Here is a 72,089-nt window from a genome sequence, read left to right as displayed (position 1 = left end):
TAATATATGTTAATTTGTCGCTAGACCGGGATAAACTTTGAGATAGAAAGGAAAATATGACAAATTTGCAATTTGGCAGCACATCAATTCGAAATCATGTCACCAGCATACACAATGTCTAAATTGGGCAATCAGTCAATAGGACTGAAATGGTCAATCATTTAACAAATGGGCTAAAATAAGTTCATCAATATAAATTAGTCATGAATTCAAAATTTAATTACCATCCAACACAATGAATATAATGAGCAACTCTTTTTTTTTTATGATAGAACATAGCCAAATGGGCAAACACAGTTCATTAATATACATTAATCATAAATTAAATTAAAAAAATCCGGTTACTATCCCAACACAAAGTATATAATCGGCAACCATCCGGTTACCATCCAACACAAAGTATATAATCGGCAACCATTTTGTTAATGATAGAACAGAGTCAAATAGGCTAAACACAATTCATCAATATACATTAATGTTAAATGCAAAATCCGGTTACCATCAAACACAATGGATATAATCGGCAACCTACTCTTCTATAAATGATTGAACATAGCCAAATGGGCTAAACACAGTTCATCAATATACATTAATCATAAATTCAAAATCCGGTTACCATCCAACACAATGGATATAATCGGCAACCTTTTTGTTTTCGAACATAGCCAAATGGGCTAAACACAGTTCATCAATGCATATTAACTACACATTCAAAATCCGGTTACCATCCAACACAATGGATATAATCGGCAACCTTATTTTTAATTTTTCAAATGACTGAACATAGCCAAATGGGCTAAAAATATGTTCATCAATAAACATTAATCATAAATTCAAAAAACCGGTTACCATCCAACACAATACATATAATCCGCAACCTTTTTAAAAAATGATTGAACATAGCCAAATGGGCTAAACACAGTTCATCAATGTACATTAACCATAGATTCAAAAATCCGGTTACCATCCGACAAAATGGATATAATCGGCAACCTGTTTTTTTTTTGTTTTTTTTTTATTTAATGATCGAACATAGCCAAATGGGCTAAACACAGTTCATCAATGTACAATAATCATAAGTTCAATATCTGGTTACCATCCAACACAAGGTATATAATCGGCACACTATTTGTTTTAATTTGTTTTTAAATGATCGAACATAGCCAAATGGGCTAAACATAGTTCATCAATGTACAATAGTCATAAATTCAAAATCTGGTTACCATCCAACACAATGGATATAATGGGCAACCTATCTTTTGTATTCTTTTTTTTTTTTTTTTTTTTTTTTTTTAATGATCGAACATAGCCAAATGGGCGGAACACTCAGTGTACAATAATCATAAATTCAAAAATTTGGTTACCATCCAACACAATGGAAATAATGGGCAACCTATTCTTTTTTTTTTTTTTTTTTTTGAAATGATCAAACACGGCCAAATGTGCTAAACAGAGTGTATCAATATACATTAATAATAAATTCAAAATCTAGTTACCATCCAACACAATGGATAAAACCGGCAACCATTTTTTTTTTTTTTTTTTTTTTTTTTCTTTTTTTTTTTTTTGAAATGATCGAACATAGCCAAACGGGCGAAACACAGTCAATATATATTATTCATCAATTCAAAATCATGTACCATCCAATACAATGGAGATAGTAGCAACTTTCTTAACTTTCTCTTTTTTTTATTATAAATGATCGAACATAGCCAAATGGGCAAAACACAGTCAATATACATTAATCATAGATTCAAAATCAAGAACCATCCAACACAATGGAGATAATAGCAACTTTCTTAATTTTCTCTTTTTTTTATTAGAAATGATCGAACATAGCCAAATGAGCGAAACACAGTCAATACACATTTAATCATAAATTCACCCAACACAATGGAGATAATAGCAACTTTCTTAATTTTCTCTTTTTTTATTAGAAATGATCGAACATAGCCAAATGAGCGAAACACAGTCAATACACATTTAATCATAAATTCACCCAACACAATGGAGGTAATAGCAACTTTCTTAACTTTCTCTTTTTTATTAGAAACGATCGAACATAGCCAAATGGGCGAAACACAGTCAATATACATTAATCATAAATTCAAAATCAAATACCATCCAACACAATGGAGATAATAGCAACTTTCTAAACTTTCTCTTTTTTTTTTTTTTTATTAGAAACGATCGAACATAGCCAAATGGGCGAAACACAGTCAATATACATTAATCATAAATTCAAAATCAAATACCATCCAACACAATGGAGATAATAGCAACTTTTTTAGCTTTATCTTTTTTATTAGAAACGATCGAACATAGCCAAATGGGCTTAAAAGAGTTCATCCTTAAGTAGTAATAATAAATTCAAAATCCAGTTACAATCCAATATAAAGGATAAGGATGGCACCCGCTTTTCTAAGCCAATACGGGCTGATACAATCAGACATTAGCAATTGGGCTAACTATAGATTAAGATCTGAAAGGCTAACTATAGATTAAGATCTGAAAAACAGTCATCCTTCTACAAATGACAATTAGTTATAACTCCTTTTTTTGTAGGAAGCCAACTTGCTTTATATTCATTCATTTGATTGTATTATTAACAATATTCTTCTATACAAACCATAGACATTAGCCAACAGGACTAAAAATAAACATACTGCAAGAAACGGTGGTATATTGAAAAGTGAACCTACTTATTTCACTCACACATGCGCACTTAATTACTTGATCCGTGCTCATGAAAATTTAACTTTGCATAATATATATGTGAAATGGAAGTATAATTACTTCATTTTAGAAGAAAATACTTTTCAGCGAGATTAAGTCTGATAAAGTTGCTTAAACCCTCTGTTTTTATCATGAATAATAGACTCTTCCACGTGTTTATACTACATATAGTGTAACCGACTACATGAATAACTCGCCACTTGTATACAGAAATCGTCTGCTACACTGCTAGCATAGATGTTTACACATGTCTATTTTTAACCCTGCATTACAAAGGAATGCATTGTTATCAAAATTCGCGTGGGAAACTACATAATTACCTTCATAAATTTGCAAGACATATTACCAATTTAATAATTCATATTACCTTCGAATATCGACCTGCTCTTTTACCTCTCGTTCAAGTGTACACCTTCCAGTAACACAAAAATAAGCACTTCAATACTCCAGGATTAAATTGTAGCAGGTCACAAAACAAACAGTCATTATGATAACTGCAAAGTATAATAGAAAAGCTATTAATCAATTTAATGTTTCAGTCCTTCGGTAATTACACAGATATATCCGTACAATAAATACAAACTATATTAAAAATAAGCAAATAATACCAGCCTACCTCCCTGCTATATAAACTGCATAACTTATAGATTTAAATCACTCAACAAAAATCTCAAAATACTATTTAAGTATTCTCTCACAATATCTAACTGCGCATAGAATAATTAAGTCCATATATTAAACATCAGCAAGTATAAACAATCGAGGATTCCTTCGATAAGAAGCAAAATCAACCCCGGCATCTATTTGCAAACGACCTTCTTCTTCCATGTGCAGAACTGAAAGGACCCAAAAGGAGATTAAATCGCAACAAGTATATTAATATACCAACAAGATATAAGCTAAAACGGGCCCTTACAACAGGATAAGAGCTCCTTCAGTAACAGGTTTTGAATGGTAATCATTAAAAACACAATAACGTGATTTTTATATTCATCGCTAACTATTTGATCAAGTTTTGATTTAATAACATTTCTTCTTTTAAGAACTTTCTTATATGAATTTTTGTCTGGATTCATTATTTCTCCTAAAGTGCTAGATAATTTTGGCATAATCATTCTATCTACATTTCTATTAACCATCTATATATAATATACTTATAGAAAAAAATCTCTAAAAACGCACGTAAAATTTAATACAGCTCTTCTTCTTTTTTACTTTTATATCCGTTAAGTTTAAATTCCTTCATATACGTTTCAAAAGGCATTGAATATTTTTTTTCTTCCTGCATTTCTAATAGCATTGTAAAAAATATCCTGAATAACTTGTTTCTCTTCTTCTTTATTTACTTTTCCAATCCGTGCTTTTGTTATTAGTTGTTTTATTTTGTGATGATGTGCTTTTAAAATAAATTTCTTGTCGTCAAGTTTTAGTCTGTTAGTAAATATGGTAATTACTGATGGAACAGCGCCAGCAACTGCTACAAATATAGGAATAGCTGGAACAAGTGCTAATGCAGCTGAACAACCAAAGATACCTGCTGTAATATATAATCCGGTACTTACTCTCCCACAAAATTTATAACTTTTTCTGTAAGCAGCAGCTAGTTTAGTTAAGTGAATGATTAACTGATCTATTGTTTCTATTCCATTATTAGAAATTAGATTTTTATGACTCATTTATATAATATATTTTTTAAATTAAATTTCTTCCAATTCACTAAACGGAACCCAACTATTAAAATTTTCATTGTAACCTTTCCATTTTACTAAAGCTTGTTTTTTCTTATAGTCTCGTCTAATAACTTTTTCTATTCTAAAAACTACTTGTGTAGTAGGTAAAAGTTCTTGTTCATAAAATGAACCTTGAATTATTTCATCATTTAAATCTTTAATAGTGTATGTTCTGGGATTTGTATTATTAATTTTATAAATTATAAATATTTCCTCTGTCCAGTTTGGTGTATATCCTTTTTCAAAATGTCTTTTAAGTTTGCTTAAGCGAACTCGATCACCAATTTTAAATTTTGTTTTACTCTTTGGTATCTTTAAATCACTATATAAATTAAAGTAAACAGTACCTTTATTTAAGTTTTTACTAGCTTCGGTTGGTGTCATTTTTATACTAGAGTGTTTTGTTTTGTTATATTTATCAACCATTTCCTGCAAATTATCTAAATAAGTATAAGTATTATTTGCTGTAAAATATTTCCACATTATTCTTTTTAAACTTCTATTAAATCTTTCTATTACTACAGCCTTTCCTTCATTAAATGTATGGTACATATTAATCTTATTTTTATTCAAAAATGATTCAAACTTTTTATTATAAAATTCTTTTCCTTCATCTACCCATAAATTTGTTGGAATTCTTGCAGTCTTCGAGGACTTTCGTCCCTGAGTTCTACCTTCTGAAACTATTTTATTAAATGCTTCAGTAACAGATTCTCCAGTTTTATTCTTTAATGGAATAACCCAAGCATATTTACTAAATATATCAATAACGGTTAATAAGTACTTTACTCCTTTATTATATTTTGAAAAGCTTGCATGTCAACTAAATCAGCTGACCAAGTATCATCAATATCATTAACAATCACTCTTCGTTTCCTAAATTTTCTTTTAATTGGTTTGTGTAATTCTTCTGCTAATTCATCGCTCCATGTGATTCCGGGGGTATACTTTACCCCCTTTTCCCGTTTTTTGACTTTTGTCTGGGTGTTAAGCCCATAGGGAACTGTTGTTCCTGTCCCAGCCCAAGTTTGTATTTCGTTTTAATTATAGGTTTCACAACTAAATGTTTTGCATTTTTTTCTCCAAATGTTTTTGATTTAGTGTTATTTAAATTGGAAAGCATTTGCTTATCACATGTACCCTTTTTTACACCACTGTCATAGCAAAAATCATGGTCCATACATACTGCATCCAGTTCATTGACAGGGGGTCCATTATCTAGGGGATTTCCTGGCCCACAATAATTATATCCTGGGAGTGTTAAACCTTTCTTAGGTAATAAAGGTAACATTGCTTTGTGAATATCTAAATTACCCACTGTACTTTTAACAAACTTTGATTTCATTTTTCCACAAGATGAACAAGTAGCCCTTATCATTTTAAACCCAAAACCAACAAATCTTTAAGAATACGCGTGGAAAATGCTTGAAATCGGACCCTTAAATATCGTTATGTCTCTCAAGTTCTGCAGCGATTTTTGGGACCCGGTTTTTTACATGTTAATTCCTAGAATGGCCCTATATGACAAAACTAGACCTATTTTTAAAAAGAAATAGTCCCAAAAACCCCACGACCCGGACCATTGAAATTCAAAACTCTCCCCGTTTGAGATTTGGGGAAAATTCAGTTTTGGGTGATTTTGGCCCAAGATACTTGCATTCCATTCATGAGGATAGCCCTAATTACAAATTACGATTTACTTCAAAAAACGTCCCCCAAAGGGCCGACATGCCCTTTTGAATTCACCATTTCTCAAAGGTCGAGCCCTTTTGGAGAATTCGAGTTTTCCGGCGATTTTTAAATTCCGAAATTTTGCATCAAATCAGATAGGTTTCCTAAGCCCAAAACTTGGCCTATTTTATAAATACGCACCAAAACGGCACAGACGGGGACCATTAAAATTTTCAATTCTCTCCGGTTAAATTTTGTGGAAAATTCAAGTTTTTGGGTAAATTTTGGCCGATTTGTTCATGCCATCAGAAAGTATGACCTATTTTAAAAAAAAGTACGTACAGAAACGGCCCAAAATTTGGCCCCTTAAAAACGCCATTTTCTTCCGGTCAGGGTCTAGAAAATTTTTGACTTTTTTGGGTAAATGTGGGTCTTGATATTTTTGCATGACTCCCCCCGGGATGTTTTCGTGACAAACAATCCCACTTTTAAAAATCCCCCGCAACGGCCCTAAAAAAAGGACCCTAAAACGAAAATTTTTTTCCCAAAGTCTCAATCCGACATGTTAAAATACAAGTTTTGCGTACAATTTATGCTAGATTGGTCCTAGGTAACCAAGCACTGATTTTCTTAAAAAGAAATCGCACTGAAAACGCCTGAATTTGTACTCTTAAATATCGTCGTTTCTTTTCAGGTTGGTGTCAAAGGGAAAGTTCGGGTTTTGGGGGGGACCGACTGGGTTTTTTGCACGAAATTCAGCAGGACGGAAAATAATGCCCAAGCCCGCCCTACTTTAAAAAAAAAAAAAGCCAATATCGGCCCAAACGGACCCTTACAAACCGCCTTTTTTCCCCGGGCAGGACCATTGGATTTGACCTTTTGGTGATTTTGGCCATGAATTTTGCATTTTTTTTCCCTCCATGATTTTTTTAGAGACCAACAAAAAACGCACCGAAAGGGCCCCTAAGCTGGCCCTTAAAAATCGTCATTTCCCTCCAGTTTTAGAAGATTCGGGGTTTAATGTTTTTGTTTGAAACCCGGACTTTTGCTATCTCTGCTAGAAATTTTCCCTAAATGAACGGCACGGGACCTACTTTCTAAAATACCACACAAAAAGGCTGAAACGGACAATTAAATATCGTCATTCCTCTTTTGGTCGGAACTTTTGAACATTGGTTTTGGGGTTTTCTTAAAACCTGGATATTTGGGTCCTAGACGGATTATTTAAAAAGAAAAGCACTGAAACGGTGGTGAAAGGACCCTTAAAAATTTTCTTTTCTCTCCGGGAAAAATTTCCCAGTTATAAATGGATTTTTGGAACCTGTTTTTTTTTTTTTGCATCCCATTCATGCTGTTTGGTCTTAGTACCCAAACCTGCCTTATTTTAAAAATATGCACTAAAACAACTAAAACGTACACAAAAAAACGCATTTCGCTCGGGTCGGGACTTGTAATAATTCAGTTTTGGTTCTTTTGGAACCAAGTATTTTGGTAGTCATTCTTTTGCTGGCCAAAATGACCATAAACTGTCTACTTAAAACTACGCATGGATAGGGCCCCAAAAATGGATTAAAAAAATATCGTATTGCTCTTCGTTTGAAATTAAAATAATTTTTGGCAAAATTTCATGCCTTTAGGTTTTTATGGATTGCCCTGATGTCCAACTTTTTAAAAATTTACACACCGAAAGGGGACCTTAAAACATCGTTTTATCTCTCCAACGGTAAAAAGAATGTGGTTATTTTGAACGGGGATATTTAGCACGAAATCAGGCTGGATGGTCCTGGAAAAACAAGCATGACCTCTTAAAAAAAACGAACCGAAACGGCCCCAAAAGGGGAACCCTTTCAAATTTTTAGGGAAATTGGGCCCTGTGGAACATTCGATTTTGGGGTAAAATTATGGCCGGGAATTTTTCCCTGACATTCGCTTGAATGGTCAAGATCAAATGACAAAGCACGGGGCCTATTTTACAGAATACCACGAGGGGCCAGACTTTTGACCCAAAACATCTTTTATCCAGGATGGAACCAGGGCAAATAATTTTGGTGTGATTTTCGGACCCGGGATTTTTTGCATGCAATTCACCTGGTGGTCTTTTTTGCCCAAAAGCACGACCTTATTTAAAAATATGCCAAAACGGCACGAAACTTAGTCCTTTAAATTCATCTTTTTTTTTCAAGGTCTGGACCGTGGAAAATTCGATTTTGGGGGATGAATTTTTTTATCCAGGATGACCAAACATTGACCGCTTTAAAAAATTTTCATCACAGGGCCGAAACAGGCCCTTAAAAAACCATTTCTCTCCTTTTTGAAAATTTAAATTTTGGAGTGATTTTGGTACCCGGAAAAATTTGCAGCTTTAGGGTAGGAGGGAAAAAATTCAAGCATGCCTGCGTTAAAAATACGCACAAAAACGATGGAAACGTTTAAAAATGGGTATTTTTCAAAAGGTGGGACCTGTGGAAATTTGTTGTTTCGTGGTGATTTTTCGGACCCAAATTTTTGCATACCATTCATGCTTTGTGGCCTAGATGCCCAAAAGATTGGCCCTTTCCTTATAAACATACCCAAAAAACGGCCCCAAAACCCGGGGACTTGTAAATATATCATTTTTCTCCGGGAATTTTGGGTTTTGTGGTGATATTTGGGCCCGAATACGGGCATGCAATTTTTGCTGAAAGGTTTTCCCTTCGGTTTAATTTGGCAAATGAAACACTATCGAGTAGGGCTCGAGCATCTGGCAAAATCTAGTGAATCAGTATTTTTTAACGTAGATGTTCCTTGAGAGACTAAGTAATTGTCTTTCAGATTTCTAGTTTTTACACGATCATTAGGCGGGTGGTTTGTATGAATAAATACGGGAACTTTGTCTTTTGCACCAACGGGGCATTTTAATACAAAGCTTTCAATTGAAGAACAGCGTGCTTCATCGTTTTAAAAGGTGTTTTCTTTAAACCCCAAAGCACTTCTGATGTAAACACAATACCAACTCCGTGTCTGTTTCGAAATAAAATTCAATAGGTTTCAGAGTTAAGAATAGCGTAAAACATCTAAAAACTAAATAGCATTGCTTTTAAAGAATCTTCTTTTTAAATATAAGCATTTTTATCATAAATAAACCCATATCAGTTATTAGAAATGACTTAAAGTAACACATTTAAAAAACTGCAATATAAAAGACAAGAAAATTATGTTTTTTTTTTTCCAACAGCCGGTTTATATTGTATAAAACATTACGAATATCATAGAAAAGTTAATAAAGTAGTTAAATTCGGTAAATGAAAAACGCTTTGGGCTTGGCGACATGTATTCTCCAAACAAAGGTCCTTTAAATACGTATAATAAACAAAAAAATAATAGGTGCCAAGTTATATAACGAACGTTCATTATTAGAAAGGCTGCAGCCTAAATAAAAATCCCATGTTTCAAGCAAACGGGGGTTTTTATTCCTTCTTTTCTATAACTGCATCACAAAAATTTTTGGGGAAGTGAAAAAAGTCCCTTTTTTTTTTTCAAAATCTTGGCATTGTGTGAGGCGTAAGAAATAGACAACAAAAACAACCACAACGGGTTCTTAAAAAATCATGAACATTATATCTACATTCGTAATTTCGGCATCTTCCTCCTATGGTTAAAACTATGGTTAGGGTTGCATAGGGGGAGGTTTTTAAAGTTTAGGGGTTGGTTTGGGTAAGGGTTGAAACTGATTAATTTCATAGGGTTGTCTTTAAACCCCAAAAAGCACAAACTAAAATATTTGATATGCAGCATTGTATTTTTGCCTCAACCCGCATTGTTCAAAACAGACCGGTCTAGCACAAAAATGTTGATTCTTTTGGTTTTTCATTTGAAATATTACCAGGCAAAGAGGATATTGAGGGGGTAACCCCCTTTCCAAAACATATGCAACTCAGTTTGCGACAATAGACAAAGGAGTTGTAAGAAATAGCGCAGTAATCCACAGGGTTTTTAACCCCCCAAACTGTACGCATAGCCCAAAAAAAAACATTTAAAAAAAAATATGGGGTTTTTAAAGCGGGCAGTTAAAAACCACATTACGAAACTGAAAAAATAAAAAACTCATATCATGCATATTTTTAATTTAGCCAGTGTGTTTTCATTTAATGAAAAAAGAAAGATTGCGTATAATCTGATAAACCTCCTTTGGTAACTTTTAAATTCCTAAAACAACGGGGCCGCAGTTGAAATTCGACACATTTTTGACCGGTAAAACCAAATTTTCGTCAACTTCATTTCGTGTTGGGGGGTCGGCCTTTGAAGTAAGGACAAATATTTAAAATGCATGTCACGTGTAGTTCTGATCAATATATCATATGACCTGTCTTTGGATTATTCTTTTTTTGGGGATCCATGATCTTTCAAAATCCAAACAATGAAATTTCGCAGATACTAGGTAAATAAAGAAAAAATAGGATTATGGGCCATAAAAGGTATAATATGACCTATTTTTCATACAAAAAGAGACATTTTGACGTAATAGTTTATATATTAACTTAAAAAGTTAACTGACACAAATAAAGCATTTATGAAAAAAAGAGTTGCTATATTTATCATTTAAAATTTATTTTTTGCCGCTTTGGGACCCGAAGAACATAAAAAAGTTAACTTTTATAACTGGGATTAAATTAAAAAACAGCTTTTCCCCATTATTTTTTATATGGAAGCAAACGCCCTAAGGCTTTTTAAGAGTATGGTCAACTAATATCATTAAAAGACCACTTTCCGTTCCAAGGTTTTTCATCGAGAATATAGTTTGTGTAAAAATGAACATCTAAGTATAATTTTTTTTTTAGCAGAAAGGGAAAAAGGGTTTGATCACTGTTAGAAATAATTTTTAAAAAATTTTCTACTTTTCTAAAAGTAGGAGAGTGTTTTCACAAAAATTTTTAAAATGTGAGGCCCATACCCACCCATTTAAACGAACAAAAGAAGTTAAGAACATTTGATTAAAGCATTTTTTTTATTTTTTATTTTTGTCGTACTTCATTGAAAGCATTAATAATTAGTAAAAAACTTGCTGTCTTTTTAAATGTCTGCCCCTTTTTTTAAAAAGAGGGAAAAAAACACTGCCTTACAATAAGGGATAAGAAAACACTTTTATTTTAAGGGAAGGAATGTTCATTAAGTGTTGAAAATCATTATTCGAGTTCTCTCCCCCTTTTAAACGTAGAATGATTGTATTTGCTGCGTCTAAACTTCAATATACATGTATTGATTTTCTTAATCCCTGTAGTATGTAACTATTCGTTTCCGAGAATTTTATCCAATTAACATTTTTAAAAAAAGCACGGATGAGAGGTTTAAACCATTACCAACTACCTTAAGTGAAAAAATTCATACAAAACCCTTTAACTGATCAAGTGATATAGCATAAGCATGTATTTGCCACAGTTTTTTTTGCAATTTCTTCTATTTTTTTTTTTTTTTCTTTTTATATTTCCCAATACGAAATCTTTATTTTTAAACCACAAATAATTCCCCTTTGAAAATTTTCGTCTTTTTTTCTTTTAAATTTTTAAAAATTTTTTGAAGCTATTATTGCCGTAATATGCAAAACATTGTTGTAATAGGGGAGGGAAAACCTTAAGCTTATAAGCTTTCTGTTAATCCTTTACTGAAAGCTTGTGTTCATTTGTGAAAATGATTAAAAAAAAAAATATTTAAACGCAAAACCTGATGGACATCTAGGGGTTTTATTTTTAAGGGGAAAACAAATTTTTCCCCAAGGACTACAACACTGTAGTTGTGTTTTCTCCCTTTATTTACTTATTTAATACCAGAGTGCTTGTGGGAACCTACAAGCATGGAGACAATTTCATGTTCCTATATAAATGAATCCGGGCAAGGATATGCATGTTTGGTAATAGTGTAATTGTCCAATTTTTTTTTGGGCAAAGAATTTAAATGATGAAGATAAAAAAACTCTTTAAACTCCCCAGTCACCCACGACAAAAATTAAATTGTTTCAGACCCGGGTTTTAATACCCCAAAAAATTTTCACTGCGGGAAAAGCCTTTTACCGGCAAAAAATGCACCCAAAAAAAACTATTGAGAGATTTTTTTACCGGAAAAAAAATTTTTATTGACAAGAGTGATCATAAAATTGTCAACGTCAATTCTTGACAGTAATATCTTTGGAAATATCTTCCCAAATATAAAAATAAATACAGTTCCTTTGAAAAAACTGTAAAGCGTTTTTTTCCCCTTTTTTTTTGTGTATTTTGATCTCGAACGAAAGGCTTTTTAACATATTTTCACTAATGTTTCATTCAGAAAGAAATAAAAAAATACTAAATAAATTTTTCATTATAATTTAATTTTAAAAAAAATAATACCCATTTTGTCGTAGAAAAACTTTTAAAGGGGTAACAAATTAAACCCACTTCCTTTTAAAAAAAGAGAACCGTCCAAACGCAGTCAACCGATAGAAGAAACCGCGAGACGAACGAGTAGAAAGGGAACGAAGCAATTTCAGCAAAAAAAAAACAATCACCTGCAGAGTATGGGCAGGGAATACCCAGCAATGGTCAAACCTGCAGAAGACAAAAAAAAGCAATGGCAAAACCTTTTGGGAAAAAGGCAAGCATTAAGTAAACTACGTGCAAATACGACTTGACATGCTCAAAACCAAACCCTATCATGTCAAACCTTTAAAGGCAACCAAAAAAATAAAAAATACTCAAACTAGGGAAACATTCGGGGTCTCATAAACATGCAAAATAAAAGCCAATCAGTTTAATACGGATGATTTATTTTTTTATTTGGTGGGAAAAAGCAAAACCAAATAAATAATATTTTTTGTGTATGGCTTACGTTTGAATGCTGGCGTGTTTAAACCCCCCGACAAATTTCCCTGAAGCGACATTAATAAAATGAATGTTAAACCGGGATTTAATATAGTTTTATTATTTTATATTCCTCAAAGACTGTTATAACGTTAAATCACATGAGAATGTGCTTCTTAGAGTCTTTATGCAAAAAGCTCATCACAAAAAATTTATAAGAATAAAAATTTATAAAGGTAAATTAATTTCCACTGTACTATACGTCCTTCCGGTACAAAAATCAATTTGAAAAAAATCATAAACTATAGACGTTTTCCGCCCTTTTTTCACAGTCTTCAGTCAGTTTGATGTGCCAGCTACGTGCTACGATTGAGAATGTCTAAAATCTTAAATTTGTTGTCTGTCAATCGTTCATTTTACACCCATGTTGGTGAACAGCGTTACTTTTTTAAAAAAGACAAAACCCCGAAAAATTTTTTTAAAAAAACAGCAACAAAAGAAAGTAATTCATAAAATATCAATAAGTTACAAAAAGACCAAAATCGTTAAAGTCAGAATAGTTTTGAGGTTAACAAGATTGTCGGGGATGGGGGAAAATTTAATTTCGCAGGCAGTTTTTCTCCGGTCGCCTTATTCGTAAATGAGAGATTAACATGAATTTGTCTCTGAACCTTTGTTAATGTATAATATGTATGTGTATAGTATTATTTGATTTTCTATCCGTTCGTGGTCATATCTGAGACGTAAGTGGTAACATATATTTCCATTACTAGTGTATAAGCATACGAGTTATAAAAGTCAGGTATTCTACAAAGAAACTGAGTATTAATATATATGTATCGTAAGGGGTACTAACGCGTTTAAACCCCCAGTTTCATTTATTTAGGTTACTGACCGTTCCAAGGCGGTGCCCCTATTTTTTAACTGGTTGTTTTGTCTGTCTTGTATTGTCTGTTGCATATGTTTTCTTGTTTGATGTAAGCGTTTTTCCTCCGCCTCACTACCCCTATTGCCCTCCCCTTTCCCTTGCATTTACGCTACTATTTGCATTTCCTCCCCCTTTACTTTTAGTAAGTTTTCGTGGCTCCCCTTTGTTTTGGCAGTCGAATCCCAAGACGGTACTTGATTGTTTTTTTTCCTACTTGTGTGGGTGCGTTTGTATGCTTGTGAGTCTATAACGGTGCCCTACTGTTTTCTTATGTGTGACTTGTTCGATTTTCTAGGTTATTCAGTTGATCGTCGTTGTGTGCTTATCTTTGGGTTATGAGTGTTTGTGCTATTGTGGTTTCCGTTGTAGAGCGACTGTTTTTAAAGAACATGGCATTCCCTTGTATATTCGTCCTTGTTCAATTTTCCTCTTCGGATTCCCCCCCCCCCCCCCCCCACACACACACACACCCGACACCATTTCGGCCCTTACCGTTTCCTTCCCCTCCATCAATATTTAGCATAAATTAATATGTACTTGTTGGATGTTTGAAGCAACCCGTCTGAAATATTTTTCCATTACAGCTTCTTTTTGTTGTGGGCCTTCTATGTAAATGTGTGGCTCTGGGGCTGTGTTTTTGGTGCTCCGTGCTTCCGAGAAATCTACCCTTACCTATTATCTTTTGATGTTCAAGTTCAGATACTCGAGCATTTCTGTGACTTACATACTTTTGACTTCTGATATGTATTGGATTTGCCTTGCGGGGATAATTATATTATGTACACTATTGTGTAACTTTATAATATGATTGGGATTTCAAATTAAGTTTGGTGCATCACGAGTCGGAGGAGTGTATTGTCACTGAGGCTTATTATGCACCTGTCAATATTTTGCCCGCCCGGGGAAGCGGCGGGCATACACGGGACTTTAGACAGAAGACCATTCCCGACAGGCGGGAATTTGACAAAGATTTGATGTAGCAACCAGGTTCTAGGGTGGGATTTAGACAAAAAAGGTTGTCTCTAGGGTGGGGATTTAGACAACAAAATTTTTGAAATGTCAAATTAATTTTCAATACAATTTGGGATGAAATATCTTTGTATGTGTGTACGTTTTATTGGTATCATTAATATGTATTCAGATCGGATTTTATTTCCGTTTTACAATTCGTGATATACATAGATATGGTGACGTGATGCAATGTTGGTGGCATTAAGATAGGATATAACTTTCAAAGTAAATATTTACATATATAGATATGGTAAGGAAATATGATCCGCTCCGTGAGAAAACCAACATAGTGCGTTGATAATAAAGTAATCATAGGCATAACATTTGTAAAACTAAAAGTCCAAAATGGAAATATATTTAAGGTAGTTCCATACTTAGATAGAAAATGTCAAAAATTAACGCACACAAATAAAATTTTATCTGAATAAAGGCTGAAGACTGCATTTCCAGAAAATACATATATTTTTAATTCCCAATTTTTATTGTTTCGAAGAGCGCCCCCTAATGGTACCTGCATTTTGCACGAAAAAGTTAGTTTAAAAAAGTTATAACTCGGGTGAAAATGGTCCGCATTCGAATTTTCTACTCATACGTAAAGAAATTTCATTTTGGATGTTTCTAAATATTAACAAAAGATCGATTTTTAAACTATATATAAATATTTGAAAAAACTCGGGCTCAAAAGTACGTGTTAGTTTGCATAAAATATCTCATCACATATTTTATTTTCCCGACGATGAAAAGTTTTCATTTTGTTATATCTCATTCTTTGATGTGTTCATGGTGGATATTTCGTAAAAGAAAATATTAATATGATACACCAAAAAAAAACACACGACAAAAAAACAACGTCCATAACGCGATTGCGGATTTCTTTCTTCGTCAGCGCGGTTTGATTATCTTGTAATACTATTATAAAATAAAAAGAATATCTTTGAATCAGACTTCTGGTTTAGAAAATAAAAAGACGAAAATATTCGCTTTTAGCTGTAGTAAGTGTATGTATTTATTATCGCGTTGATCGATGGTATGGTCTTTTTCTTTAGCGCTTACGTGTAAAATAATTCCATGTATGTTAAATTTTATACTGTCCGCTGAGCACACTAAAATATTCTCGCGAATAGTACTTATACAATAATGATCTAATTAAAAGTACCGAGATAGTTGCTAAAATATATCGTGTCAAAACGGACATACATATCAAGACTGATGTTTAGATATCAATTATATGTATGGGCAGCATGCTCGGAACTGTACTAGCATTGTAAGCAATTTAACGCTCATAAAATCATAAGACAATTTTGGGATCCGAAAAATGCTCCGTGAAATAACCTGAAGATCATGTTTTCGGTAGATTTACGAAATCTCACAAAAGTTATACCGTAGAGGGATTCGACTGAAGAACAAAACATATTTTACGAGATTGCAGTATGCATAAAATATGATATATTTTTCAAATGCCGCTATTTCAGACCTGGAGCTGATTATTTCTGTGACGATTTCAAAGTTTGTTTATATCAGGATATCCACTGAATGTGTTTAATTACGTAACTCGAACAGAGTTTTAGAAACATTTTGCCGTTTTGGGAATTAAGTTTCCTGCAAATTTGCTAATAGATTTCTGATTGATATTGTGCTTTCGAAGAAGTTGGATTAAAAACAGTGATATCTATAACATCAGACATCAGAATTAGAAGATTCTTAAGTTGAATAGTAATGATTTCAATAATGAAAAACCTAGTAATTTTATAGTTTTCTTTTTTTATGTTGTTGTTGTTTATTTTTCAAACAAGTAGCTTGATATCTATTGTTAAATTCGGTACTTTACAGCAAACGTAGAATTGGCAGATAAACCGCTTGTGATTTTTATAAATAACATATATAATCATGTGTATTTCAACAAAAAATATTTGAATGATTGCAGCAGATATAAGCGTTCAAACAAAATTAACAACACATCAGCAAGTGTTATCTCTTTTTGTGAATTTTTAGAAAACAATTTTCAAAATAACATCATTTTTAAGTAAAACTTGGTACAATCTCCTCGGGTATTCCGAATCAGTCTTAAATGTGGCTCACTCTAAACGTTTTACTGCTGAGGACAACAAATACTCATGAAAAAATTAGAAGAAAAAAAGTTGATAATCTTTAAGCAATAAGCATCTGTGCATATTAAACAACCATAGGTTATAACGTTGAGCTATTTTTTATAATAAACACAGTATAATTGAGTCGAGATGCTAATTCATGTATTTACCAAAAAAAAAACGGAGCTATTTTCTTCAAAAGATGCTTACATTATTGTCACCACATTCATTTGAAAATGTCTGGAATTCATGTCAATAGTTAGCCTGGTCCATTTTATATGCTATTATGCGTTAAACTGAACGGCGATTTGTTTCAATGTTGAAATTGTAACAATAAATTTAAACAGCGTTCATTATGACCTTACGAGATTCTTTAACTTTTACTCATCATTTTGTGTTATCTGAACGAATATAAAGTTTTTCTTAGCATTCTGAAGTATATTTCACAAAGCTAGTATCGCTGGGCAGATTCTACAAGTATAACTGACTAATGGCAACAGTGATTCGGAATACACTGATATTACTCGAAATAGCCGAGGTCATGGAAGTCGGGAAATCTACATATTATGCCAAGTAAGTAATATTTCATAATTTAGATAATGTCTTTTTATTGGCAATTTAATGATTTATTCATAAATATGTATAAACGATATTGTACATGTTGAAGCATCAGTCCAATTTTATATTTTATGAAAACTGATTCAGAATACCCGACTACACTGTAGGTAAAAACCAACCCTGTTTGAGCAGAGGCGTCTGCTTATTTTACAGAGTAATTAAAATTTAGAAGTATTTGTTTTCTTCTAAGTCTATGGAAACTAATTTTGCACTGGAAAGCAAGCTGTTGTATGATTGTATGACTGTGCAATGGAAGTTATTTACTGTTGTTTATTGTTCTTTAAAACATCTAGTATAATTAATATGTTGAGTCAAACCTGATTCTAGCTAACTACCTTTGGTAATTTCAATGTTTATAAGTATCTTTTTAACATATTTATTTTTTGTTGTATTGTGTGTCCATATCATTCTGTGAGATGTAATTTGTACAGCGCTTTTGAACGTTTAAGAGCGCAATAAACATCTGGTAAATAATAATAATAATAATAATTCCAGATAATTACGTAAGATTTATATGCGGTTTAATAGACAAAAATTCAATATTTATGGCATTTAGTTTCAATAATTATATCTAATCTTTTCTCGATTCGCTTGCGTTTTTTTTCAAACAGTTGGAATTTTGAATGGATTTTCTGAATGGAAAATGAATAATTTTATCACTCCTATCGTATCTTTTTTCAAAACAATTTAATATTAGTGTCTATAAGTACGTCAAGACACCTACCAATTTTCAAATAAATGTATGGATCAATAATACAAAATGATGATTCATTAGTAGTGATAAAAGGAAAGGTGCCCGTTGATCTGGAATCCGAGAGTATAAAATATTACGATGACACTACGGTTAAAGTAGATAAAATTGCAATCGTATAGCCAAAACTACTATGATGAAATAAAAACCATGATGGTAAGAACCCGAATTTACTTAATTTCAGTTTCGTTTTGTTATTTCGACTTTCACCGCCGTTTTTTATGTATTAATTATATCATTTTTTTTTAGTTTTTACCATCGTAATTTCGACCTTCCCCATCGTCGTATATCGACTTTCGTGATTACGACTTTTGTGGTAAGCGGTTAAAAAGCTATAGCCCAAACGCAACATAGTTTTTAGTATGTATTAAAAAAAATAGAAATAAAAAAGAAACAAGCAAAATATCAGAATGTTCTTTCCTCCTATTTCGGGAACTGTATGTAATAATATACATCTGGTTCTAGTAAAATAAGAAATAGATTGAATAAAAACCCTAGCATTAGAGATCAACTAATGGAGCGTTTGAAAATTCGGTTGAAATGTGCTTCCATGGTGTGGATAGAAGTCAAAAGTAAATAGATCCTATTTAAAATAGGGGTTTGTTGTGCGGACAAGAGCGACTCTGCGCCATTGGCCCACTACTCACCAATTTTGTGTATATCTGTATTATGAAATATGTCAGTGCAATACATCTTCCGTTGTCTTAATATTCAATTATTAACATGTTTCTCATTATTATAACCGTTATAACAATTTAATTTATTTTGAATATCGCTATATCGTTTTGTTTTTCATCCATTGAAAATGAAAGTAAAATCTTACCGCGTTTGGTTTATTTTTCTTCAGCGTGGTATAAGTTGGTTGTGTAAACTGCAAACAGTCCCAGAAATGTCGGCAACTAAAATGATTCTAGCTGAGAAAATAATTACCTACACCAAAGAAACTAGAGGTAACTTGTGATTTTTAAAGAAATAGACTGTAAATGTGAAAGGAAATTCGCAGTCACGTTGTGACGTAGCTCTCTATATCCCGCCAGACGTCAGGTTTGATATATTATGATTTTAAAAGTATTTTACGAAAACTCCGCCGTGAACACATACCCATTTTTGACAAATTTTGGGGTTTTTAGAAACTTTTTACCAAATAATTGTATGACATTTAGCACAACTGCTCTGGAAATGAATAATAATAGTAAATAAATTAACAAAAATTGTCACCTTTTATACGAATTACAGATATATATTTATTTGTAAGAAAAAGGCTTTTTCTTACAAATAAATATATATCTTATTCGTATAAAAGTGCACAAAGTTATGTCAATCTTGTGTCATTAATGATAATCAGCATTACCTAAGGACATTTCAGAAATCGTCACATAATAATTATCATTAGTTTCAGGAGAATAGAGTCAAATAAATATTCTCAAAAACTTTTCACTTCAGTCATAGGCTATTTATCTTGACCCAACTATGCATCCACTAAAACAAATTTAAATATTGATTATGCCATTTATTAGCATGGTAAAAGTTAATGTTATGTGTATTAAAACGTTTATATGAACAGACTAAATTATTTCACAAGAAAAATTATGTATTGGTATTTAATGAATCATTACTTGCACTAGTGTGACTTAAACAGTGTAAACGTTCTTCACAGCTACTCATTGCGTATATTAAATTTCTGACTGCCATTGTTTACCGGCGATACTGTTCGAAATGTTTTTTGGCAATCAAATCTATTGCGCATTCAGAAAATATAATATTGTTCAACTATTTTATTAATTAAGACATAACTCGGTAAACAAAGTAAACCTATATATATTAGAATCTTGTTTAATGTATTATGATTGTGGTGATTTCATTTTTTTCTCTGTTTTCTACACTCTCAGAGTATTTTAGATTTGATGGTAGTACAACAAACTAACCAGAAACACTACATAAATAAAGCGACAATTAGTGTTTTTCGGACTGACTTCAAATATTTAACTAAGTACTTTGTGGAAAGCGTAAATGGCAGTCCAGCAACCGTTGATGTAGCTAAAACATCACAGGACAATTTTAGCGAGAAGTATTACAAACAACGTATGATATAAAAAATGAAATTGTATTTGTGTGTCCATATGCATGCATGTTTGTATTCCAGTATAGTCTAAAGCAATACAAAACCAGTATACAACAATAACATAATGTTCTAGTATTCCAGTAAAGTCTAAAGCGATACAAATCCAGTATTCAACAATAATATATGTTCTAGTCTAAAAATTAAAAAGTACAATATATTTCTTTGCATATTTTGTTCGAAATTCAAGTAGCGAGTTGAAAATATTATAAATATAAAGATAGTCTTCAGCTGAATAGTTTTTTTTCAGAAGCTGGTAATCTCGTTTCACCATTTCCTTAAGCAAAAAATCCCTCTTCCATTGTCCTTATAGTCTATTAAATAAAATAACTTTTTTTTCTATTCTGTGTTCAATATTAACATGTGGGTGTTATTTAAGGACAATACGTTGATGAAGATAATGGTGTTAGCTCTCTCTGGATATTCAGATTCTTTCCGTAAAGTATTTAATTTCCTTTCATTGATCAACCTTTTAACCCCATCAAATGAAATATAAAGTGTTAGGGCGTTAGTCGCACCCATGACGTAACCGAAAAAAACATGGTTTGAAAGAACATTTCATCAACAATCCAAACATAAACGAAAGATACTGTATCATGTGCAAAATTTACTTTCTCAAAAGTGAGCAAGAGTATTTTTGTAGTTTGTAAAGCAAAAATATGATTTAGCAATGAAATTTAATTATTCAAAATGCATTTATCCGTTACAGGCATTCTTTTAGATGGCATAATTTCATAGAATGCAAAACATTTCAATTCATGTAAACGTGTTTGCCACAATAAAACAACAGTATAGATGAGATGTAATGAAAATGTCAAACCTCAGGTACTAGTAACATTTTTAACAAAACTTGTGCACTTACAGACTAATTTCAATTTTTACGGAAACTGTTTGTTAATTACTTTACCTTATAACGCGACGTTTCAGACATATAATAAAGGATATGTACAGCATTTTGTTTTACAGCAATTTTTTGCTTCTCAGGTAACCTACCTAAGATTTTTGTTATCAAATATACAAACATGTTCGTGTATATTTTAATATATTCAAAGAACATTGTTCATTTGAATAATATAGCTATCAAAACATCATTAAAGTTAAATGAATTGAAACGAAAGTGTTTTCTTTGCGGTAATGAGTATTGTTAGACATCTTAAGGAATACCATTCTTAGTCTGGTTCATCTTATTATCGTTTGCTAGTGTATTCTGTGTGACACACTTAGTCCTATATTCCATGATATTGCTGTCTTCAAAATATATGCAATTTAAGCACATACACACGCACGCACGCATGTACGCACGTACACATACACGCACGCGCGCGTTCACGCACACATATAATAATAGATCTATTACTATTCCGTCGACTAATAGGCCTATAATATGCTGTACACAACTTTCGGACGACGGAAAACAAGAAGAATTTAAAGAATACTATACAAACTTAAAATCAATTGATGAAATCAAAATAAAATATTCTCAATATAAAATTTCCGTTCCTCTTTTGAAAGCACCATGGTAACATATTGCTCCTAAATTTGAATATTCAATAAGTATTTTAAAATCATTAAAGAGAGATGTTTTAATGTTTGTTTGAAAATTTGTAATGAATAGTCAAGACAAATGGTGTTAGGTGTTTTGATTTACAGAGAACAAAAAGCAACTTCCACCAATCGCTGATGTCGAACCATTTACAATGTTCATTATTTTCTTCTAGTTATTTGGGGAATATAGACGTTAGTTATTCTATTTGATATGTGGATATAAAAATTGTAAATTGTGTAATAACACTATACAATTCATTAATTTTATTATTTTGTTAATTAATAAGGACTTTCAACAACTTGCTGGAAGAATAAAGCAACAGTCAAGGGTGTTTACAAACAGTATCGTCTGTACTTTGTGAGTGGTATATAAAGTAGAGCTCAGGTTCAATAATCATGGAGTATGTATCACAAAGCAGTAACGTTATTTGAACAAATTTAACTGTAAGTATTATTTATTATCATTTCTCATCACACGACGTTCTGCTTTAAATATGAGAAATAAATTTTAAAAAATAAAACATTCGGTCGAATTACTTAAGATAGAAATGTGAAAATAGGCTTTCTAATTGCAATATAATGAAGTAGTCAGCATTTTTCGTTGTTGCAGCTAAAAACTAGTTAAACTTTTATCATCTTCTCGAATCGAAACATAATACAAACAATGGACCTGTATGTTTCATAAAGTTTCATTTACTGTGTAAAACAGCGGGCAGACCATTACGAATATTGTACATGTTCTTAAAATACAAAAACAAAATATAAAAAATCAATATCCGTGTTTTGTCAAATGTGGTTATATTTGTCAGTCCAGCTGTAGACACTGAAATATGAAAAGAAAACATTTGTTATTTTAAGACGCAGATTAATTTGAGATTTTGAAAAAGACATTCTTTAAAACTTGATTTGCAATACGAGCAAGAATATTATCTATTTTTGAAATGTTTGCAGACTCCCGCTTGTACCGCTCCAAAGATATACCATTAATAAGCTGAAAGAAAGCACAACGTAAGTTTCTCTTACTTCGCAAATACCTGAACTAAATTACTGATATTGCAGCAGAACCGATTGGACTTATAAAACTGATAAAAATCAAACAAAAAACATAGGAAATACTGCAAATAGTTCACGCTCAGCGAGTGTCTTCTCCGAAAAGTCTTTCAAGAGCTAACATGCTTTGCGACAATTATTACATAAGAGAATAAATGCAAAGTGTAGGTAACAGTGGTTGATAAAATTTCAAAGATGCAATTAAGTCCATGCTGGAATTTTATCCTTTTAGATAAATTGAATTATTCTTGAAGTGTCATTCTGCATATCATGAAATATAAAGATTCAAGCGACATCAGTAAGCAACAAGAAGATGATTGGTACTGGAGTAGCAACCTGTAGTGGTTGATGCATTTTCCATAGTAAATGATGATTTTATTTCAATTCACTTAGATTGTATACTTATGGAAGTAATGTCAGCTACAACACAAGTCGTCTCAAGCATGACGAGAAAGGGAATACTGCCAGTTAAGGTAAAATATTATTCGTACCTTTTAGCGTTTTGATCATTTATAATATAATAAGTAAATGTGTTTATTCTTAAGTCTTGTAACGGTTGAACAGTGGGAGTTTTAGTAAAGGGCTAACGCTCAGTTGTTTTGTTTGTATGTTGTTGTTTTCTTTTTCAGATTATGTGACAGGTTTGTATATTTTAAATGTTTTTAACATGTTTGCATGTTATAAAAAAAACTTCCCTGATTTACTTTAAGAATTGGTTTCATCAGGACTTCTTACACTTAACTAGACTACTAACCTGCAAATGCTAACTCGATGATATTCAAATTAAAAGAGAACATTCTTCTTTTCCTTTTTTTTTTTTTCGTTTCCCAGTTATTTATTAACATTAAGAACGTAACGTAAACAATGGGTACTGTGTTTTTCTTAAATAAAATGTACAACAATAACATTAAAAATGAGTTCTGTCATTATTTATTTAAACAACACAAATGTAAGGTAAGTTCAAAAAGAAGCCATTCCAATGATATCTTATTATCAAAAGCTGGTAATATTCGTAAAAAATAATTTCGAAAACAAACATTATGATTAGAATTTGACTTTTAGCGGTTTAAACAAGATACACTGTCAATTTTGTTTGACATTTGTACTAAAACCCCGGTTGAAACACAAACATAGATTAACGAATATATGACAGAAACAACCGCATTTAAAGATAGTTATTTAATAAGTAGAACAATCCGAGCGGTATCGTAAAGTTTGCTTTTTTGTTGTATTTTCACCTAAAGTTAGACATGTAAAACGAAGCGTTATATATTTATTCTGCTATATGTATTGTTAGGTTTACTCGTATTTGAACACGTTGCTCGAGCATTTTTGTGTTCTTCATTTTGATGTTTTTACATACCTTCTGATGCCGTAACGTGTGTGGATTCACCTCGATTGGATAACTTTTATGGTGTAGCAATGAAATAAGCTGTTACCAAATTGTACTCTTTTATTTGTTTTTTCCTTGACCCTCGATTTGTTTACGTTGCCTAATTATTCAATGAGGTATATTTTATCATAATTCGACGCATATAGGCCATGCATTACCGAATTATCTATAAACATACATACATCGCTATATGATTCAAGTATGAGATGCTGCATTCCTTGAGTGTGTTTACATCTGTTTGATCTGTGTATATATTTTTCAGGCATTACAATGATGTTTGCATGAATGGAATGTTATAATGCTGTAACGATACTGAAGTCTCATTTACTGTAAAAGGTGAAAAACAACAATCAATACGGATGACAGCTTTCATCAATGGGTATTTGAAAAGTTTACAACAATACGTTTATGCTTAACCATTGTTTGTTATTGATCAGAATATTGGAAGTAGTTGTTTAGAGTCAGAGTTAATTTTCTATTTCATTTGGATAATACATAGGAAGAGTGAAGGAATGTGATTATTGGTTACATTTAAATCGGACTGAAATTCCATATAATCAGGAATATATGTACATATAGTGGAGGAATTCAGTTGCTGATGAGAAAGTTTTATTGTGATTCAGATTGGATTGATTTTTTTTATACTGTTCGGAATATACATAGACATAGTGAATGATTATCATTATTTAGACTAGGTGTGTTTTATTTTAAATACATTTAGGAATATACTTACATATAGTGCAGGAATATTATTATTGGTGATGTACGTTTCTTCTTGTTATTAATATGTATTGAAATCGAATATAATGTTAAAAACGTTTGAGATATACTTACATAAGATGAAGGAATATGATAAATGATTAGTACATCGTGTTCTAATTATTAGACAAACCACTATTTATCCATTTAATAGACTTTAATATACACTTTGGAAAAAAGTACGAAATAAATATTTTAGAAGGACCAAACATATCATGTATCATGTCAGTAGAAGGGCAGGTTATCGCAAGTTCCAACAGTAGCATAGTCAATATTTGAGCTAGGAAAAAATTGTCATTAAAGAGATAAAGGTTTTCCATTCTAAGGTAACGACACAGCGAGAGGAATACAATCTCCCTTTTTAAGCTTCAAAATTCCAGGCTATAAATTTACGGTAGGCGCATGTAGTGAGCAAAAACCCTTTTATTAGAATTATATATTATCGTTCTATAAAACAGGTCTTTTGAAATGTCAGTTGTTTGTTTATATTTCAGGTTTTCATGCATTTGTCTCGATTAGTTTATCCAAATGATAACACATATAGTTTGTGGAGGCCACCAAGTTCCATGTCTTTTTACAATTCCTTTGATGTATATTCCCGTCAGGTTTAATGGATGTTGAACGAAGAAACTCTTAATGCACTTAATGAAATGCAGTATATGTGTACCTTTGTTATTGTTAGCGTTTTTGTAAGCTTAACGGGTTGGAGACAGAGTACAAAATATTCTAAAGGATTTTATAGATATATTCCTCTTTTCAAATATGCTTACTGTACGAATTTTTCATTCAAAGAAAAATACTGCCAATTGGCATTCATCTCACATGAGTAAAAGCCTAGCGAGAAATGACACTTCTAATAAAGATCACGATATATTAGAGAGTTTGAGATTTCAACCTTCGCCTTCCCCTTCAACGTCTCTTGCGAAGTTAACGTATGAAGTTGTAGTTCGATTAAAATTCCTTGAGATTTCAAACATTAGAATGAACCTTACTTCTTTTAATCCGCCCATTCAATTTATCCGTTATTATGATCGTTTTTTTTCGTGCATTTTGATACCAATTGTCCGAAAGGGCAGGAATTTTACAAGAGGTTTTAAAATTGAAAAGAATGAAAATTAAATGAAATAAAACAACATTTCAATTAATATAATCATCGCACGGATATTAGAGCGATTACCTAAAAAACAACAAAAAAACAAAAACAACAACAACAAAAAAAAACACGATAAAACAATGTGAACAATGTAAAAACTCGTTAGTGTTGCTCCAAACATTTAGGTTTTATATAAAATTATGTCAGTATAGTCAGTATACAATGCACGATTGTAAATCATACACGAGAGGAAATAAAAATGATTATTACATACCTAAAATTATTTTCCATTGGGTTTCAATGGACCGCGATCGTGCAATATTTTTCCATATCATGACATTGAACGCTTTCATATCGGACTAGTCCCAATCCGTGACTCTAGTTACCTCCCCTGACGGTCCGTCCATTGCGAATCTCGTTTCTTTAGGTTTTTGTTGCTATTGTGTATTTGTTTAATTTGTAATTTATGCAACATTTTGTTTACTTTTACACTTTGATAGGGTAGGGGTAGGGTAGGGTCACACCGAATTTCAAGACTGACTTTCTTTGTAAAATGTAAGAACCAAAGGGGGAATTAACCCACAATGTCTCTCTGTCAGGCTCTGGTTCCGTGCATTTAAAAAATGGAGTTATCCCATACGGCTAACAGGAAAAGTCTCTCATCATGATATCATAAATCTGAAATTGTCTGATACTTCAAAAGAATTTTGCGTCTTACTAGTACCATTTTATGTTTATAATTAAAACGCAATTGTCGTTTTAAGTGTCCGACAGAAACAGATTGATTTTATTTGGATGTGAAAATAAAATGTTCCACCAAATGATAATCGCGCGTAATTATTTATTTTTCAAGTAAAATGACTGTCATGCCATGTGCCTCCATCCAGATTTCAGTCTTTGATGCCGAGTATGTGGATATAGTAGATGTAAAATGAATTAAGTTTCGACTTTCGTGATATCACATCTTCGGACGTTCAAAACTTCACTTCATACGACAAAAAGGCCCATCTGGTATAATCGATACCGCCTGGGGACACAAATATGCCGTAGAAGTTAAAGTTTGAACAAAATCTCAAAGTTTCTCAAAATCAGTTGATAACTTTATACTTCCAGGTTCAATTCAATGTGTTTAGTTAAAATCATTAGCCATACAAAACTTCATTATTCTTATACCTATTGATAGTGTTTCGCATCAAATTTAGTCTAATTATATATATGGATAATCAAATAACTTAATAAGCAGAAATCCTGAAACTAAGCTTTTTATTTCGCATAGTAATAAAGCGAAGTCTTAGGCTTACGTGATATTACATGGAAAACTTTAGTAGCAACGTGTGATTTAAATAAAATACACGCATATCGGTGACGTTTTACCCAAAATATATATGAGAGACGTTGAAGGGGAAGGCGAAGTTTGAAATCTCAAACTCTCTATTGTTTTCATCCTAACGTACTTATTAATTAATTACACACGAATATTATTTGTATACTAAGTGACACGGTATAGAACTTGAATATACAAAACGGGAAAAAAGCGTGTAGGCGACCGGGTAGCTCAATCTGTAGAACATCGGAACGGTATTCCAAGACAACGGGATCGAGTTCCTGTTTGGCTGCACATTTTTTCTCACCTTGTGACATTTGGCGCACAACGTGGGGCACAGGGTAAGAAAAATGACCGAGCTACCCAGCCGCCTACACATTTTCTCCCCGTTTTAATACTTACGTTCTATACCGTGACATAAGTAGTAATTTTCACTAACACTTGCGGTAGAAAACGTTTCACGCTTTTTTTCATATTAAGCACCTTTAATTCAAGTTTAGTGTCTTAGTCTTGAAATTAAGAATTGCATTTTCGACTTTATTCCTAGTAAATGCTTCTCTTCACTTGGTAATGAATGTTAATGTCATCATCTATTGAGAGTTCTACTATCAACATGTTTTTGCTAAAATTAATTATACTTCTACAGTTAGAGTCGCAGATGTCTGTTTTCATGAAATATACTGTATTTCAATGAACAATAATAATAAAATAAACGACATATGTCTGGACTTATTTTGGCAATTAGAAATGTTAGTAAATTTTCGAAATGTATAATTCGTATCGTATGTTCAATGATCTTTGTAAGAAACAATAAAAGAGTTATTTTCTGAAACGAAATATTTTCGTAGTAGCCGCTTTCATAAGGCCTAAAACTTCAGAGCAAAGTATTAATGAGTTAGGCGGAATCGGATCCTCCTCTCTACAACCTCTTTCGAGGTAGAAAAAAAAAACAGATAAAAGACCATTTTGCAAAATACAAGTTTCACTTCCATTCTGATATAAAGATATCCATTTTTTGAAGGAGAGTCCTTTTTTAAAATAATTAAAAGAAGAAGAGGAGAAGAAGAGGAGTTAAGTTTTTGCAATTATATAAAAAGTGAAAACGTAACAGAAATCCGAAATCTCTCGACATATATCTATAAAGCTTTTCAATTGAGAAATAGGTAGTCGAATGAATATTAATGTTAGAAACATCATAGATACCTACACCTAGAAAATTTTATTAAAGACCCATGTCGTTGTCAAAATATAATCTCTTCTGTTTTTGTCATATTGTATTGTATTGTGAAAGGCAAAACATTTTCATGTTATTTTGTCTCTCCCACAAAAAGCAATTTCTGCATTTTTAAAACTAAATGATTTTGGTGTTTGTATTTACAGGGTATTAGATCGGAAATGTCTTGCCATCTTGCCACGATTTTTGATTTTTAAATAAACTGGATACATGTATTTATCATGCTATGCTCACAGATCTTATAAGATTTCATGCATGATAAAGATTCTTCTTCTTCTCTTCTTCTTTCTTTTTTCTCCTAAATTCTCATATCTGCATTTTGATCTTATCATTACTCCCTCAATATCTTTCTCCTTAAAGTTTCTAATTCGTATTTTTGTGCTGCAGGTCCAAGCTTAAATCATTGTCTCCTGTGTAAGTAAAAGTTATCATTTACTTGCTTCTCTATATTTTTTTAGTATCTACATCTAAATATATCTCTTTCTTTTAATCTCGTTTCTTTTTCTCAGAACAAATAGTTTCTCCCATGAAAATAACTAAAAAAGTTTCTAATAAAAGTTGATAATTGATATCGAAATTGATACTTTCATGTTTAAAAGAAGTTCCATTTGCACTTCCTTCTTGCCTATCATTAATTCGGCCTTCCAATTTATGTTGTCCAGATAGATTCTTCAATGTAGATTTGACTAAATTGTACACTTCATCGTTTAGAAGAGAGTTATTAAACTTCCAGTACCCTTTACCTCGGACATAATCGTTAAATATTTACGTGAAGTATTTCCATTATAATCAGACCTATATCTAGGATCAATGTTTTAATCTGCTATGAAATTCATTACACTTTCTTTTATAAATTTACAATTTTTTTAATTTGTATTTTAAAATGTATCGAATGAATAAATGAATTTAATTGACATCGTAACTCAATTACTTCTTTTCTATTGCTCATGCCATACATGAATTCGTGTGACTTCAGTTTATAACAAATCGTTATTGTCATCTCAATGCTTTACTGATTTAAAATAAAATCACTTTACAAAGTTCGGCTTTGGGATAACGCTGAGATCAGTAGTATCTTTTTTTGTTTTTATTTTCAAACACAAACTTCTACCACTTCATAGACCTTTGATTTTCGTAATAAGTATACTGATTAGTTCAAAACAAGTAGAAGAGGCTCTCAAGAGAGGTTGTTCTGTTTGGAACAACATATTTTGTCTTGTCATACGTCACGTGTAAACTGCAACTGCCCATGTTGTGTAGAATTTTGAAACTTCTTGTACAAGATTTTGTTAGACTTTATCTAAGCTGTGATTACATTCATATAAAGGGTCTCCAAGTGATGAAAGCTGATTCACTTGAAAACAACAATCTTTTTAGGAAAATGATATACAATAGTTGAAATTTGGACAGCTTTAAATTTCATTTTGCTATTTCAATAAAATGTGAATGTGCTATTGTTAATTTACCGACACATATTACAAAAGTCCCCGATGTAATCGCTTCTTTAACTTTTAGCAAATATTTATCTAACAGGTATCAGCGTAACTGTTTTGTGTTAAATCAAAACTAAGAATTTGATGCACTCTTTTATGTATAAATGTGAATTGTAGTGTGTCAAAACCTCTGTGTTGCTAAGGGGTAATGTCCTGTAGTGTAAGAAAACACGCTTACTTCGGTGATAATTCTAGTTTCAACTCCTAGCAGGAAGCCCAGGCACATAGAAAGACTGATATTTATTTATGTCTGCAAAATGTTGGAACTAACTGATTATTATTCTGAAACATGTACATGCAGTTTCATATTTTCTTTGTCTTTATTTTGGTCCGTTGTTTATTGACAGAAAGGTTAAGCAAACCAAAAAGAAACAAATTACACTTCTTACTATTAAGAACATTGCAAACAAACGAATGCTATTTTTTATTAAAAAAATTCAATTTTATAGTGAATTGAGTTTTTATTGGTCTGTTCTGCAAGCGTTATTATTTAGTTGTAGTTGAATTGTAATTTAGAAATAGAATTTAGTTTAGTGTTCTTTCTTGGCAAATAAAACACGATTTTGAGTTCAGATGGGTATCTGAACGAAAAAAAATGTGTTTTATCTGCCAACACTGAGCGCAAAACTAAAATATATTTCCTTTTTAACACGTACGAATTGTACCTGGAACGGATACTAATCTGGAATCCCTTTTCAGTCGTAAAATGGACGGAGTAAACCGACAAGACAATACACGGTAAAATCCCTTTTTGTTTATATAAAAGAAAATCTTAAAAGTGTTAGAATGGTATTTCCTTTCGAAATTGGGGTTGGTTCAGACTAAGTACTATACAGGTCTTATTTCAGGAGTAAATATAAATAATGTCACTAATACTTAGTGTACCGTTACAGCTATGTTTTCAGATGTGTAGTTATGTGAAAAGCTCTTTTTTTTGCTGTAATCAATAAATAATCATGCTGTGCTACATTTACGGATCTTATTGCAGGTCATTTGGGATGTAAACATCTTTCATGCGTGACTGTAAACATAAAATCTGATACATTCTTTGATTGAAGTAATAAGAAAATAAGAAAATTAGTTCCTGCTTTCACTTTCAAGCTTCAAGTTTACCAACGGTCAACGGCAGACGAATATACAGTGTAACTTTGGCGGTGATCTGTCCGTCCGAAGTCATATCTATGATACGGTGTGGTGTATTTTAAATGGTTAAATTGTTTACTACTATCTAGAAGGGTATGTCGTATTGCATGATGGAGACAAGATTGATGCCACCTAATACATGTGTAATATAGGTATTATTCCGTTTTCTGTCCTTCGGTTGTCATATATCAGACATGATGACATGGTTTGAATTATTTTAAAAGTATCAAATGATTGAAATAAATTTTGTCCTGCAAATGTTAGTCAGATTGCTTGAAGAAGAAGTGTTTTATGTCTCTTAGCATTTATGTATATAGCACATGTATAGTGTTTTATTCCATTAACAATTCATGCATGGAATTCATGTCCTGCTTGATAATCTTAATACTTTCAGACCCAGGACACATCCAGTCCAAGAAGTATCAACGAATATAAGGCAGTACAGTAGACATCTGTATATTTTGAAGGGGGCCAGTATTTCACTACATATTTTTCATTTTGGACTCATTTAGGATGAAAACAAGTTTTTTTTTATCAGTCTGGCCATGGTTTTTGTCCCAGGTCTGATACTGGTGCCTGTGATATAGGTAAACTCGTCTCTGCACTGAATATATGGTTTCCTGGTTAGATTGAATTGCTTAAGTATGCAGCTTAAAACACATCTTTAAGCTACTGTAATTAATTGTATTTAAATAAGGAAAAAATGTGGACATAAATTAGAGATGTTCTACCATATATATTGTACATCTTCTTATCGTTTAGATAAAATAAATATTAAATTATTTATCGGCAAATTAATAATAGATTTTTAATAATGTACTTTTTTACTTATTACACTTTTTGCATAAAATTTGAGATAGGTTCAATGTAAATTCAAGCAGAAAATTACAAAAGAAATTTAGGTGACGGTTAAGCTGTTTGTTTCAGTATAGTTTTGAACAGCTGAACAATAAAACCTAAACTGAATCAAACAAAAATATACAATGTTGGCAATTTCTAGTGTTATGTGTGTTTTTAAATGTCTAGGTCCACTACTATATAAGTTCAACATTTCATCTGAGTCCCAATCCTTGTGCACAATCATAAAGATTTGCAAGAGGCTATAATATACATTAAAAAAATATAATTTTCTAAAACACATACTGTCTTACATTTTACAAACCGGTCAAACATATGATACTGCTGCTTATCAGTGATTATGTAACAGTCGCTAACTGATTAGCAATTTTGCACAACAGAGGTCCCCATTGGACCATGACGTAATAAAAATGTCTTTGTTTTGATAAAAGATATCTGCCAATAGCATGATAATGAAAAAGGTCATATACCGGTGAAACTGTTTATTGTATTTAATAAATACTATATACTTATTTATTTTCAGTTTAAATAATAAGTATCATAATGTGTACCTTTTATCCATCTTCTACTTTATAACGTGGAAATGCACGCACGGGAAAATTAATCACATTGCAATCACAAGTAAAATCACCATCATTCATTAATTTGTAATTTATACTTTCACATTCATGCAGTGATCAGTGAACGTAAAGAAGCCACGGTTGTATGTAACATTTTAGACCCATATATATAACAAAATTTTCGAGAAATGTTTCAATCAACGAACAGTTTTGTTTCAGGTATGTTTTGTTGTAATATCGTCAGAAATTGTACCGGCACACACTTTGTACAGGAATTACATAGAATTAATTCTAATTGCCTTTTTTATTTTATGCGAAATTTTTAATACCAGTTGTAACTTAAAATTTGCCAGTTGAAAATGTTTTACCTTTAATCATAATATCAAACATAATATATAATTGGCACTAGTAACGGACAAATAAATAAAGGAATAAATAATTTTATATATCAAATATAAATAAATTAATTAATTAATTAATTAATTAAACGCTCGAACAGATATGCTTGATACACCTTGCACTGTACAGTCGTACCGTCAAGTAAATGTTTGTAAAAAGCGTGCTCAAGATTGCGATTAATTCATTTTCAAATTAAAACGGAAGCAATTTGTCATTATTCAATTTTAAAATAAAAAGTACACAGGCAATGTTCAGACAATGGAGAATACTTCACGAGGTTATAAAATAATGTCATCTTGATTGAAAATATTTTTATAGCCTTTTAAAACCTGACATAACCGATCTTTTCCACATTTCTATATAGAAATACGTAGAAACCATAGTCAAACAAAAATGGAAGCAATAAGTGTTTGTATCACATCGATAAAAATACATTGAAATAAAGGGCAAAAAATGAAGATTATTTCACGAGGTTATAAAATTTCGTCAAATAACTATAAAAATACGTTTTTAATGTTTGAAATATATTTTCCGATACAAATCTATAGTAGAACTGTTTAGGTTATAACACATTAAATAGTTCTTGTTCTTTATTCTATATAAAATTGACCTATTTCCAATGGCGGCAGCACAGATCAGGGCCCATTTTAAATGTCTGTAACCTGCTAAAAATGAGACCCTAAATTACACTGGTGGTGTATGATCTAAGTTTCCATGAAAAATTTGTTATGTTGTTATTTCATTATAAAAATGCTACCTACATGTCAAGCATAGATCTGTCATGTGATTTTAGTAAAAAAAAAATGCAAAGAAAATAAGGAAAATAGCTCTACAGAGCAAACAACTGAGTACTATTTGTATCAGCCATTATGCGACTACCTTATTTTTTCGCGCCATTTTTCTATTTAGTGTCAATATGCCTATAAGAAAAAAAAATTCTCTGACACTGTGCCAGTTTCATTTCAAATGTACAAGAAACCTAAATGCATGAAAAAGTACAAGGTTTTAGCTTGATATCAATAGCTTTTAAGGCTTTATGGCATTTTCAGTACCATAGGACAAAGCGTCAGATTTTGTCAAAAATAGCTGTCGCGACATCATTTTGAAGCAGTTACCCTAAATGCAGCCTTGTTTTACCCTATTTTGACATTTTCTACTCTGATCTGCATACAAAGTACACATTTAAACTGTTAAATATGTTCACTTTTACTTCTGATGGCCAGAAATTAGCAATCAGTAGGCTATAAATATGCAGTTTTTGAAAAATATACACTCAAAACACTGAAAATGTGATATATTTGGTTTTATCCTCATTTTCAATGTCAAAACATGTCAAGCATAGATCTTTCATGTGATTTTAGCAAATAAAAAATGCAAAGAAAATAAGAAAAATAGCTCTACAGACCAAAAAAAAAAGAACTATTTGTATCCGCCATAGTGCGACTACCATTTTTTTCGCGCCATTTTTCTATTTAGTGTCTGTATGCCTTTATCGAAAAACGCGATCCGTGAATATTCAATTTCAAAATCGTTTCATATTTCTTTTGCCGAAACTACCGGTCAATGTATTGGAATGTTGGTCATGTTTACATTACTCTTACCATCTTTTTAAAGTAAGCTTTGCATACAATTCCGATTAAATCTAAAATCACCCTCATGTCATGATCAAATGTTGTATCTTGAATACTCCGTTACAAGATGTGCTAGACATCATCACGACTGAAATTTGCATGTGGTTTGAAAGCTTAAATATGCAGATTTAGAAGTCGCAAGGTTTCTTACGAATTACAGTTAAGGCCAGTTGAAATATTTGACAAAAATACCTTAAAAAGTGCATTGAGACTTATATTTTACATGGTTTTGACCAGGAGTTTGACTAATGCCATTATTAGATTTGTTCCAATAAAGCAAAAACAAAGCAGACCCTTTTTTCATTCTGAATCTCAAGGCACGACACTAATAAATAGTACTGGAAAAAAGCTATGTGAGTGAGCAGGCTGAATATTTTGCTAAAATGACCGATGTTATCAACAATGTTTTTCGGACTTTAGCTTCCCTGCCATTTTACCGGCTCTTCATTTATCATCACACCATATCAGCCTTGTTTCCATGAAATCATTAACATTATTAGCAGTCTTTCATATCGCTTCTCCTTTTCCCTATTATTTTTTTTTTATTTACTTATTTCTCTCGACCATACTTTAGATATAAAGGAACAGTTCAGTTTAACAAATTCACATTTCATAGATAGCGCAATAACAATTGTATGTTTTGGTAGCTACCATGTCAGTATGATCATGAATTTATGTGGTTAAATACTTTTTCACGCAGACTCTCTTTGTAAATAATTACTTCACTCTCGGGGAATTTTGCAATTGAACAATTGAAAATACCAAAATAATATATTTCAAAAGTGGCAAATTTAGAGAAATTCTCTTACTGTCTTACGGTTGAAATCGGGTAACTGGCAGGAGTCTAAACAGTAACCTTCCTGCCGGATATTCTCATCTTTACCCGCAACCAGTGAAATATTCTTATAATATTGGTGTCTTGTTTCCTAGTCACTTGCCGGAGACTCCGAGACGAATGAATAATTACATATACAAATTTCATTGTGTCTTCGAGTAACTTCGAGGACAGGTTTCAGATTACTAAAAGCAGGATAATTATATTTAACGTAGTGGATACTCGAAAAACAAAATATTTGTAAATAATGATAATGGTCTGTTTTTATTTTACATTAAAATAAACCAGATTTTTTTGTTCACTTATATATTTTATGACTTTTTGAGAGAATATGAAAGTACTTTCTTTCTCATTTTGATTATTCCTTCAAAATAGATAAAAAGAAGGATCGTTTTCATTTCTTTATGATTTTCATTATAAAGATCACTATTTATTTTAACGACCATAATCTAAAAGTTTATCTAGTTTTATGTAGTTCTTAGTTTAATCCATTTTATCTAAATTTATTTTATGTTTTTATTCATTTAAACGGCACTGTGAGAATCTATTCAATATATAATATTTAACACATCAGTGCCCTATTCTTTAACGGCAGTTATTTAAAAGTTTGTTTATTTTTAGGTAGTTATTAGATTTAGTCCATTTTATATAAATCTATGTGCCAGGGCTTCCTGCTAGGAATTGAACCTAGAATTCCTACCGAAGTAAGCGTGTTTCCTTACACTACGGGAAGTTACCCCACAGCAACACAGAACACTGGACTCCTTAAAACTTGCATTTATACCCATCATTGCCCATTAAGTTCTAAAATCTGATTTAGATGAAAATTTGTAATGCGTGTCGTTAATACTTGTACGGTAAATATATTCTAAAGTTAAAGAAACAAATATGTCAGGACTATTGAGATTTGTGCAGACAAATTATGAATAGCAGATTTAAAACTTGTTGATACATACCTGTGATAACTTCAGCTATACATAATGTTTATATTAAGATGCTTGCTTTGCAATTTAATCATGTTTTCATAACTGAAAGTTCCTACATAAAAATGCAAAACACAAATTAAACAAAGATAAAAAAAATTTGATTTGGGTTTTACGGCGCACCAACACAGTATAGGATATATGGCGCCAAACAGGACTACAAATTTTGGTTTCACATCTCATTTACATCGAAATCCGTTTACTTGAGGCACCCTAGAAAAAATGATACTGACATTTTTATTTTGTGTCTTATAATTGTTTACCGATAGTTTGATGTTTCTTTTATTAAAATTAATGTAAAATGAGTTCTCTGCAAACGTTTTGGATAGTAGCAATTACTTTGAAATTTGTCTCTTCTTGAGCTTGAGGAGATACCATAAGTTATACAAAATTTATAAAAAACGGCACGGTAAAAAGTGTTTAGAAATTGCAAAACAGTGCGAAACACGGTCACCTTTAAGAATATACGAAGCAAATGCCATTTTGTAAATATTACTATTAGGGATCTAATACCTTAAGGTCAAGACGGCGTAATGCAGCATTATATTGCGGAACGTCAAATATTACGATCGACGACGCCACGTCTTTGCGGGTAAACAACTTGTATGCTAAAGATTTTACTTTGCATCCAGTTTTTCATTATATATAAACAATCAAATATCTACTTATAAATTATTAAAAGAGCGGATATAACTACCGCATACCTTAAATGTATTTTCTTATATATATTTTTTTCATCAAAGCTAGAATGAACGCCATGAAGTAAAAAAATATAATTTATGATTCGAGTTAAAATATAGCTAAAATCTGTCAGAATTTGACCGTATTCATAATTAACACTCAGATAAAAACATCGTTTCTTTTCAAATTTGAATAACGTGAATATTATAGCTAAATAAATTGCTCTCATTTTCAACTTTAGATTGAAACAAAAAAGGAGATATGAATGAAGTAAAAAATATGAAAGGTCGGTCCCGTTTCCCAACTTTTACACAAAAATTTAGAAACCCTGCTCCACATCAGAATGTGTTTTAAAACGGCACTATCGAAAAATAATAATAATAAAAAGAAAAAAATGGTAAAAAAATAATATAAATAAACAGAAGTGTAGGAAAATAAATTTTTCCGTTTGTTTTTAAATTATATTGAGACAATGCTTCATAATAAAAAATAAAAATATCTTTTTAAACAAAAAAAAAAAGATATGGGTGGGCTAAAAGTTATTTCAAATCGAAATTTGCCTTTCCCCACAATATTAAACTTTCATCTTTATAATCTCCATGGTTAACAAATTATGAAATTCGGTTTTTAAAGATAATTCAGCTTAGAAATGAAAATAAATTGAAGTTGTTGTCTTTTTAACGCAGCCAAAAAATTTACCACCCCCTTGGGACCAAATGAACCTGGTTAAATCGAGGATTTTGTTGGTGCCCCCCCCCCCGGTGCACTCCCTACCCGTGTTTAATTTTTTTCAAGGAAACATTGTAACTTCCCGTGAAAAAAAATTAGGTTGAAAAAAGAAAATTTTTAAACGAAAACGGAAAAAAACCAAAAAGAATATTATTCACGGCTAATTTGATTGTTAATTTGGTCGAAATATGCCTGTAAAAACGACAAAATTAAATCAGCCGAAAAAATTGTACGGAAAAGAAATAAATAATTGTTGCACTCGCATTTGTAAACGTGTGTTGGGTTTAGTCTTTTTACTGCAACGGGGGTCGCTTTGCAGAGTTTTCCGAAAAAATTGAAATTTCCCACTCCATGGAGCGCTTTAGGAATTTGGCTCGAACTAACATCTTGAAACGATAAAAATTGTATTTAGTTATTTAGATAAAGTTGAAAGGGCTTTAAGCAAATACGGAGACATATTTAATGATGTAAAACCGTAAAAAAAAAACTGCAAAAAAATCTAAAAAGAATGCATTTTGGTTGAAAAAAAAGGGGGAAAAGACGAAACTTTTTTAACTTTTTTTAAAATTTCATTTCCATGCCCGTGGCGTGAAATGAACCGGTGTCATTCAAAAAAATATTCGGGAAATTTTTCAGAAAAAAAAAAATATTGGAGGAGAAAAGAGCAGTAATAGTTTAATTAGACGTATCTTTTTTTCATTACGTTTATGGGTGTAACATGCATTCAGAGTAAAACGTTTTAATTGAGAATGGTTTACAAATTAGAATACGCTTAAAAAATGAATTAAATTTGAAAAAACTTTTTGTGTTACTTTTTTTCAAAAAATCAAAATTTCTTTATGCACAAAATTTCGCTTATCATTTAGGTGAAATTTAAGACAATACGACAAGAACAAAGTCGGAGCCCCTCGTATTTTTTTGCTCATTTAAAAATAGATTTTATAAAAATTTTTAATTTTTTTAAAAAAATCTATGGTACTTTTTAAAATTATTTGTCATTTCCGCTCGAAAAAAAATAATTTTGTGGAAGATTTTGGATGATGTTTGAAAGAAAGCTTCCTTTTTGCGGGTATTTTTTGAAAATTGACCCCATTTATTTTAAGGGCCTGTTATTTAAAAAGAAAAAAAAATTTTTTGAATGAATGGTACCCAAAGCTAAATTTTAATTTTAAATTATTCAAAGTTTTTAAATATACAGTTTGTTTAAAAAAGGGAATTAGATGTTTTCCCCAAAACTTTTTTTCAAAATTTATGAGACTTTGAGCTGAAATTACAAAAAATGTCAAATTGGAAAAATTTATCGGCTGCGTTTTATTTTTAGCGATAGAAAAGTCTTTAGGAGAAGATTGATTTATTGAATGTAGACGGTGGGATAATTTGTTTTCCCAAAACTTGTGATTTATATTTGGTAAACTCTCCTTTTTCCAGCCAAAAAATTGATAGTAAATTATTTTAATTTTTTGAGGTGTTTTAAACATACTGGAAATTGAAATTAAAAAAACTCTCCCAGAAAGGTACTGAAAGCTTAAACTGTAATTGCAGGAAATTCAGATTACTTTTTGATGTTCAGAATTTTAAAAATTTTTTGGGTTTTTGCGAGAAACGGTATGATCAAAATTTTAAATGCGTTAACTTAATTTTTGTATATATTTAAAAAGACTTTAACGGAGTAGAATTACGTTTAAAAGAAGAACAGTTGTTAAAATTTAAAATAATTAACCTATTACACTATGGATGTACCTTGATTTTGTTCCTTAAAATTTAAGTATTCCTGACAATTTTTTAATTAATGAACTGATGTTACTCTTGACAATATTTATTGTTTGTTTTTTTGCTTCATTATTGTAATTTTCTTCATTGTGCTGTCTGAATTTAAAAAGAAAGTAAAACTTTAAAATGAATGCACACGGGGATTATTATGGGTTGAGTATTATGTTTTATATGATGTAATTGTACAAACGAATAAAGTTATGTTTGTCCTGTTCTTGCAAATTCAAAGTATTTTTAAAATTTCAAATTTTTAGAAAAAAACAACGTCCGATTGTTTTGTAGAAATAAAACAAAACAATTTTAACTATTTGGAAAATTGATCCATTGAAATTAAAGCCGTTATCTTTGTATTCATAAAAGGGGTCCTAAAAACGGTAATAATTTAATGGGATGTGTGCAATAAGAAAAAAAAAGGGTATTTTGGGTTTTGATTATGGTAAGTCAAAAGGTCATGGTATTCTTTTGAAAAAGGGTTGAGTGTGCATTGTTTTTTTTTTTTCAAAAAAAAACTAAATGTTTCATGTTTTTAAATTTAAACACCGCCCGTTTACTTTAAACTATCAAATTGTATGTAAATTTTTTCGCGAAGCATTATCCCCGTGTGTAAACTTTTTCTTATTCCCAAAAAAAATTAAAAATTAAATGATTTGAATGCTTTAAAAGGGGGAATTATTACACAAAACAAGGAAAAGAAAAATCTGCTTCCTGATTTACAACAAGCTCTAAATTGTTTGCGGACCCTAAAAAGAATCGCCCGAAAAAGAGTTTTAAAAAACTTTGCATAAAAATTTTTTTTTCCTGGATCAACCCTTCTTCCCCCTGTTTATCATCTTGAACCCCGGGAGCGGGTTAAGTTTTTTGATTACCATGAAAGTATTAATGCTTATACTTGTGCGATTGTTTTATTTTTGAAAGTTCAGTGGCACGCTTTTTCTGTTTAAAAAAATCCGAAGTTTTGGGAAAATACTGTACTATCCTACCCAAATATTTTTTGTACCGAAAACAAAAGAAAGGAAAAATGTTTTTCTGAAATTGTTTTTAAAAGACCCCCAATACATTTGGTGCGGTTTTTTTGTTGGTCCATGTAGGTACTTAAAACTGTGATCCCTTTCAAAAAAACGATTGGTAAAAAAAATTTGTAGGAATCGTGAAGTTGTCCGTGAAAAACTTAAAATTTGTTTTGTTCCTGGGAATTTCCCCTAACGCGTTGTTTTTGTCTGCAGTGCCCCCGGGATATGTTTAGATGTTACTAAAAAAATAGTGTATTAAACCCTATTTGAAGTGTGTATTTTAAGGCGTGCAGTGTTTTTAAACAAAAAAGGGGCGAACCCCTTTTCCAAAATGGGGTCCAAAAAACTTTTCTTTTATGGGATAATAAAAATTTTGAAGGCGATCTAAACTTTTTATGTTTTTTTTAAAAGGGCAGTTAAGAAGTTTTTAAAAGTCACGTTGCATTTTCGGGGAATTTTTTTGCGGTGCCCCAAATGTTTTCCGAATTTTGCAGTGAGTTAAACGGCTAAACCATAAAAATTGAAAAAAAAAATTTTTTAAAAAAAATATGCCCACTCTTAAAGAACTTTGGATTGTAAAATCTTTTTTCACTCTGCGTTGAGACAATTCTTCATTTTTGGATTTTGTACCCCTTAAAAAACAAAAATTGCCAAAAACCCCTTTTACCCCGTTTACGTTGCTTAAATGGAAACTGTATTTTGTTCTATAAAAGCAGTGTGATTTGAGAATAATTTGCATAAGTTTAAATTTTTTAGGTAAGTAATTTTTTATTTATTAAATTTTAAATTTTTAAAATTAAGAATTCGGTTTTAAAATTTTAAAGTAAAAAATTTTTTTGCTACCGAATCCCAAAAAAAAAAAAATTTTTTTGTTTATTTCCCAAAATTCGCTTAAAGTTTGAAAAAAAATTTGGGATGTGATAAATTTTGGAAAAGTTACATTTGAAATTTTTCCACCCCAAAATGAAAGTCAGCGGTGAAAGTTCCGTTTTGTTGTAGTTGTTTCCCCGCCCATTTTTTTTCTTAGATTTATGTTTCAGTAAATAATTAGATTGATGAAATAAAATTTTTAAGCATATTTTAAGGATGTTCGAGTGGATTTTTTTACGTTAAGAATTTTTTAACCTGTGAGCTAAAAAACTTAGTTTCAAGAAAAAAAGAGCAAAAAAAAAATTTGGTCACGAAAAGTTTTTTTTATGGGTTTTTTCTTCCCCGCGTTTAGATTTCTGGGAAAATTTTTTTAAAATTAAAAAAAAAAAATGTTGCTATTAACAAAACATATAAAATCCTTTTATTCGTATAGGATTTCAGGGTTTTAAAGGGTTATTGAATTATGGGTGTTTGTATTTAATTATATTAATTATAAGCAAAATGTTTTAACAAAATCTCTTTTTTTTTAAAATGTTGACTAATTACCCACCCTTTTTTTTTTAATGGAAGAAAAAGTTTTGATTACAAAATAATTTGACGTTAAGTTTTCAAATTATTTTGCGCTTAAGAAAACAAAAATGCTTGAAATGGAAAAAAAAAAAATTGGGGTCACGTGTCTAAGAGATTTTTTAATTAAAATGTTAAAATGTGGGGAAATTTTGATATTTTTGTTCTTTTTTTTTTAAATTTATATTTTCTAAAAATATAAATTGCTTTTGAAAATTTTATTTTCTTTTAGTTTTAACTTATATGTATCAGAGAAAAAATAAAAAACAAAAAGGGTCTTTTTAAATAGATTGAAATTACCATCCCCCCCCATTGTAAACTTACGTTTTTTTTTCGGTAATTCCACCCAAAAATAAGGGTGAAAATTTTTTTTGAAAAAGAATAAATTTTTGGTACTTATTAGCCTTTTTAATTATTTGCTTTAATTTTTGGGCAAAACTTTTTTTAAAAAGAAATATTCTAACCCGTTTCTTACATTAATTCTAAAAAAATCGTATTTGCTATTTGTTGTGGAATTAAAATTCTTTTTTAGTTTGTTTTCGCGTAAATATTGTTGAATTAAAAAAAATTTTCTTAAATGTTTTTCTTTTTTTTGGAAAGAATTGTATTGTAAATAAAATAATTATTTGTTTTGTTGTCCTGTCTTTTTGGATCACATCCTGGGACATCATATTTTTCAGAATTTTTAAAACAAACACATTTAATTGTTTTGCAAAGAGCTATTTAGACCCCAAATAGTTATGCGTGAATTTAAATTAAATACTAATTCCCATTAAAAGTGTTTTTGAGACGGTTTTCACTTAAATGTTGTGAATAAAGCAATAGAAATTGTTTCCGGAAACGAAATAATTTGTATTAGCCATTTTCCCAAATAGAAAATTTTAAACAAAACCCGGGGGCAACCCGAAGTAATCCTTTGCAGCAAACAATCAATTAAGATATAAGTCACGTTTCAAGTATGTTGTTAAAAAAATCCTCAACTAAAATATTTCGGAACGGATTTCTTAAATTTTGATTGCAGTAGTTCCTATTTAAGAACAATGGCTGCACTTACCTAATATTTGTATTTTATAAATTTCACATTCTGAAATATTAGTTGGTTCGATTCCTCTTGTAATTGCATTTTGGCGATATATATCAACCATCTAAATTCTTTTAGGTATTTGCTTACATATTTAGATATATTCTGATATTAGAGTCTCGGCTATGCTTTGATAAAAGAAAAGTTAAAAATACATTTTGATCTCTTCTTTAAAGTTGTTTATTATTTCTTAATGTGCTTAGTTGTTTATTTGAGAGGACGGATTCGTTACTCATAGTAAGAGCTTAGAACACTCCTCAAAAAAGCATTGTTTCTGGTTTCAAGTGCAGCTTGGAGACTAAACGGTTAAACCCTATTGTAAAGTCTGCACCTACAGCATCAATCAGACGAGAAAAAAAAAAGAAACATTTAATTACGACAAAAAAAGTTATTTCTGGTTATGGATTTTTATTAAAAATGCAGGACTGTTCCAATTAAACATACATATAAAAGTGGAAAACGTGATGCAATTATTCGTACTCTTTTATACTTAAAAACAAAAGGCCTTAGAATTTTGGCAGATGATTTGGTCGTTTAACAAATTGTCAGTAGTATTATTCTTGTATTTTCTCGGTCACATTTCATTTTTTTTTTTCTGTTTGGTAATTCATATTATTTAAACAATTTAAAACAGCCCCGATAACCTAGTGGTTAGAAACGTTCCACTTCGAGTGCGGGAGTGTGAGTTCGATTCTTGGGCCCCGTCATACCAAAGGAAGTGAAAAATGGTACCGGTGCTGCCTTGCTTGGCGCTCAGATTAAAAAATGAAAACTGGCCTCCCCTCTCATACCCTCGTGGCGATGGATTCCATCAAGATTGGGTGTTGGGTAAATATAAGCTGTAGAACTTCCTTCACAATCGACCTAAAATAAATTGTGTATAAACTAATCGATTAAAGAAAACAAAGATTAATTTGTTTCCGTTCCCAAAACTGAAATATCTAGATTGATTTGTTTTATTAAATGATTGACAATTATGTTATTTTCTAACTTAGGACCGAACCGGCCCTTTTAGTAAGTTTACAATCCTCATTTAAATACCAGCATATCATGGAATTTGGTTGAAATATATCTGATAACAAAAAGTGACAGAAAATGACTTAGTCCACCTACATGATCAAATTAACAACCATTTCAAATTCGATCAAATGTGCAACGTACCTGCAACCTTTCACTTGTGTTCTCTCAGAAGAAAGATAATAAAGGTGCCGGAAACAAATATTATAAATATAATAATGCAGATAAAAATGCATAGATAAAGGTAGAGCCCAAACAATGTGTTTTAAACCGAAATCATTAATATATCCCTGTTCCTAAATGTATTATTCCGCGAAGTATTTCCTATTTGAGCTTACAGTTTATCACCTATATAGGTAATTTGGGGTTTAAACTTTATATAATGTTTAAACTAACGATTTTTAAATATAATTATTCCTAGATTTATCAATATATAATCTTAAAATTTGAGAATGTACTATCAGATTTGACTATATATCAATAATTAGAATAAAACTTACTCACCGATAATTATATTCCTTTGCTATACCTATACAAGATCCAGCTTGTATTAAACATTGATTTCGATTTAAATATCACCAAAAGTAATATACCTTTACTAAATATATGAATATTCCGAATTGTATTGAAAATTAAATTCGATTAGAATATCACAAATCATCACCTTTCTTTACCATGTCTGTATATATTCAAAATTGTATTCAAAAATTAAACCCCGATTCAAATTTTAATGATCACATTAAAACATTATCACCAGTAATTTTATTCTTTCAATTTATCTTTGGGATATTCCAAAAAAGTGTTTTTAAAAATTAAAATCCCACCTGAAAAAACAGAATTATTTATATTCCTCTGTCTATGTATACTCCAAAGTATATTGAAAATTAGATCCAAATTTTAATACACAAAAAATTAATGATTTAAAAAACTTCCTCACATATAATTGTACTCCTTTACTGGATCTATGTACATTTTAAACTCCGTTGAAAACTAATCCAATTTGAATACAAATTAACTGCTGTAATAGAACCTACTCACAAATTATTATCTCCTTCTCTCTCTTTATATATCTTCCAAATTGTATTGAAACTATACCTCTGTTTGAGTAAAATAAACTAAGCATGTAATATTTTATACAAAAAAAACATTTCCCTCGCGATATTTTCAGCTCTGATCAACAGCACAATAAATGTCAGGTGAAACATTTCTAGTAGTCATTTGAGAAAGATGTCTTTCATATTGACAGTTGCTTTCCATCTCTGAAAAAAAGAGAAACACTTCAATAGCTTTAAAGCTTTCCAAGGTTCCATTCTAGCACACATTATTAAAATACCTGAACAAAAGCACACAAGAAATACATTTATCAAACGAATAAAAAACTTGTTCAAGGGAAAGCAGCTCGAACACTAGAACCATAAAGTGTATGTTTGTACATTGATAATTCGGCGATACATTACCTGAATGCATCACTTTGCCGTAATACAAGTCAGTAAATAAATAGACAATATCAAACATATCGAGAAAAAAGATAAACAAATTAAGGGGAATGTAATGAGATACCGCTCAAGGAATTCATAGTGGCAAAACACATGCTTATGACGCACCAAACCTCAATTGTAATCCTCATGCAAGTAAACGATTCTATTACAATATATATATATAAATAAATGTGTTGTAATATAAACTACTATACTATATTTGTACTATATTTTGTACTATATATATATATATATATATATATATATATATATATAGTTTCTATTTTTAACTTCTTTAAGTAGGTGTGTATACAAAAACAATGGAAAATTCAAAAGTACTGCTCAGTTTTCCCTAAATGTATTGACAATTTCTAAGAGCGGTTGTTCCTTTTGATGTAAGATGTAAATATGTATTTGTCTTTAACCCGGGCTTTACGTACAAAGTCTAACAGATGCTGCACCAAAATGTCAACTTTTAGCGATGTTTGCTTCGATATTTCTCTATTAACGTTAATTTAATGTTAAACAAAATTTGCGCAAACAAAATATTATTTAATATTATTTCTTAACTTGAAATATTTCTTCTTTAATTAAATGATCACACTAAACTTTCTAAAAAGAGACTGAACAAGCTATTGCTTTACATTAATCGAAGTTATTCATATATAAATACAACACGTATAATATAAAACCCGTTTTACACCATTTATTCATAAATGATTTTAATGACTTATTTAGGCAAACTGTTCTCATGCCATTTGGAAAAAACGGGCGTTTGCTTTTTATTTGCGCGAACAGATTTTTCTTGACTGATCTGACTTTTTAAGTTCCGTAACATATTAACAAGGAGTATTGATCAATTTTGCATTACGAAATTCCCTTGGAGCCCTAGTTATATGGAAAATGTACCAAAAAATGATATTTACAAACAATGTCAGTAACATATAAAATATATGTAACTTCCATATTAGCTAATATTCTTTTATATTTCTTTTTCCTTATAAATAGTTTCTTCAATAATAACTTTCTCTTGCGGTAAACAAATGTTATCAGAAAGAAGTATGGAGTATTTGGTTTGTAACGTCATGCTATAAAATGAAGAAAAATAACTTATTAAAGTAAACTAAATGTTGGGGTAATCGATCCCCTCCCGCAACCCTACACCCAAGGTTTAACGATTACAAGACGTCTCCTTAGAATAATATGAACTTTTCAAACCTTAAAAAGTAATAACAATATTTTACCTTTACTTACATACACTGTTTGCATCTTTCTTCCCGCCATGTTTGAGACGACTTGTGTTGCCACTGACTGTACTTCCGTAGTGATGTAAATGGAACCATAACCATTATTACCTTTAATATTGAACAAATGGAAATATGTTAGCAGTCAGGAATAATATTCTTCGATGCCTGTCATCCTCTTGTTACAAATGTATGTTGTTTGGATCTTATTTTTGCAATTTAAGTCAATGAATAAAATTCTAGTCTGCACTCTTAATTGCAAAATCGAAATAGTACCAGAAACCCTAATCTGCCATGTGCTCTCTTTTATGTAAGTACTGATGTCAACACGTATAATGACTTATAACACTATAATAAGGTATTGTTTTTGAATAAGGTATTCGCTGATCACTAACTATTTCCAGTGTTTTTATTATTATTCATTTTGTTTATATATATATTTGTTATTAAGTTTATTTTAAAAAATTTCATATAATTATTATCTTATATAGCTTTATATGTCAAGTCAGTTCTTGTTGGAATATACATGTATTGGTTAAGGAACAGAAATCATCCCGAAAGCACTTTGAACAGGCGCAAAAATATTATATCTTGTTTATCTTAAAAATTAATCTTTAAAGTATATCTTTATCAAATTTCATATCAATTTGCATCTTAAGTTAACAAAAGTGTTTCATATACAACTTCATATCCCATCGTTGTTTTTCCTTAAAAATATAGAGCTTTAAAAATTAGATAATTGTACTTTACATCATAAAATGATGAGGTAATGCCAGTGTCGACGTTATATGTTGTTGTTGTTGATGTTTTTCTAATATGTAGATATTTAAAAGATATTTACAGTTAAACATGTAATGGAGTGTTAGTATGTGTCCAATACCTGAGAAAATGTCATAATAACTGGTTGCAAAATTCTAAAAAATGAACGAGTCCTAATTTTACGTTATAGTTTTGGAGATGATCCTAATCAATTCTTATTAAAATTAGATCGATCTAACTGCCTACACATGCATTCCACGAATATCTTGCAAAAATGATATAACATTCTAACATTATGCTGTCAACATCAGGTCAGTATATTTTCTGTCCGCTTTATACTTTATTTTATTATATATGTTATAAATTTGATTTCTGAACGATGATTACTAACTAACAGTTTAGTAGGAAAATGTCGTTTTGTTTTGATATTGATGTTACTGTCATTTAATTTCAAAATACTAAAAATGCGTAGAAAACCAAAACCAACAAAATGAAACCACAAGTGGCAATCGGAAGTGTGATTTTCAGTGATATATTATATATATTATATAGTTAATGGAGTGAAATTAAGAAAATCTTTTAAAAAATCTGCGATATTGTAGAGGGCAAAAAGTGAATATAAGAACTGGATAAAGAATTCGTTTACATTTCCTAAACGCACGGCATAGTTGTGACAATTTACATGTCGATAAACGTTCCGTACAATTTTACAGGCCAAAAAAATAGCATTGCAAAGTATATTGTTTAAGGTATTTAAGCGAATCTTATACAAGTAATCCATTTCCATCATTGATTTTATAAAAAGTGATATAGAGAGAATATTACTTTACTGTCTTATAAATTTAGATTTATTAAGTGGGTCAAAGAGAATGTAAACACCGAGGCTCCGGCTCCGGCCGAGAGTTTCACTTTTTCGTAGACGAACTTAATAAATTTAAATTTATAAGGCAGTAACATAATTTTCTATTTATCCTACCTTCGATCTAAAATCATTTTTAGTTAAAATTCAAAATTTTCCACCAACTAGATTTGCCTTGCGTAATAATTTAAAAGTTAAAACACCCACAAAATTACACACTTACTGCACTGAAATAGATCTATAATATCCCAAATATTATCAAAAAAAAGCGGAAAACAAAAGCTAACCTTCTTTTGTGTTGTATCCGACCTATCCGTTCTGCTGAACATGAATAAATAATTCTAATTTGCTGCCAAGTGAAGTTTTATCTGAAGTTCAGTTGCTGGTCGGATACCCGTTCTCACCAAGCAAAGGCTGGACGGGACATATACACACACCATAACGCCACCTGACAGAAAGAATTAAAGAGTTAACCGTTCCCTGGATGATTTTATTCTATAACAATATATTTCTTGAATTATGTGTAGGAAGCTAATATCCTGAACAAATGTTATAGATGGGTCTTTTTCCGTTCCTCCGAGCGTTTCTTTTATTAAACCTTTCTGTGGTAATTGCAAAAACGGTATGCATACGCTATACATTAGTGACATGTTCTCAAGTACTTCATAAAAGTTCAAAGGTAAGGGAGGATTTCCTGGAAGCACAGCCATAGAGTCATGCATCGCAGAGTAGGCCCACAAAAAAAAACTGTAACGGAAAAATGTTGTAGACGTTTATAAAAATAATTCCATAAATATGTTCTTTAACAGATATTTCCAAAAAAACAAGATGGCTAGAAAATTAAATAAATAGTCCGACAAGCTTTATTTAGTCATTGACCTGATAAAGCAAAATTTATCATACCCCTTGTTTTTTGCCTTTATTTTGCATGAAGGTAGGATAAAACATACTTAAGAGACACTGCTCTGCAAATATCACATATACTTTAAATATATACGCTTCACAGCATGTTTATTATTGTTGATGCGTAATGATATAGTATGTCCATTGATAAGCCTTTTTATACAGACGATATAAATCTAAATACTGTTAATGAATGCTTTCAAACACATAGCTCTTTCCATATATACAGTTTACTTTATTTAGTGGAAATGAGTCAGTATTAATAGCTATTAACTTCAGTGAAAACTTTTTAACTATATAACCAGTCAGCATTCTTAAAAAGAAATGAAAGTGTTGTGTAAAAGTTTTCTAGGTACTGCTGAGTATCTTTATTGTCATTTCAATACATCAAAATACTGACAAAATTTTTACTATTGTCTCTTGTAGGATTTAACGATATGACTTGTCGTGCGAAAGAAAGCGGCACTGTTCGTAATCTAATTTAAGATTGTCATTCATTTTAGAGAAAAAAAGCAAAGACAAATATCAAACAGGGAATGCCACGCACCAAAAACGCAGCCTCCCCAAAACGAAACCCCATAACACGCAGACGCGTGCAACACAAACACACTCACACACACACACAAAGCCAACACACTAGGACAAGCCGAGTGTAAACTTATTTTTTTTGTTTTAAATCATTTTTTCTAATCTGTCTGTATAATTATATGATAAGCTCGAAAGTAATGTAAACCCAAAATATTTCGAACCAAGTATAAAACCCTTAAATAAAAGATGGTATTCCAGTAGGTATAGCAATGTGTTATTACCTAACAGAAAGTGAATCGAGAAATTAATAGGTATATCATTTTTCTAGGTCACTTTAGTCCGAAGCTCAATTATTAAGTAGAATAACAATATTACGGGCATAACATTTATTCGGGACTGTCCGTCTGCTATCAGTCCATGATAAGTTTGCCAGGTATTTTTATTCCGCAAAAGTTTTTTTTTTATTTTATATTCACGTCTATGCAATGTGTAGATAATGATAAATTAGTGTTAATTTATATCTAATAAATGGGGTAAGCATACTCACTAATTATAATATTCCTTCACTGTGTCTTTGCGTGTTCCAATCTGTATTGAACATAAATCCGTTAAAATGTTACTAATAATTACATATCGATGTATATTTCAAACGTCTTGAATAATAAATCTAATCAGATTGAAGTGGAAATTAAATCCGATTTGAATCTCAACAAAAATTTTTCATTCCTCATACGTCTGTGTATCTTCCAAATTGTTGAACATTAATTCCAGTTGCATATTCAACATTAATTATATCCCATCTCTTTATCTAATGATATTTAAGATAGTGACAACAATTTAATTCTGTTTGAGTAAATATTAATTAAAATAAAACGAATCACAAATGATAACTTTCCCCATTGCTATATGTAAATTTCAAATTGTCTGAAAATTATATCCAATTTGAACGTCAGAAATAACCAGACCCCTTTATCATATCGATGTGCTTCCCAGATTTAACTGTACTCATTAACTATATCTACATATATTTCAACTGGTGTTTAAAGTTAAATTCAATTTGAATATTGTAATATATACTCAACACATATAACACTTCATTCAAAGCCACAGCCACTTCTTCGCAGAACATTTTTTTCTAACCTGTCCGATAATGTTGACGAAAGCTGTCGTCCATATTAAATTGTTGCTCATATCTGTGGAGAAAAAAGATCAATAACGTTGAAACATTCCACTCAATTGAAATAGATTTAGCAATGTGTACAATAACCCAAAACATTCCAAGGGGCTTTAAACTAAACAATATAAAAAGATCTGACAAAACAAAACATAGTTCAAAAAATTCAACCTGTCAGACTAACCTCTATAGCAACATATAAATATATGGCCTAAAACGTCGATTTAACATAACAACAAATCTCATTTAAAAATTAGATAGTGTAAAACCGAAAGAAAGAAGAAAAAACAAATGAAGGTGCAGAGTGGGTACAAAACAGTATTTGTAAGCCTACTGTTTCATATGCATAAATACCTTTGTAGAAATAAATCTTTCTCAATTTAGGTGAAAAAATATAAAAACAATGCACGTAAAACGCTAAGGTTTAATCGGATTAATGCCAATAAAAATTGGGAGTTGAAGGAAAAATTAGGGTGTTCCTTTCCTTTGAGCCCAAAATTATTCAAATTCTAACCGTATTTTTTGTTTAGGATATTACTGATAATTTTAAACTAAAAATATTAATTTGCGGGTTGTTTAATTCAATAATGACAATTTTTTTGACAGGCATTTGTGCTGTTTTGCAAGTTATTCATTTTGAAATAAAGCAGCCAGTTCTATACCCTGTATACATAATGTACATTTAATCATATAGTACGGTAATCAGTTCTCAGTCTAGTAAAAAAAATATTAAGGTGTGGACTCCCTGTCAGCTGTTCATCCGTTACACTTCATAACAAAAAAATACAGTTCTTAATTATAGCACAACGCTCAAACTGTTTGAAAATAAGAACAAAATTTTACCTGAATTATATAAAAACACTTGGATCCTTGCCATTTGTTTAGTAATTGACTGTATTTCAATAATACAGTAATCTAAGTGAATGGAAACATAACCAGCATTTGCTTCCAAACTTCATAGTAGAAAATGTATCAGCAAGCACAGCTTGCTATTTCCATGCCTGACTTCTTGCAAATATTTGACATTGTTATTTTTTCATGTTATAAAAGATGAATAATTTTTAAATTGGCTGTTCTTTAAAAACTAAAATTAAATTTGATACAAATCGAACTTGCACATAAATCGCCAAATTGTAATTGATTTAGCAACCCCGCTATGTTCTGTTTCTTCTTTTTGTGAATTTTGGTTGAAAAGTTGCTATTCACTAAATGCATCCGAAAGAAATTTCAAAAAAAACACCACAGACTATTCAAGTTTCAATCGTTGCTTTTCTGATTTTCAATGTTCTTTTGGGTTCTAGCCGGTTCTTTTTTGCAGAATACATGTATTTACGTTACGCCATTTGTGAAAAGAATAAGCTTTTTCAACTTATTGGCTGCATATCTTCGGATTTGTCAAAGCTGAAATCTGTCTGAAAAATATTTAAAACACACTGATCATGTAAGTACCTTACATTTGTTTATTGGAAACACATAAATTGTACAAAAAAAAGATCTGTGTGTGAGAAAATTATCAAGAAGACAGTCCCCCGCAATGATATTTAAAAAAAAACATCTTATTAATCATCCTTGTTTTTATGTTGAAAAAAATTTCTAATCCGCGAGTAAAAAGTGAGAATTGTACCGTATATTTTCATATTTTTATGAATAATAAACATGCAAGACGGTGCTTTTTTGTCCTGCTAGACAAGATGATGTACATAGAATTTATTTTCCTATTTTAATTTAGTAAGGTACTTACTGAACATTACCTATTTTCAATATTTGGTAATTCCATGTTTGATCATTATTTATACAATGCAGTAACCACAGATTTGGACGCGACTATGAGAAACATGAGTAATGTTTTCCTTCAGTTTATTAGCTGCGCGTCTTCGGAAGTGTTACCGAAAACATTTTAGAACCAGGTTACAATATAGTTTATTCTCGTGCATTCTATTTCATGGACATGAATTTCATCTCTTTACTGATTTAAACGTTTCCTATTTATATCCCTATATAATTCCACTGCGTAAGAATTTTGGGCTTAGAAAATTGGGCTGAGAACGGTTTTTAGTACATTTAGCATTGTTAAAATTTGCTACATAAGCATTCATGAATTTTTTAAATTTCATTACATGCATGATATCATATAGGATATTCCATGCCCACAGTTTGCATTGAAATTTACATTCTTTGCATTTAACTATTAGTATTTTAGGATTTCTATGTATATCACGAAATTGAAGTTATCGTTTCTTCTTTTTTTATTTCAAGGAAATTAATAGAATATTGAACAGCTTTCCCTTAATAATTTCATTTTCACTCGAAAATTAATTTATATCGGATGAAAACGTGCTTTTGTTCTCTTATCAATAAAGATGATATGTGGAACCAAATGATATACTTATTGAGTATAGAAGTGTTAGTCTAAAGTTTATTTTGTTTTTTATTGTGTTTGTAGTGTAATGTCGTATTTTTTCATATATATAAGAATGTCGTGATTCTTCTGACAATTATACCAGTTTGTAGCATAAATATTAAATTATGTATACTCTTCGTCATAAACATGATATTTTTTAAAATACATAAAAATAATTTCCTATTTTCTATGACAGATGTGTTTCTGTGTATTAACCTCCTTTTTTCTCCGTTGAGATAGTCTAATTGTCTTAGATCTGACATGTTCTCCTTTCATATTGGATGGTTTGCGTTAGGCAATATATCCCTTTTATAAACAGTATATTCTGTTTGAAAAATATACATTGATGTAGAATGAAAATAATATAATAACGGTGAAATGGTGAATAGTTGCGAGCGTTTCGAGTATATTTCCTAGTGTCTTATAGTGTCACATATGTAGTTAGGACGTCCGGTTTTTTTTAATTATTACTATTTGTAATGTTATGGAATATTGAAAGAAAACATTGAACATATTAAGGTTAACCTTATTTTGTTTTTTCATATCAGAATATATGACGATAATAAAGCTATAATTATTTCATAACTTTTCCTTTTTATGGCACTATAACATAATGCTTATTAACCTGAATGAATTGACACTGTTTACATCCTTTATAGCTTTTTGTTGAAGATTCATTTTGATTATATGTTAATAAATGATACTCAGTAAAAAGGAATTATGAAAAATACCATCTGCATTTATTATAAATTGTAAACTTAAAAAATGCAAATTCCAATCTACTCTCTTTTGTTTTGACGTTATTGTCAGCTTAATGTTTTATTTTATAGGAAAAGGTTGCAGTTGAAATTGGCTATACTTCAATTGTGTAATGGTTATGGGAACGAGAAAATTCCTGTATACATAAGTAATTTAGAATATCATTTATGTAATTGATATACGTAGCAATCATTGTTCACATTTATAATTTGATAGATATGCCTCTAAATGCTGTAAACAGTGCTTGTCGGGAAGAAAGATAAAACGGAAAAAAGACACAAGCATCCAGCAGAAAATGGCACGCAAGTCATCAGATAAATCCAAACTTATACTGCAAGCAAACGGATGTTATTTCTCAAATGTTGTCTCAATCAAAAGAATTTTATTCATCGTTATTATCCACTTGTCCACCTTTCTGAACTCTGTCTGCACAAGTTGTGTGAAAACATTTTCAATCAAGAATTCAGAGTAACCATATCGTCTTTCTATTGATTAACAAATGTACAGGTAACAACCTTCTATTGTTTTTGACAAGAACAATACATTTTTCTGTTTAGAAAGATGCGAACATTTATCAATCCTGAAGACAAATATTAACTTCATCATTGAAATGCATATATATTTCTCTCTACTCTTTATATGCAATGAACATTAAAATCCCTGAAAAGTAAATTGATTGTGAATAATTCATTACTTTGATTTCAGTTATATGTACTGCTAAATCTGGTTAGAAAAAAATCACTCTTATAGCACATTTTACACATATATAAAACACATATTATTCAAAACAGATCAGGAAATCTGTTTAATAGCACTGACATTGATATGATTTTACATAGATAAAGTATTGCTAATGATAAAAAGTAATTTTATTAAAATGATACAGTTTAAAAGTGTCATTTAGTTGAATATTTTTTGTATAGAACAGCCCAACATAGGAAATGTTATTTTCCAGTCCTATGAGGTCATATAATATAACATCTTTAATGGAATTCCACTTAAGTAATGACTATAGGATGCATGAGGAATGCGACGTGACTTCACTGTAAAATACTTGGTTGCGTTCTACGGCTTTAAATTATATCAATTACATAATTATACTAAATAGGCCTTATTACGCTCATTCTAGCACACGCGATATTATACCATCATGCATATCACTTGACTGGCCTATAATGACCGGGTAAACATGCATTTACTGCTCTTATGTAGACTTTTTCTCACAACAGGTAATTCTACAGCGCTGTCAAAATGTATATAAGAATGGGAATGCCGAGGACATGTTTCAGGCAAGTTATATTATTGTATTGACCTGTTTTTAATTCCAAACATTTTAAATAATCAGGTGTTATGAAATGGTCAGTTAACATTTGTTTTCAAAATGGTTCTGAAATAGATTCTTGCCCCTACATGATATGGCGATTATCCAAGCAAATTATTTACATTACAAAAATAATTAAGATTATTTATTGTCTCATTAGATTGTGATTTTAGCTATAAGTATATAATCACAAAACAGCTCACAGACCTTTATTACATACCAGTTATGAATCGGTTTTACTGAAATATATATGAAGTGATTAAATTGGCGGCGGCTTAGAGCAAAGCTGGTCTATCTGTATATAGAAATAGAAGCAGACAGACCAGTATCGCTTTAAGCCCTCGAAATGAGTATGTATGGTAATTCTGAAGTGAAGGTCTGTTGCTTTTTTATCTTAAGATATTGGAGAACAAAATTGCAAAAGAAAATAATTATGTTACTAGACCAAGTGTAACAGATACAATTTTTCACTGTACTGAGTTTCGATTGAGAATTAATCAAATCATTAGAAGCAGCATTTATTTATTTACCTCTTTTTAAAATATTAACAAATTATATTGATTAAAGTCACGAGTTTCTAGTTACTTTATTATCAGATAAAATACATGATGCCTAAAATTGTTGCATTTTATATAGTTATAGCATATACATTTCTTCTGCCCAAGAATGCAACTATTCACCTAATATGAAAAATTAAACACAGCTTAAAAGGCGGTCAAATCAATTGCTTCATAACTTTTCAAAATGTATGACAGTCTGAATATTTAATTTTTCATTTATCTGATACACTTCAGTTTGAACTTGTTCAATTTGGAAATAATGTAAATGTTTCGATATTTTTCTCCTTTCTAGTTCGCAAGATTATTGCAAAATTGTCAACAGTCATATGCAATGTTCATGGTATACAAATTATATTATTACAATTATTCTTAAATTTTCTGCATGCCATAATTTTTTACTTGTTGGATTTTCTTTGTTTTCGTTTAGCATATTTTGAAAAGTATACTGAAAAGATGCCCATTTACATATTTTGTTTCCTTACATTAATGTCTTTACTTACTGTTTTCTAGCTAAAGTATCAGCAAGTTAATTGTTGAAACGGGGCTTAAAGGCCTAGATTCACTACTATATAAGTGTACCCCCCCCCCCCCCACCAAATCCAATATGCAACTCCCATCTTATCCGCTGCTTATCAGTTATTATGTAACAGTAACTGATTAGAGGGCAATTAGCACAGCAGGGACCCCAACTGGACCAAGAAGACGTGTGCAGTGGAGTTGAAAGAAATTAATTTTTCTTCAGTGAATGTGGAATGATAATAATAATAATTATTTTGATATTATATAGATGATAATAACTATTACTTTAATGTTATAGTAATGATTATAATAATAAGAATAATAAAATAAAATCATAATCATTATTATTATTGCTGTTGTTGTTATTATTATTACCATTATTATTATATTACATATAGGATGATAAAAGATACAGTAATAATATTGAAAATAATAATGATAATAAAACACAAGTATAGTGAAAACGTTGTGAGTTCTTTTTGCTGACAAAAATATAATATAAAATTATTGTGTTCCATCTATACTAAATTTTTAGTATGTTGCCAAAAGTGACTTTTTTCATGCTTTGCTTTGTAACTTTGAAATGCATATTCTGTTTTCAATTTTAGACAAATGTTTTTACAGTACTCTGCAAGCTTTAAATTAGTGAAAGAAACATTTTTCTAAAATGTCACAATTATCCAGACTAATTTGAAAAAATAAAAACTTGCGTATTTCTTTAAGTAAGTTTCTCATTATTTCATTACTGGTATTGTAAAAATAAGTTTCTGATTATTTTATTATTGTATTTTATCAATAATATTTTTCTTTACATAAAAATGAAAAAAAAAACTAATATAACTTTAAATGTCATCAAATATTCATTAATTTAAAATAAATTACATTGTTTCCCCTTCTCACTAATTCATACACTTGTAAGGTAGACTGACTATCCAATAAACAATGACCCTTGTTTATTGGAACCATACTGTGATGGTCATTAGCCCCCAACTGTGCTGGAGAAGACAGAAATCCCTTGGCCCACTGCCAAAATCTAGGCCTTTAAGCTTAAATCAGGACTTGGAACAAGACAATTAAACGCGCAGATTTCCAGGTTTTTGTAAAATTATTTCCACGAAATTGTAGACTTTGTTTATTAAAATTATAAATATTCAAAATGTGACATAAACTATTTGTAGTAATGTATATTCACTAAAGTTCTATTGCAATGAGTATGCAGGAATATATGCAATTATATTACAATTATTGGCCTTACGCTATATTTGCGAAAACTACTGCTAGTTTTCAGTATTTAATTAGTTCTTATTCAAAACTAAAAATAAGCAGTAGTATACTATTTTATAGTGAAACTTGGTTCCGATCATATATTTAAATTACTACAATAAACATGTGTCCATCAAATTACATTTATTCATTTGAGTCATCGCATTTATTGACATACACTTCAACATTTCGTATGATCGTGTAATAGAATATTAAATATCAGCATAAGTATATTTCTCACCTTTAAACAAATATAATGTAAATGTACTAGATGCTACGGAAACGTATATTGACCCCCCCCCCCTCCTTATATATGCATCATATAACTTTAATATTAATGAAATATCTAATTTCTAAGATATGAAACTAAATATATGCTATAACTTTTACCACAAATTATTCTTGTAAAATCATATAAAATGTTTTGATCGAACATGTTTATGTTTATAAACAGAACGCTGGCCGAACAGCGACGTTGCTTTTAAATATTAAAAAAGAATAGTTATGAAAGTGTATGTAACAGATGTATATATTGACGTATGTTTGTAATATCAAATGAAAGAAGTTTTATGAAGACAAATAACCCCTTCTTTAAAGATGATTTTATCTCCGTAAATATTTTTTTTAATCTCAGATCTCCTAATGCAGCTTTAGTGAATATAAATAAATTCTGAATTCTGAAAAAAAGAAAATGCTTCTAAAACCCTTTGCCACTGGTTTCTATTGTGGATGATTTCTGCCATTTCGTGTTGGCGGGGCGAAAACACGAAAACTCGACAAAAACCTAATTTGTCGTGTTTTTGTGTTGTCGTGTCGGCGGGCGAAAACGAAAAAAACGACACATTTTACGCGAAAACTCGACGTTTGGAGGGCGCCGACACGACAAATTTATCTGTCGAGTTTTCGTAATGGCGGGTATAAATATGTCGTGTTGGCGCCCTTTATTTGTCGTGTTTTCGTGTTTTTGCACCGCCAACACGAAAACATGACAAATACCTTATCTGTCGAGTGTTTGTGTTTTCTCCCTGCCTACACGAAAACACGACACATACATTACTTTTGAGTTTACGTGTTTTCGCCCCGCCGACATGACAACACGAAAAACACTACAAATACTTTTCAGACATTGTAGAGTTACTCTGAAACCTATGCTGTCTAGTTTCTGCCATTTCATGTTCCTTCTTTTAAAATGTTGTCAAATAGCTTTTATACATAAAACATGTGATATTTAACAACCTTAATAACAGGATATTTGTTTTTTCGTACTTAAATAACACTTTGATAAATGCGCGTAGAGAATAATTATCAAAACATGCCATTCGATCAGATTACTTATTTATGTGGAATAAATAAATAACTTAACGGAAAATTTCGCTTATGTAGTGCTTTACATATAAACTAAAACAATAGCTATTGATAATTTGCTAAATATTTAGAAATACAGATTGTTTTTTATATTAAATATATACATAATCATTTGAAGGACTACTTTCACATTCACCAATACATATAACTTGATTAAACCTTCCCATTCGTTTTATATATCTTAAATATAAGGGGGGTCAATATACGTTTCCGTAAGATGCCGTTGATGGTTTAGAAGATTCTAATGATTCAAATATTGCAAACAATACCGTACTTGTAACTGGTTAACAAACGGAACGGAAATGAAAGTAAATTATTATCATTATTATTGACCAGATTTTTATAGCGCTCTTTTCATCTATGAAACAAACGTTCAAAAGCGCTGTACAGACTACATATCACAGAATGATATTGACTCACAATACAACACAAAAAAATATATATATATTTAAAAACACATCAACATTGAAATGTAGTTAGCTAGAATCAGGTTTGACTCTACATATTAACTATACTAGATATTTTAGGCAACAAACAACAGTAAATATTGCACAGTCATACAACTTCTTGTTTTCCAGTGCAAAATTAGTTTCAATAGACTGTGAAAAAAAGTGTGTTTTTAATGATTTTTGATAGCATTCAAACTTGTAGCGTCTATAATTTTAGCTGGAAGGGTATTCCGTAACTTCGGTGCAGCTGATAAAAAACTACGATCAATGACTTTTTATGTACTATCACATAGCAATTAAACAAGAAGCTTATTAACATGCTTAAACATGATCATATCTAAATTTTATTATTTTACTTGATCTTAAATGTTCTGTTTAAATACTGAATGTCAGTTTTTTTAATTGTTTCTCATAACTTGAAAATTTTAGGTTCTTTATCTACAACATCACATGAGAATAAATGCCGTCATGGCATTATCTATTACATTGTTTGAAACTCTGGTATGCTATTTAGTGGGGTATGTTACTGTGGCATTACCTAAAACGAATTAAATTTATTTCTTTAATATGAAATCTAACTTAACACAATCCTTGATGGAATAGTGAATAGATATTTGACAGCGGGCAGAATATTTTGTAAGACTGTTCGCAACCTTAAAAACATATCCTTCGGCTGTCTCTCGATCCGTTATATATATTTTGTTTTTGTTTTGGTATTTTTGTTAATTTTCTGAACATGCTTTTATTACATATTTTATCGCAATATACAGAGTGGTTTATCTCGCATTTACGATTTGTTTTTTAGAAGCCACTTTGTCGGTGATTTTGTTGGTCTACCGTAAAACTTGATCTGCCATATTTTTCAATATAGTATAGCAAAGTCTTTAACCTTGATAAATAAGGTCATATTGTTTTTGATAGCTTAAATAAAGAAAAACCTCACAGGTAATTAATGTATTCATTGTATCTATGTGTATTCTAATTTCAATTGAATATTCAATCCAATTTGAATAATATCAAATTTAACTCCAAAAGAACAACCACTTTCTCGCAATTTTATAATTAAGTCAATAAATTAAATAGAAAATGATATATCTTATCTTATTGGTTATTCGAATAACACAGAGTCACTCAAAATTACGTTTTTCGATATACCTACGTATATTTCGAATTGTATTGAAAGTTTGATCCGTTTGAGTACATATTCTAACAAATGTAACACTTAATTCTAGAAGCACAGTCACACCACTGCGAACTTTTAAACAATGATCAGAATCAAACAATGGAAAGACGTTGTTGCAAACTTGCTTGATAGGCTAAAACAATCGTCCGTATTGATTGGTGTTAACCGATAATGCTAGTTTAAGATTAAGAACGGACGACATATATTGTTCCTGATCAGCTGTTTGTATATCAATATATAGCTTAGCGTAAAACATTCTTTACGCATCGATTAACGATGTTAAGGTCATGTTGTGTCTACTTGCAAATATCGCGGGAGATTGAAATTTCTCAAACGCTATGTGTTGCTATATTTATAAGATGACATTTCTTTTTTACAGCAACATTTTATGCGTCACACAGGTTGGGCCTAAATTTAGAAAACTAAAAACAGGTTGTTCTTGTAATTTTGTTTGAGTTTTGGTCCTTATCCAGTTTATGATTGTGAAGAGAGCATGAGCTGACAAAGTAGAGCCACTTAGATGACTTCCTCATATTAAAGATATACATTCCAACTGAGGTTTAAGATCCTCAGTGGTGAGAGTGGCTTACTTTCCAGATTTTATTTACTTCACAACAGCGGGTGTTAAGTGCTGTGTGGCGGCCGTAAAAAGTCGCCCCGACTTCGTCCCAGCGTTGTTATATTTTCTGGTCCTTCGGGATCATTGATTTCAACTCATTTAGATTTGAAGATTGAATACTGCTTAAGCCGGTGCTAGGGGGCGTGGGCAGTGTTGCATTTTTCCATTACTGCTCATGAACAGACTCAATCAAACAGAGTCTGCAATTTTCACTGTTTGCCTTGTTTTCGATGCTTCCGAGGGATCTACTTTCCAGATTTTATTTGTAACAAACAAATTGAACCATTTGGTGACGGTAACCCCTAATTTGTCATTTGTTACTGATGTTCATGTAGGTTAGAACTAAGAGTTAAGACAAATTATGTTGATAGGATGCAAATAGACACATTAAATAAAACTTTTATTGTCCAATTGATTAACAAGTTTGTCAACGATGAGCTAGTCATTTATTTGACACAAATGTTATTTTCAAAGACGTCTTGCTGTAAGATAATAATATTTATGTTTGTGTTTTGTAATGTTTGTTGACCATAACAGTATCATTTTGTTCAAGTTCGTCACTCAGTATGTAAAATGGACGAGTGTTAAGCTTTGCGTTAATCACACATTGTAATTTTTTATTAAGTTTGCTTGGAAATTAAACCGAACAGTAGAAAGTCTGAAGCTAGATTCTTGAAAGCATAGAACACATGTAAATAAAATTAAAGCTGACTCGGCTTGATTAAACATTAAATGCGATGTAATGAAAAGAAGAAAGGGCTTGACCGGAATTCTCTCATAAATTACTTTGAATGAAGTTCATTAATTCAAACAGCGTTTGTGTACGGCCTTCACAATGACCTAAAAGAATACAATTGACGTAAATAAAATGTAAGTTCGAGGCAGTTTTCAGTCTAAGTAATATAAGCAAACCGAATAATTGTAAAACAGAATGCAGCAATCTGAATATGGCTACTACCGAACAGGAGGTCATATTTGGCCTAATGAAATATCATTAGGCGTTCAGTATATGTGCTTCTCCAGTTTTCTTCTACTTTCATTCAGGTTGTAGATGTCTAATTGTGTAACACCTTTGTATTGAAAAACATGCCACATACTTGTCGCACTGTTCCGTAGTTATATAAGACAAATGTGCGAATCATGCGAAAAAAATTTGGAAGACCAGTAGAATATTATACAGAGTCTTGAATAAGACTATAAAATTTAGTTTGTTTTAAAAATTAAGACAAACACCCTAAAAAGTAACTTTGCAATACTGACACAGATGTATACTTGAGATTATTAGATACAAGAGAAACAAGATAAAAGAAGAAAATAAGAAAAGTCACGATTTACAACATACATATTAAAAACACATAAATGAAGAAATCACATACATGTTAAAAATCTTAAAACATAACTGACTAAGACATTAGCACCACCAGCAAGCAGCATCTGTAACTAAAGCTAAAAAAGGTTTACACACATAGGAATAAAAAGTACATGTAAAAGCGCTGGTATAATGTAATACATGCTTTAAAGATGCCAAAGCAAGTAAAGCACAAAAGAAACTAAACAAAAACTGAGAAAAAAAAAACTCACAAACACAGGGAAAGCAACTAAAGCGGAACTATAAACACATGACACATTTTCATTTTGGCCAGTCCAGGTACGGACCTGTCTGACAAATTCTTTGTAGTAATCAATGATCCTGATTTTATTTGGTAGACTGTTCCACACTCCGGGAACAACCATTGACTGCTAAATTTTACAGATTTTTTTTAGACAGAAAAGTTTCTTAATCTTGATTTTTTTTGGTACAGTATACATACCAGCAGCTATCAATATGTCGTTTGATTTGTTTGATTTGATAAGTTTCTGACAGAGCCATCCCAGGAGATGTTCCAGTTAGCTTAGAAATCTGATTTATTTCTGCTTGCCAAGCATTATAATATTCCTGGAGTAAAATTATCCTTGCTCAAACAAGAAATTAAGAATGTAATTGTTCAGTATTTCATGGAGGAAGACATTATTGATTCATCAGCTGGGTCACTCATTGTTGAACCTCAGTCAGATGTAAGATTAAAAGAAATGCAATTAAAGATGGAATTTCAGTTAGAAGAGAAAAGGTTAGAAAAAGAGAGGGAGAGAGAAAAGGAAGAAAGGGGGAGAGAAATACGGTTAGAAGAGAAAAAGTCAGAGATTGAGAGAGAAGACAGACAAAGAGAGGAGAGAGAGAGAAATGAAACAAACGTAATATGATTTTGAAATTAAAAGGTTAGAACTGGAAACCAGAAGAAAAGAGCCTTCTCCGAGTTCTTCTCAATTTGATGTCACCAAACATATTAGGCTACTTCCACCTATTCAAGAAAAAGAAGGTGATAAATATTTCAGTCATTTTGAGAAAATAGCTGAAAATCTTAAACGGCTTAAGAAAAATTGGAGTCTTGTTTTACAGAGTGTTCGATTGGCAAAGCTCGTGAAATTGAAACACAGCTGTCTGTGGAACGAAGTTCAAATTATGATTATGTTAAAACTTTAATCTTTGAGGTTCCTAAGGCTAACAGGCAAAAATTTCGAAATTGCAGAAAAGAGTCTGACCAGATCCATGTTGAATTTGCCCGAGTTGTTTGATAGGTGGTGTACATCAAAGAAGATAGGTACTAGGTACGATAAACTTTGGCAGTCAATGTTAACCTAAGACTTTAAAAAGTGTGTTGCCACCGAGGTCAAAACTGTCTTGGATGAATAACAGGTTGAAAATTTAAAAGAGGCTGTTAGATTGGCAGATGGTTATTTTTTAACGTATGAAATTTCCTTCAACAATCCAAATTATTCCGACAAGGAATTCTAATACAAGAAGTTCTCAAAATTCAAAATTTTCAAGTAATACATCTGCTGAAAATACAAGAAATAAACCTGCTGAAAAACCCTTGTCTCTACCTACTTGCAGTTATTGCAAGATACTAGACACATTATTTCTCAATGTTTATCTCTAAAGGGGAAGCAGGAAAGAAATGATGCAAGACCTGCAGGCCTTACCTCTTTGTATTGATATTAATGCTGTTATAGGGGTCAAGGACACCAATTCTGATTCTATCGTGGAATTTTATGAGTCATTTATATGATGGTTCTATATCACTCATCGGTGACTCGAATCAGTCTAATCCTAAAATTCTAAGGGATACCGAAGCTTCTCAATCTTTTATTCGTGCAGATGTCCCGCCTTTATCTGAGAAGACTTCTTCTAGTATAAATGTACTTATTCTAGGGGTGGAATGCGGCCCTGTGACTTGTGGGTGTTAGACCTGATTTACCATTTAAAGGTGTCCATTTACTGTTAGGAAATGGCCTAGCTGGGGTTAAGTTTGTGGTAAATCCTCTTGTAACTGACACATCTTATTTGGATCAAAAGACCTTTACCCTTATTTTGCAGTTACCCGGTCTATGGCTAAGAAAATAGAGAAAAGTAGAAACTTCACAGGTCGCTCAACACGACTAAAACGAAAATGTTGCAGGCTCGGTTTGATTGAGCCTGTTCATGGACGGTAGTGGAAATGCATGCTACCGTCCATGCCCTCTAGCCCCGGGTTGAGCAGAACTCCACATTTACTCATGCTTAAAGTAAAAAAAGCAATTTAGAGACATCCGCAGATGTATTCAAACTGCGGTGAACATGGAACCTTCAATGATACACGTGTTGAGGCGTTTTGTCCCCAGATAAAGTAAAGGGTTTGCCCCAAACGAGAAAACAATGGGCAGAACTAAACAAATGGGAATTTAGGAAGGGGATCTGAGGTTATGGAGCCAGCCACTTGTGTGAGGCATAGATTTGCCTGATAATGTTATCAATGAAACAATTAATTCTGAGACAGATAATTCTGCATCTTCAAATCTGTCTGTTCAACAAAAAGACTCTGACGATTGTATCGATAAAATGGGATATGCAACATTTGTAACAAAATTTGATTGCTTTAATCAGCATTTGTGGCCTTTCGTTTCTTGCGACACTGCCCTGTCTTGAAGGTAAATACCAACCAAATATAGCGTTGTCCGTAATGCAATGAAAACCAATGTCTATTGACTGAGACACGTGAGGAAAACGCTAATAAAAGAAGTCACCAAAAATACATACTTTCACTTTCATTTTACCAAACAGCTTCGACACAAGTTTTGATGCATATAACGTAGCTTAAAATCACATAAAAAGACGACATTATAATGATTCTCCAGACCATGTTTGATTAAGATTCAGGAATTTGTTTAAAGGTATTTCTAATTTTAGTGCCATGAGTTCCTAGGTAGTGCAAATCGCCATCTATAGAAAATGGAAAAGCAAATGGTAGAATACATTACAAGAATACTAAAATGTTATCATAGAATCTTTGAAAATTATTTTGCTTTCAGTGCAGACAAATTAGGAGAAACTCTGCTATATTTTTTATTTTAAAAGTTTTATTTAGATATTGTTTAACTGAAGTACTCTAACACAGTTTTAGGAATAGGTGTTTGAAAATTGCATTTTAGGCTAATAATGAGTTTTATAGAAAGAGATAAATATTTAGTCATTCTATGTGCCAAGGCATCCTGCTAGGAATTGAACCTAGAATTCTTACTGAAAAAAGCGTGTTTCCTTACACTACAGGACGTCACTCCACAGCTCCACAGCTACACAGAATATTTGACACATTAAAACTTACTATTATAAACAAAATTGTGCATTCCATTCTCAAATCTGATTTAATCAGAAATATGTATGCAAAATAGCGATACGTGTCGCTGATATTTGTAAGTTAAACATTTCCTATTAGTTAAAGAAACAAATACATCGTGAACTGTTATAAAATGTGCCTTAACAATAACATATTTCTTTTAAACAAGTAGCAAAATGAAAACCTGTGAATGTAAAACTGTAAATATTTCAACTAATTATCATGTTTTTAAAGCTTGCAAATTAATTAGTATACGGTGTCGAAAAACACGTTATAGCCTAGTCCTAAATATTTGTGATGTTTCCGATGTTACGGCGATTAATTTAGTTTCGGAGCGTCCATTCAGTTCAAAAGCAATTATTTTTATTTAATATAAAAGGCTCGTTTAAACTTATATGGCAATGTAATTTTCAAAATTAATATGTACTCCCACCATTCGCCAAATGGAATGCTCACTTTATGCAAAAAATCATGCCAACAGTTTTCTACGAAATATTGTTTTCGAGCGGAATAAGTAATGTGTAAAACTTTCCCATGGATTTTTGAAAAATACTAAAATTATCATAAAAACATATTTTACTGTTAATTGAGCGGAAAAAAAATAACGAGGTATCCGACTTCATTATCGCTGTATTGTCTTAAATTTTCTCCTACCCCAATTTTCACGCACAGATTTTGTGCATTCAAATTTCAGAAAAAATCTGTATGTATTTTAGTGGAAAATACGTTAATCACAAAAAGGTTTCTGAAACAGAAATTTCATTTTAAGCGTGTTCTAATTTTGTAAGCCATATTCTGATTTCTTTCCTATTTTCATTGTCACTTTTGTATATTTGAATGCATGTTACACACACAAAAACTAAACATAATGAAAAAGATATATTTCTTTTAAACATACCACTGCTCGTTCTCCCTCAAGAAATATTTTTTAATTTTCTGAAAATGTTCCTGAAATGTTTTTGAATATAATAATAATTATAAAATTCCTTGACTACCGGGTTCAGTTTTGTCAACAATTAATGCTACATAATTAAAATATGGCTAATAATGCACTATTTAACAAATACATTCTACTTTTCGCGAAAAAAAATAAATTTTTCACCTTTTTTTGTTTTTATGATTGTCGTTTGCCTAAAATTGACGTAAGATTTACAATGGGGGTTGGAACAGGTTATTTAAAATATCTATTAAAGTAGATCAGGTTTAGTTTTGATATTTTACTGACTAAACATAAAATGATAATCTATAACTGAAATAAATGTTTTCAAGATAAAGAAGAACAAACAATATCAAAATTCATTGGTATTTAACAGTTGTTTTCTTAATAAATCTCTTAGACACGGAGTGACCCCAACTTTGTTTCATTTTGAAGCAATTGTGCGTGTCATTAAAGCTGCAAAATATTTTGAAAATCTTAATGTCAGATAGTTTTTATAGATCTAGATACGTTTTATTTCCATTGAAAATAAAGCGGGTAGGGTAATTATGTCAACATGTAAAAATGAAAGAGATCTGTTGGTGACATTTATGCTTATATGATATTTATTTTTCTCTTGTTTGTCTTGGAAACTAATGTTCTTCAAGCTCACAGATTAGATTAGTAAACATTTGTTCCTACATCCTTAAGCACAGTTAAAACTTTTTTCCAGCAATTTTTCGACCGGATTCAAATTGTCTGTTCGTAGGATTTATTTGCAACCTTTATTTTACCGTTTTTATTTTATTATTTATTTTTCGTTGTTGCTTTTTTATTATTTTATATGTCCGTAAAGTTTTAACGTCTGAGGTTAATTTCATGTCGTTTTGACTGTGCATAATTCGACCAACTCAAAAGTCAGAATTAGTTAGGAATATTTTTCTTTCGGGGTGGGGGTGTGGGTTACACCCGTTTTCTTTACAACATTTTATTTAATGTATAGAAAAGAATACATAAATGACTCAAGATTAAAAAGCTATTGGGGGCCTCCGTGGCCGAGTGGTTAGAGTCGTTGACTTCAAACCATTTGCCCCTCATCGATGTGGGTTCGAAACCTCATATGGGGCATAGAATTCTTCACGTGAGGAAGCCATCCAGCTGGCTTACGGAAGGTCGGTGGTTCTACCCAGGTGCCCGCTCGTGATGAAATTATGCACGGAGGGGCACCTTGGGTCTTCCTCCACCATTAAAGCTGGAAAGTCGCCATATGACCTAAAATTGTGTCGGTGCGACGTTAAACCCAACAAAATAAAATAAATAAAAAGCTATTGACCGAAGTGAAAACTTTAATTAAAGACTATCTAATTAGTCGGTGAAATAAACGAAAGTATTGGGTGACGCTTACTTAAATGCCATTAAGTACTGCTGAAAATTTTTAAATTTATAAAAATGTAATTCAGAAAAATACTGATAATATATATATGTGTGTTTGTTAATTTTTGTTTAAGATCATACTGATTATCAGAATTATGTTCGACTTACACAACCTTAAAATGAAAACGTATTCTCACACAAATTACAATATAACGTTCATGATTTCTTTAATTCTATTTCCCTTTTGATTTGTTTAGTTTTACCATATTTGCATCTTTATTACCGTTAAATGATGACCGCACCAAATATTATGTGATTTAGATATATTTGACAGGGAATGACAGAGTCCGTCTCCAGGATCCAGTCATGAACTCATATATATCAAATAAAATGTTTAAGGATTTACTTTCCTTTTTCATTTCTTGTTTTCTGGTTTTGATTTAGTTTAACGTGGAACTGACACAACTATAGGGCAAATGGCGACTTTCCAGTTTTCATAGGGGTAGAATAAATAAAACGTACGTACGTATCAAACATATTTTAACCTGAAAGTGTTCTTTGAAAAGAAAGGAAATTGTCGCAAGTTTGCAAAACAATACAATAAAGTAGTTTGAAAACTTTGTCGAATGTGTAATAACTAATAAATAAGGATACTTTTGTAATTTTAGATTTCTTTGAGAAACTTTCCATTTTTCACCATTTTCATTATAGCAAGTGCAACAAACCATAAATGAATGAAATTCGTATACAATGAGGGAAAAAACATTATTTCTTATCATTATTTTGCTATGGAACTCAGCTTAGCTAATGTAGTTTATTCTAATTCAGGAAACTTGAGGAACGTTTGTATGGAAAAGATAAATTGTTCTTGTTTATGTTTGTTTAAATGATTACATTTATTATATCTAGAAATTAAATTAAGTATCAAAAGCAAATTATTTTGTCCTTTTGAATTACCTAAGTTTAGTTTAAAACCAATACCAGCTAAGAAGTATATATCAAGACCCCTCCTTCTACTGCCAGTCAATGATGTTTGTGTTGTTTTTTATTGATAACTTTAACAGCGCAATATTTTTCGCAAACTTATATCGAAGTTTAAAATGTATTACTTTACATATACTTTATATGATTATCATGTATGATGCACTGAGTGAATAAATTTGATTTGATTTGAGGTCTATAAAGTGTATAGCTAGAGACGGACCATTGGTATGTCTTATCTAATATATAGAATAAAAGTACTGCCCAATAATTATATTACAAAATAAATTAAACATTAGATCCAAGTTAGATCCGTGTCGAATACCACAAACCTTTATTTTCTCATCACTACATGTATATCCGATTTGTTTTGAGAATTAAGTTTGACTTGAACATCAGCAAAATATATATCACGATATCTATTTATATTAATATTGCATTCAAAAAATAGCCCAATCTGAATACCACCAAAACAATATTCATTCCTCACATATTTGTATATCCTAAATTGTACTGAAAATTAAATTCGGTTTAAATACATATTAATTGATAATTGCAATAAACCGTACCCAACAAATATTATGTTACATCACCGCAAATATATTACAAATTGTATTGCAAAATATCTGCTTTGAAACTGTATTTAAATTAAATCAAATCTGAGCATTAATAACGTACTGACCATTTTTTTTATGATCCTTCCTCGTGCTTATGTATTTTCTAAATAATATTTGAAATTAAATCCAATCTGCATCTAAATAAAAAAAAATAAATAAATTATATAATAAAATACAATCTTGATGAGTTCTATCATTAAAATCCTCTATCTGAAATCTCATTCATAACAGTATAAGAATAAATCAGCAATGAGTGGGCGCAGTTAGTTCGCATTGGGATACCAATTACTTGTCTGCAATTTTTATTGCCAAATTTCATAATATGTTATCTAACAGAAACCTTAGAGCTTCACAAACCTGATCACAACTCCATATGTTGTATTTCTCAAATTTACTGAAAAGAATGCTCTAGTTTCATTGCATGCCAGATTATTAACGTTTTCTCTCGCAAATGTTTTCTCAATTAAAGTTACCTATTTGTCTTTAATAAGATTATGTCGTAAATTAGTATAAAGAGTAGGAAAGTCAAAGTAATTATACATTTGAAGTGTCTGTTTATTAGTTTTTTATACCATCGTTAGAGTTCTTGATGGACCAGAACAGATTAACACCGGAGTTCCCATACATCTTGGAGCAATACTTCTGTGCGAGGTATTTTATTACAGTAAGACAAGGAGTCAAAAGTAGAGGTAAAAAATGTAATGCATAAATTTAAGTTTGCAATGAATCAAGCTTTATAAGGAGTTGTGTGTAGTTTTGGGATCAAATAAATGGTAGGGAACTTCATCTGATTGTGGTCAAGTGCGACATTAAAATTTATACATTGAACTGCATGACATTTTACAATATTATTCTCATATTGTAGCGATAACTGGTAAGTTTTCGTATGTTTCAGTTTATTTTGTAATATTTTTGTGTAGTAAATGCGTCACATATTATTATTATTTAAAGCTTTGTCAGCAGGAGTTAAAACAAAATTCGTGTTTACTTTAAATAAAGCTTTCTTTAAACTTAGAAGTGAAAACTTGGGATTAGGACGTGATAAGGAAGGGATTGATTAAGAAAATATAACTTGAGTTTATATGATCTTAAAAGTATTCCTTGTCAATTCAGTAAGAGCGTTCGGGTCTGCATTTTCTTTCCGACACCATTTTTAGCATTGTTATCATAAAATAATACACATTTTTGCCATGTAATTGAAATTATATCATTCCAGTAATGTATTTGGTCAAAAAAGGGGAAAACTCTACATGTCACGGAACATGACGAAAACAAAAATGTTGCAGGTTCGCTTTGACTGAGCTTGTTCGTAGACGGTGGTGAAAAGGAATTCTACCATCCATGCTTCTAAGCTATATACAAAATCGTTTCAAAAGTTTATTTATGTTCTTACTTTTAACATAATTTTTGTTATAAGTTTATCGACAATTTAAAATCTTCTGCTTTATACATGTTTAGTTACCCGATTTAATGTACAGAAACAGTTTTTATACCGGGTATGACATAATTAACTTTTCTGTTGGGTAATAATCGACACATGCTATCCCATCGATGTAATTCCGTAACAGTGTAGAGCTTTAATATATTAGATAGTTCTATTTTACATAATATTAAGAGGGGATAAAATAAGTGTCTGAAACA

At 31.0% G+C, this 72,089-nt stretch overlaps 2 long non-coding RNA genes across 2 annotated transcripts; one reads left to right on the top strand and one right to left on the bottom strand.

The window, feature by feature from the left end:
- The first annotated feature begins 15,954 nt into the window (after positions 1-15,954).
- On the top strand, positions 15,955-23,524 carry LOC123561206 (uncharacterized). Its single transcript, XR_008366783.1, has 5 exons — positions 15,955-17,545; positions 19,189-19,291; positions 22,293-22,449; positions 22,957-23,013; positions 23,449-23,524. It is a non-coding gene; the product is annotated as an uncharacterized LOC123561206 (long non-coding RNA).
- A 22,089-nt stretch (positions 23,525-45,613) lies between these two features.
- On the bottom strand, positions 45,614-50,954 carry LOC128555379 (uncharacterized). Its single transcript, XR_008370022.1, has 4 exons — positions 50,804-50,954; positions 49,113-49,273; positions 47,208-47,318; positions 45,614-45,744 (listed from the first exon to the last, which is right to left on the bottom strand). It is a non-coding gene; the product is annotated as an uncharacterized LOC128555379 (long non-coding RNA).
- Positions 50,955-72,089: the final 21,135 nt, after the last annotated feature.

The sequence above is a fragment of the Mercenaria mercenaria genome, chromosome 1 (genome assembly GCF_021730395.1).
Source record: "Mercenaria mercenaria strain notata chromosome 1, MADL_Memer_1, whole genome shotgun sequence".
In the NCBI taxonomy this organism is placed as follows: Eukaryota; Metazoa; Mollusca; class Bivalvia; order Venerida; family Veneridae; genus Mercenaria; species Mercenaria mercenaria.
Note: the sequence above shows the minus strand (reverse complement) of the source record. Positions and strands in the feature narration are given on the sequence as shown.